Here is a 72,089-nt window from a genome sequence, read left to right as displayed (position 1 = left end):
ATTGTTCATGCAATCGATATCGAAGTTTCGAATTACCGAAATGCCAAAATCGCTAGTTCCGCGTAGATACGCAGCGTGACGCACGTGCTTCTGGTGCGTGTGCACGTACGTGTTTGCTGCGTGGTTCTTCGGTTGCTGCGAGTTTTCGCGTATTTATTGTGCACTGCTTACCTCCGTCTGCGCACGCCTCTCATCCTTGTAACTACCCCTGCTCTGTTTGCCTAGAGTAAAGTTTGTGTCTGTCTTTTCGTTCGTTGACTAAGCTCGTGTCGGTGTCCTTCCTACTGGCTGCTGTTCGTGTTTGCGTACCGTGTGTGTCGCTTTGATTACTAGGTCCCCTGCTTATGGGGTGGAGCAAGCGGTGGGCGTCGCGCCAGGGGTGGGTCGTGATTGGGGAAACAGCTTAGCAGCCGACGCCGACTTCGGCGCGTTTCTTCTGCGCACGCGCGTACTGTCATTGATATCGCTACTTCGCGCCGTGACGATGCGCTGATCTACAGGCCGGTCGGCGCTCGCGGGATATTGTTGAAAATTCTCGAGCGTGTATTTACGTTTCGAAAGCCATAATAGAACCAAAGTGGACATTTGGCCAGCAGCCGGCATACCGTGGCTCTGAAAACAGATTGCTAGGAGTGCCCTCTCATTCGCTGGTTCCACGCTGGGTGCGCGCAGTCCGTGCTTCTGGCCTCCCCGGCCGCCCAAATGCGTTTTTCTGATGCTTGTTTTGTTTTCAGTAAACAGACAATAGATTCCTGCTGATATTCTCCTTTATAATCTTCACTCTTGACAACTCTTTAGTGTTGGAAGGAACTCCGTCAAATTTGACGATAATGCATGTGTAAGTACAACTGGAACCTCATAGTTGCAAGAATACTTTTCCTGGATTGTCTGCATTAGAATGCCTCCATGTGCGCTTCGCGCACATGAAGGCTCCCTAGTCTGCACCTTTCTGATAATATGATCGATCTCCATAAATTGCACTTCCCCGCTTCGGGAGCACGGCCAGCGGTGGTTCTCTGTCGGTCATCGAACCTCACACACGTGAAGCGTTGTCAAAACTGTGATATACCGGGCGTTTTTTTATTATGTTTTTTTTTTTTTTTTTTGCTGAAAGAAATTATACTTTTGGTATTCCCGGGGATAACATTATCGGCTGCAATGGATGTAAAGGAACAAGCGTAAATTGACAGTTAGTGGCCTAATAAACTAAAATTTGCCATTTGCGAACGCTGGAGAGGGGGCGACCTCCTCTCCCCCGTTCGCTCCGCTGAAGTGGAACAGGGTGGGAGGAGCTCCCACTTCGTTATTGACCTGTCACCGACTACAGTCGCGAATTCCACTTGTCCTTTGGAGCGATGACGAGACAGAGCTGAGTCATGTATTGCGTTCTCTGAGATGAAAAACGCAATGCGCGCGGAGTTGCTCCGCGCGCATTGCACCAGTCACCAGTAAAAACGACCTGTCCTCCGAGGAGGTCGAGCGAGACGCCGGCTGACATGGGGGTCGGTCACCTCACCGTCACCACCGTCTACCGTGCCTTCAAAAACACGGGGCGCAATGCGTTTCTGTAGTATAAGAAAAAAATTGAACAAACAAGGTGCAAACTTTCATTTTTTTCCTAAGTGTGGTTTGCAGGGCTGAACCGAATACAAAAACGATACGCCGTGCTGGGATGACGTCGACTACAATGGTACACGATCATAACAAGAGCACAAATCCTGCCACATTATTTTGCTACAGTGATAAGAGCATATATATCTTTGTCCGCGTGCGGCAACAGAGACATTATTTCCAAATTAGAGTTCGAAGTTAGCCTTCGATGCTAGCACTGACCAACTCACTTCACTCACAGGGTGAAAACGTGAAACTTTGTATCATTCGGACAGAGATCGAAAAATAACACGCACCGCTTCAACTTGGACACCCCAAAATAATTAACTTTAGTGGATCGCACGCAAAAGCTTCGTGTACGCAATAAAATTGCCGGTCAGAAGTACGGTTCCGCAAACAAAATCAACATATGAGTCATCAAATTATGAAGAAAAACCAGGTGTGAGCGTGCGAAAAATATTCGACATTTATTGTTGTCAATATTTGTTTTTCTATCCACGTGCTTATGTCGCAGTGGAAAGCCGTGAAACTCCCTATAAAATTATTTTGGGCAGTGTTTCCGACGGTGCTCGCTCGATCGTAAAATGCCGCTTTGTTGCTACTTTGGCGAATCAAACAAGGAAGCCACGTTCACCTACAATGCCCTGTCCACAAGAAGGGAAATCGAAATTATAACTTCGTTTTCTTTTTTTTTTTAATATTCTTCTCTTCTGCACGATATAGGGTATGAATTATTATCCTTCCCTGTACTCTCGCTGCGACGAACAGTCCGATAGACGAGTCACCCTATGACAAAGATGGGGGTCCCGAAAATCTCCTAAAATCGTGTTTGTTCTCAGAGACACATCCGTGTGTAAGAAAAACCGCGGCCCTCTCCACGAAGTACGGACATATTTGATAAGTAGCGTTGACTTGAGGTTGAACTTTTCATTTGCTTTGTAAACACAAGCGTGACGTCACGTGCGCATCCCACGCGACGCAACTGAAGTCTGAACTGGTGTACTATGTGTGGACAATAGGGCATTATTTTGACTTCCCGGCCGCGACGACCTTGGCGAGGGAGGACAGGTGGGGGTCCCGAAAGCTCCTAGAATCGTGGTTTGTTCGCAGGGACACACACATCCGTGTGTAACAAAAACGCGGCCCTCTCCACGAAGCTTACACTGGCATTGTTGTGTAACTACTGAAGATGCCTCCCGCAAGGGAGGCGAAACGTCTAGTGGAATTGTTATTTCCTGTTCTGTGAAGTCGGTGCTTTTATTTTAATTATGTTACCAGTCGGCCTGTGTGACCAGTGCTCATTTGAAGAATCGCCTTTGTCTTTCCTGAACCCTAACAAAAACACCCTCATAACATTTTTTTTTACTGTTCGGCTACGTTGGCATAGCCTATATTCGACATAATTTTTGCGAAAGCCTATTTTTATTTTATAATTATCTGTAACCATTTCTAATTGAAAAAGTGACAAGTATAATAATTATATTATGATTTCATATCAAAATTCGACGAACCGGGAGATGCGAAATTCGGTGAAACAGCTTTTCAAAAAAATATCCGGTGCCCGAAACTTGCTTATATTAAAATGTCTAACATGTGTATGTGTTCTAATACAGAAGATGAGTGCAACGTGGAAACTGAATGGCCTCAAAGACAATTGTCAACGAGTTGGAATTTTTGATGAATTACCCTTTGTCGAGTCATCCTACTACCGATTGGCCTCTTCAATCAATTGCCCGTCGACAAATATTGTTCTTGGTTTATTTGCCATCTGGTGTAAGGGGAGAGTGTGGGGCTCGTCAAGCCGACATCTGCCAGCATTTTCATCACGCCTCCAGCGCCTGTACCGACTGACGCCGACGAGTTGGTCTAGAAATAAATATATATTGATACATAGACGGCGACGAAGACAACGACAGGCCATCGGCAGTGGCTCGTGCACACAGGCGCTGCAGCGGGCAGTTTTGAATTAAACCTATCGTTCGGAGGGCACCCCGTTCCCATCGCTCCTTCCAGCACTGTAACATAGTTGGTGGAGGTGCGGGGGTCCCTTGTCCAAGCCATCTACCGCTCTGCCATCACGCATCTTCGAAGTCATCGGGTGCTTACAGCGCCTTCCATGGCAGAAGGTGAGCAAGCGGCGGCTCCGGCCATCCGTACTGGCTCCATACCCTACCGTCAGCGTGATCCTCCCACCTTCGCTGGCTTCGGAAGCGACGATGTCGGCGAATGGCTTCGCACATTCGAACGAGTCAGTGTGCATAATGCTTGGGACAACACACCTAAACTTGCCAATGTCGTGTTCTACCTCCGCGACACGGCGAAAGTGTGGCTCGACAATCATGAAGAACAGATAGCGTCATGGGATGCCTTTAAGACCCGGCTATCGGACGTCTTCGGCTGTCCCGTGAGCCGCAAGGAGAACGCCACCCAGCGACTCGCAACAAGAGCCCAATCTACAGGTGAGTCCATCACCACCTACGTCGAGGACATTCTGGCGCTTTGCAAACGTGTGAACCCCACCATGTCTGAGAAGGAAAAGGTCGAAAACATCATGAAAGGAATTGCCGAAGACGCCTTCGCAGTGTTGGTCTCACGAAATCCAACAACCGTGGCCCAACTTCAGGAAGAGTGCCAACGCTGGTAAGGCCAAAGAAGCAGGCGCATTGCCTCCCCCTTTACCATCTCTCGGCTTCAGAACTGCGTCGCGTCGTCCGGACCACCCTTGACAGGCGACATCAAGAACATTATTCGGAAGATCATCAAAGAAGAGCTCGCCGTTCTCTCTACACCCTCTCGCTGAGACCTCCAAAGTGAACCCGTTGACCTGTCACCCGAAGGCATACGAACCCTAATTCGGAACGAGTTGGCACAGTCAGCATCATCACCACAACAAACTATCTGCGCAGCCTCACCAGCGCATGCCTACGGCACACCAAATTGTTTTCAAGCCGACTACAACCCCAGATTCGTCCAAAGCTCCGAGAGACCATGGCTCCGCCAGTTCTCCTCCCCTCCGGCCACCAGACGACCCACCTGTTTCTACTGTGGCATACCGGGTCAGATAGCAAGATTCTGTCGCCGTCGCATCGCGGATACTTCTCGGGCATACAATCCTCGAGCCTTCCCACAGTACAGAGTTTATCATCCCGACAGTTATCATCAGGACGCAGAAGAACACTTACTTAGTAACCCACGGCGTTCAGTTTCCCCTTCATATCGCGCCCGTGCAAACCGAAGCCCCTCACCTGCAGGATACCGGCGACGTTCTCCGATGCGGGTTGACCAAACGCTGCCCAAATCATTTCACGATGGGGAAAACTAAAGGAAGCAGCTAAAGGGGGTACGGCTGCTCCTTCACTTCCTCGACATCCCCCACCGACTACGTCCTCTTCAAACCTATTAGACATAATCATTAAGAAGGTAAGCTTCACAGCACTTGTCGACACAGGAGCGTCCATTTCTATAATTTCTGACCGTGTCCGGAAACGATTGCGACTTGTTTGTACATCCTGGGAACACGGTAGTCTTCGTAGCACAAACACAACACTGATTTATCCCCTCGGCTTAGTTTCTGTCGAGATTATAATTCAAAATGAACCTCATCGTCGCATTTTCGCAGTTCTACCGAGTTGCTCACACGACATTATTTTAGGCTGGGACTTTTTAGTCACTCGACGTGCGCTTATTGACTGTGAGACGAAGTCGCTATACCTTAGCAAAGTTACTCCTGGTGTTGAACCTCATTCATACAACCGTGTTTCTTTCCATGCAACAAGTAACACTCGAATTTCACCCTTCACTGCAGCGCTTATTCAGCTGCAGACCTTCCAGACACCGATTATTTCCTTGAGCCGAACTTAGAAGTTTTCTTTCAGAAAGGTCTCGCGCTGCCCTTTGCTCTCACGCGATCGCGTTCTTGTATATCTACTGTTCTCGTAGCAAACACTACAAACATCTACCAAATTCTTCCAGCTGGTTCATGCATTGCTACAACGACGCTTCACGACGTCATATACATCAATGCTGTTAGCGATACCGGCTTGACGTCCAACGCACCTTTGATTTCCGACTCCGTGGATGCCCACAAATTGCTTCGCCAGACCATTAACGCCAATTTGCCTGAGTCACAACGTGACGCCTTGCATAAGCTACTGTGCTCTTTTCTTGATATCATTGACTTTCACTCTACTCTTCTGACACAAACATCAATTGTTCAACATACCATTGCGACGGGAGACCACCAGCCTTTACGCAGTCGTCCATATCGTGTTTCTGCAAAAGAACGCGAAGTTATACAATATCATGTGAGTGACATGTTGCGCAAAAATATCATTCAGGATTCATCCAGTCCCTGGTCATCTCCGGTGGTACTGGTTAAAAAGGAGGATAACACCTGGAGATTCTGTGTTGATTACAGGCGCCTCAACAAAATAACCAAGAAAGACGTTTACCCTCTTCCACGCATAGATGACGCCCTTGATAGCCTACACGATGCCAACTACTTTTCTTCGATAGATATGCGTTCAGGGTATTGGCAAATCAGCGTAGACGAAAAAGATCGCGAAAAGACAGCTTTCGTTACTCCTGATGGCCTTTACGAGTTCCGTGTTATGCCCTTCAGATTGTGTAACGCTCCTGCTACCTTCGAGCGAATGATAGATTCTTTGCTCCGAGGCTTGCGTTGGACAACTTGTTTATGCTATTTAGATGACGTTATAATATTCTCGTCCAATTTTGACACACACTTGTCTCGCCTGACGGCTGTGCTGAAAATATTTCGCGACGCTGGTCTTCAGCTGAACTCTAGGAAGTGCGTATTTGGAAACACTGAAATTAAGATCCTCGGCCACTTGGTCAGCCCCCAGGGCATATCCCCTGATCCCGAGAAATTAACTGCAGTTTCCCAGTTCCCCCCACCAACGAATCAAAAGGCTTTGCGCTCTTTTCTCGGGCTGCGCTCCTATTGGGGAGGAGGACAGACCGTGACGCCCCAAGCGGTTAACTTATCAACTACACGGATGGGGACAACAAATACAATGACGCAGCGCTCGGCCAACATAACCGAACGCGGAGTCAGCGTTCGGCTGGAGTTCGTGTTCTCCGGCGAGGGCGAGGAGGGGCTCTTTTGTTTCCACAACGGCCTGCATGAACAATGCAGCATACACGGTCCCAGCTCAGCACAAAAGCCGAAGTGGGTCAAGCTTGCATTCTCTGAGGATAGATCCGGCACTTAACGTCGCTTCGTCGATTGTTAGTATTTTTTACATTAAACTGTGCCCCGCGCTCTATTGTAGAAGATGACATGGCCATGCCCATAAGGCCTGTTGGCATGTGCACAGGCCTTGTGTTGAGTAAACACCGAGCGTGGGGAAAACAAACGGGTCAGAGCGCCCCCTATAGTTCGATCTCCTGCCCAATTTCCGACGCTTCATTCGTGGCTTCGCTGAAATATCGGCCCCCCTGCACCACCTTCTGAAAAAAAACGTCCCTTTCATTTGGTCTCAACGCGAACAACGTGCATTTCATGCTCTCAAAACCGCGCTTACTACACAACCCGTTTTGGCCCATTTCAACCCCTCGCTTGAAGTGGAAATACACACTGATGCTAGTGGATACGGTCTTGGTGCTGTCCTCATTCAAAAACACGAAGGCAAAGAACATGTCGTTGCCTACGCGAGCCCTGCTTTATCAAAACCTGAAATGAATTATGCAATAACAGAAAAAGAATGTCTCGCGATTATTTGGGCAATTGCCAAGTTCAAACCATACGTATTTGGACGTCCCTTTAAGGTCGTCACAGATCACCCTGCCTTATGCTGGTTATCCAACCTGAAAGATCCCTCAGGAAGGCTCGGCAGATGGGCCCTTAAACTTCAAGAATCCGATGTATCTATATTTTATAAATCTGGTAGAAAACATGAAGCACCTGATTGCTTGTCTAGAAATCCGATAGCTTCAGACCCATCACTCCCTTCTACGCCCATCAATGTAATCGCTTTGACCTCAAGCTTAGACTTTGCTGTAGAACAGCAAAAAGACAAATCCCTCCGCCAAGTATTTCAGTGTTTACAGAAGTGTCCACAGACACGTAAGGAAAAACGCCTCACTAATATCTACACATTGGAACACGGAATATTATACCACCGGAACTATGACCCGCAAGGTGCGCCACTCCTGTATGTTGTTCCTAAGCATCTCCGTGGCGACATATTACGTACTCTCCATGATGACCCCACAGCTGGACACATGGGATTCTTCAAGACATACATGCGTGTCCGACACACTTTCACTAGGGCATGTACCGTGATATCTTCAAATACGTTGCATCATGTCTACAATGTCAACACCGGAAACGACCCACCACTGCGCCCGCCGGACGCCTACATCCTCTTCACCCTCCCCATTATCCATTTGAACGCGTGGGGATTGATCTTTTAGGTCCGCTTCCTGTTACGCAATCAGGCAACAGGTGGATTATTGTCGCAATTGACCACTTGTCGCGTTATGCCGAGACGTCATCATTGCCTACCTCCAATGCTGAAGATGTCGCCGCTTTCCTTCTGAAACAAGTTTTTCTGCGGCACGGACCTCCTCGGTATCTCATCAGCGACCGAGGCACAGTCTTCCTGTCCGAAGTGGTTCAACAGTTGTTAGGCCTCTGTGGAACTGTACATAAACCTACTACAGCTTACCATCCCCAGACGAACGGTCTAGTGGAACGCTTCAATCGCACAATAGCAGACATGATCTCCATGTACGGCCAGTCCGATCATCAGAACTGGGACAGTGTACTTCCCTTCGTCACCTACGCCTACAACACTGCTCTCCAAGACACACACGGCTACACTCCATTTTTTCTTCTACACAATCGATACCCAACCACACTTCTCGACGCGTTACTTCCTTACAACCATAATGAACAGCTAGAGGACACTGTCGCCCGCCTTGTCTGCCGTGCCGAAGAGGCGCGACAGCTCGCCCGCCTACGCAAAATGGCTTCACAGCAGCGCCAATGTCAACGTTACAACGAGACACATCGGCCTGCGTCTTACACCGCCGGTGACCTTGTGTGGCTCTGGACGCCACGTAGGCAACAGGGCAAGGCCACCAAGTTCCTCCACCGGTACGCCGGCCCATACCGCATCACTGCCAAGCTGTCGGACCTCACCTACCAGGTACAGCTCCTGCACCCAACACCTGACCGACGGACAGCTTCGAAGGACACCGTTCACATCACACGCATCAAACCCTACCATCATCCCAACCCAATCAAACCCTCGCCCTAGAACACCCCTCTTCTCCACCAAATTTCCCCCTCCACTATGCGGTCGAGACGACCGCCAACAACGGCGGGGGTAATGATACATAGACGGCGACGAAGACAACGACAGGCCATCGGCAGTGGCTCGTGCACACAGGCGCTGCAGCGGGCAGTTTTGAATTAAACCTATCGTTCGGAGGGCACCCCGTTCCCATCGCTCCTTCCAGCACTGTAACAATATATATATATATATATATATATATATATATATATATATATACAATTTACTAATACAATGTCTGGACATTTACACTTACCAAGTAACCATTTTCAGCTGTGATTTGAGACTGTGTTGCGGTTATCCCGCTCTTATTTATTTATTTTTTGTTTCTCTTGTTTCTGGCCTTTTTAGTATAGGCTTCCACCAGCTCGCTTGCGCGTGAACTCTAATTTCAAGTGAAACAAGTTTGTAAATTAGGGTGACACTATATAGTTTTGAAATCCTATACCAATTTTATTGCCATTTGGTGAGCCACGTACGAATTTTGAAATATATCGTTTCATCCAAATAATCGATTAGTAAATCGAATAGCGATTCGGACGAATTTACTACGACGGGAAGAACGAATTTGCAAATCTCATGGCAATTAGGAAATTTCAGCCGTCCTTGGTTTCCGATTGGCCGCGCTCAGTAGCGGCTCCCTCCGCACAGAGTAGCCTCGAGTCAGAATTCGCGGAGTCTCTACTGACCGGCCAAAAAAGTGCGGCGCTTCAACTGCTCCCGCCCAGACGACTTGATGTATTTGTACACCCATGACATCGGCCGCGATCGGCGATTGAGGTTCCGTTAGCCGACGCAAGCGTCAGCGGACGTCTCATATTTCCATACTCTCATTTAACTACAGAAACAAAAACAACAACAAAAAAATCATCCAGTTCATGTTCACTATGTTCACCACTGACAAGATAGTCGGTAGTCGACGAGTTTCCGTGCAAAGCCGATCAAAACGAGGCACCAGATCAACTTTTACGGCAGCCATCAGGAAAGATCTGGCTTGTCGCGTTCCCTCAACGTCACTCCGAATATTGTTTGTGCCCCGCGCACCATCCTCTTGTAGCAATATTTTTATTGTCCCCATGTGATTTCTTTTTTATGTTCTTACTGGTGTTTGATCATAATTCGGTCATTGAAATAGTTTTTGCTGCCGATCCTACCATTATTTTGACCCTCTGGCAGCAAAGGAATATTATGCCAGCATTACACACGAAATAAGAATGTAGACACTCCGTCCCGTATCTCAAATTACATCACAATGTGTTTACACAACTTTAGTGCAGAGGTACGATGAGCAGGGTCTGAGAAAATATTAGTTTCAGTATTTTCAAAAGAGCGACGAAACAAAATAAAGAAAGGACCGCCAGTCGGCAGCGCGTGAAAGCAGCGGCAGTAGTGACAGGAAGCGCGAGGTGTGTCTTTCGTACGGCCGGCATCAACTCACGCACTGTCCGAAGATGTACTCTGTTTTACTCGTAGGATTGCAACGCTGCGGAATGTAGGCGTGTGATTTCAGAAAGCGCGTCCTACCATTTCTGCGCGCGAGTGCTCCTGCAACCCAAGCATTGTATACAGTTACGTCCTCGCGCCCGTGCCTTGGCCAGCCCCGTACACAACTTATGCAGTATCGAAAAGGCATAGTTCAAAATTGACGGTCCCACTTTTCCATACCGCTTCAAAACCCCATCTCGCTCAAATCACTTGGCAGCCGGACAATTTTGGCAGGGGGCCTCAAGTTGGGGATTATCCGGTACATTGTCCTCCCTACAATGAACGTGGGCGCGACGCGCCAGAGGGTGAACACGTGAAAGGAGGGGCGTAAGAGTGGAGAAGGAAACTCAAGGTCGCAAGCGACGGGAAAAAGGGTTTCGAAATTGGCGCGCAGGTTTTGCAGCATTTGCTCATACGGACAGCCAACGCCGCCCTGGTGGTTCAACTAATGTCTTGTTCAAGATGGCCGCCGTGGTACCGCAGCCTTAATATAATCAGTTTAGCCAACGAGAAGGGTACTAATGCCTCGCTCTAAAGATGCCCGTAGGAGATTTCAGAGATCGGCTAAGTATGCTGATAACTTATGCGGGCTCTGAGCATCCCATCAATCCCCAAATCATGATGATGCGCGAACGATTTTTCTATTAAAAAAGCAATCAAAGATAGCGACACTCCGAGGTCATCTCAGGCGATGGGAGGAGCATGTTCCGGCGACCAGGACGACATGTGAACAATGCAACCGTGACATTTCGTGCAGATCGTTAACGCTGGTATTACAAAGCGTGTATGCTTTTGTGGATACTAAAAGCACATAAGAGTATGTGACGAATGTTTCTTTTTTAAGTGGAGAGGAAACATAATACTGGAGTATTCGTTTCAAAAAAAGTGCATTGCTTTTTCTTGTTTTTTTTTTCGTCTTCCAGGGGAGTGATTGTTTCGGGTCGTCTGCTGGTCTGCTCCCAAGTGCTCTCTCGCTGCGCTGAATAGGCGTCAGGTTAGCAAGAGACACGGCGCGGTGAAGTCATGGTTGCGATTGTACACTATTGAATTTGTCTGCTCCAACCAGTACGACTGACTGAAACAAAGAAAAAAATGAAAGCCGTTTACAACTCCCTGTAACGCCGAATTAGAGGGCAGCTCTTGAGGAGGAGGAGGGGAAGGGTACTGAGGGGAAGGTATATCCTTCCTCACTCCTCCTTACCTCCTCCCTCCGAGCGTCCTCGCCGTCGCCTCACGAGGGTCACGTGACCTCAAGGGCGTCACGTGACCCCTATGAGGTCACGTGACGATGACGATGACGTCATCAGTGACGTCACCAGTGACGTCACTGATGGCGTCATCATCACTAGTTACGTCATCAGTGACGATGACGATGACGATGCGGATGCCGAAGACATCATCAGTGACGTCATCAGGAACGATGCGGATGCTGGTGGCGTCATCAGTGACGTCACTGATGACGTCACCAGTGACGTCACATGTCCCATAATGCACCGCGTGGTTACGCCGACGGCGACGCCGCTCAAGCCGGAAACGGGCGCCTAAGAGCTGGTCTCTAAAAGGAAAGTCGCTTACAACCCCCTGTAAAACGAACTAGAGTGCAGCTCTTGAGTAGGAGGAGGGAAGGGTACTAGGGGAGCGTATACCACTCCTCCCTCCTCCTCACCTCCTCATCTTGCGTGCTACTCCTCCCTCCGAGCGGCGTCGTCGTCCCCGTCGGCGTAACCGCGCGGTGCATTATGAGACGCGTGACGTCAGTGGGGACGTCATCGCGATGACGTCATCCCCATTGTCATCATCACGATGACGTCACTGATGACGTCATCAGTGACGTCACTGATAACGTCAAAACGATGACGTCATCCTCATCGTCACCATCACGATGACGTCACTGTTGACGTCATCAGTGACGTCGCTAATGACGCAATAACGTCATCCTCATCGTCATCATCGCAATGACGTCACAAATGACGTCATCAGTGGCGTCATCAGTGACGTCACTGGTGACGTTATCGATGACGTCATTGTGATGATGACGATAAGGATGACGTCATTGTGAGACGTCATCACGATGACGTGACTGATAACGTCACCAGTGACGTCACGCGTCCCATAATGCTCCGGGCGTTACGCCGACGCCGACCGCGACGTCGCTCAAGGCGGAAATGGGCGCCTAAGAGCTGCGCTCTAAAAACTCGCTAAGCCCGGGTGTCCGGACTGATCGGGCGACGTGGCGCGCTCATTCGAGATATGACTTCGCGGGTCCACCGGTCGGAAACACGAGGATCCTTCGGTTGGTAATGGCTGACAGTGGTCCAGGTTTCCGAACATGCTCCTCCCACCGCCTGAGATGACCTCGTTGTGTTGGGATCTTTGATTGCTTTTTCGATATAGAAATTGGCCGCGTTTTGTCGTGATGAAGGAATTTCTAGGATGCTTAGAGCCAGCAGAGTGAGTTTTCACCATATCCAGGCGATCTCTTAAACCTCCTCGGGGACCCTTTAATCGTAATGCACCTTCGGTGGAAAAAGAAGGGTATGCTTCGTTTACCGCTCAGACAGAATAACCACTGGAGCATGTTGCCAATCGCCGTTTCCATTCAGTACCCCGAGTGGACAAAGCTTAATGATTGGTGTTCAAGTGCATGACGGAATGTTTCTGTGCCTTTGTAGCTTTAAAGCGAACCTTCCGCAAAGTATTAAACATTTTAAACTCTAACATAGGTACAAATAAAAACAAACGGGAATAGCAGAACAGCAAGTTTTTAATGTGACTTAATCTAAGAAGAGCATTTTTCTACCTTTTTTTTTATTTTCACCCAATATACACTCAATTTTAGGTGGGCTAGGTACATCTCGAGATGTTACTGTATTGTTGATTGTTTGACTTTATTTTGTAGGATTCTCTCTCCATAAATATGTTTTCTTGCTAAACAAACACGAGAATATATTTCACCATTCTGAAAGACGAATATGATCCAAAAAAAATAATTGTGACTTTTGTACACGATATACCCACGCGTGATAAAAAAAAAAGAAGAAGGCATGGAAGTATTTTTCTTTAAATTCCGTGCTATACGAGCAATATTAGGTTGGTTTTTCGCTGATGTGTTCCAGCCGTTACACACGTCTTCCTCACGCAAGGCAGCCAGCGCAGTGGGACATCCCGTGAGCGATGAGCTCAACAAGGAGAAAAACGCAGGCCATGGCCATCAAATAGCCGCTGAGCATAAAGACAGCGCGCATGTCCTGGGCGGTAAGCGGCTGGAAGGAGCCGCTCCGGTCTTGCTTGGACGTGTCGAGGAAGCAGAGGGATCCCTTGGGGTAGAGGTCTTGGTTCCGCATGAAGGGCACGCCGGACTCAAAGAGCCACAAGACCCTTAAAAAAGTAAGAAAAAAAAAAGAAACTCAGGTGAGCAGAATTCAATTGCCAATGAGACCGTCGCACAAGCAAATGCGGAGCGCCAGTTCGTCTGCTTCTTCTCCGGGGGGGGGGGGGGGGGGGGGGGGGTTGTGGTGACGTCAGATAGACACCGAGCTCTGACTGGCTCTGATTGAAAGAGAGTAGGCAGACCTCAAAGCAATCTGCCTTGAGGTCTACTCATTATCCTCCAATCAGAGTGAACCAGAGCTCTGCGTTCTGACGTCATCATAACCACTGCAAAAGAAGCAGACAAACTGGCGCTCCGCATAAGAACGCCGAAGACCTTACCACGAAGCAAGAAGCGAGAGCATAATAAGCCACGGGGCGCCGCTTGTTAGGCCGTCAGTAAGTATAGTATTTTTGTAATTAATAAAGCCAATAAAAGAAGGGAAAAAACGGACCGTATCGTATTATATTTGTTAACTGATGTCGGTGGCAAAAGGGTGCCTGGTGTTTGCTGGTCAAACTACTTGGCCATTCTTCTCTCTCTCTGGGTGAAATCACTAAAGAAAGTTTGGTGTTACGGGTACATCCTGAAACATCACCTTGCTAATCATATCAGTGACTTTAGTGTTTTCTGCAAACAAAATAGCAGTGAGCTGGTCTAACGCATTATTTATGTAAATTCAGTCGGTACTCTCGGTGGGCACGGTTTTGCAAATGGAATTATATAACTGGGGCTATTCTACGCGACTCTCTTTCCCCTTATATTTTTGTTTAAGCAGTCGAGAAAAGAATAATTGATTATCTACAAACACTATCAACCTGCATTCAGAGGTGATTTGCTACATCCTTAAAAAAGAAAACAAAGCAATGTAGGAAGAAACCTAAAGAAAAGAAGTATAAACAAAATCAGTATTTACGCTAAAGCTTAGAGTATTTTAAAGAAGCGAGTAGTACATAGTAAGATAATTAATCAGTGCTTTTGTGAAATTTTCTCTATTCTAAGAAGTTGGCCAAGGACGAAGAAAGTGGTGCAGTTGAATTTTTTTGTTCGCACCTTCTCCAGCCATAGTATACTTAAAGGGCAGCTCCGGTCCATACTTTCGATTTTGGGATTATGACTCTTTTCAGTGCAGTCAGCGTCTCTGAATAGCAAGGTGCAATTTTTTCTCCTTATTGTGCGTAGTTTTAAAGATATCCACGCCTCAAAGTTTTGCTTGGGGCGCGGCCAACAAAACCGAAACTAGCCGCTCGAGGCCCCGGCAACACTGGGAATCGGCTGCTATGTGAAGGTGACGTCAAGATCGTTCTTGATAAACGAGTACGCAGACCGAGCGGCACCTACCTCTGTTGCGCTAGCTGTCTACAGATAGGAGGTAAGCTGGTTTTGTTTTAATTCTGTATACGTGGTAGTTGTCCAGCCTATGTAGCCAGAGTTAGTGCGTATACCCAAAAAGCTAGTGATTGAAGAACCCGTGAACTCGTGCAGTGCCATACTCGGCGGCGGCCGCCGTGCGTGCGTTATGCCGTACTCGTCGGTTGTATACCCAAAAGCTAGCGACTGGAAAACGAGGGAACTCGTTCGCTGCCGTACTCGTCGCTATGCCTAAATTGTCATCGGGGCTCCGTGGATGGAGCGGAGTTGCTCTACGCCGCGCTGCCAGTGACGTACAGTACAGGGGGCCCTCTCGCTTTCGTGCTGCTGGTCAGTCCCAGACACGAAGCTTTGAGGCTTTCTGGCGGGGGCCGCAGCGCCCGAACACACGTGTGCTGGACTGTACACGTCAGTTTTTTCGTTCTTTTTTCCTCGCGCGCGTAAAAGCCGAAGTCCAAAGTCCACTCGTCGAACAGCGTTCACCCACACTGTAGGGATGGCCGAAGGGGCTAGCCGAAAGAGCTCGGGGAATTGGCGGCGCGATCACCCGAAGCATCCTTCGGAGGCGCCCGATGTCTTGTCGTTCCCTCCCGAAAGTGGAAGCAGATTTCCCCGCGTGGGAAGTAAACAAACCTCTGTTCTCGGGTGGTCGCCCTTGCCGCCGAGGTAATTGGGGAAGCGACTTTGTCAGGGCATGTCGGCGACTCCGGGGAGAGAGGGATGGCCGGCTTCCCTTCGGGATGTCGGCGCGCCTTTTTGGAGAAGTTGAGTCTGAACGAGCCCGTGCGCGGAGCAAGACGTTATTCTCCCGCGGTCCCGAGGGCTCCGCGTATTCTGTCTAGCGAGACAGAGGCCTTGCCGTGCGCGGCAAGGAACTTGGCGCCGAGGCACCATTGTTGGCGTTGGGTTGCCGCGAGCGGCATCAGCAGCGCGACGCTTTCCTGTTTTGTTTTGTAAAGAGTTGTTCGTCATTTGTAAATATATATTTATTTACTCAATCAACGAGTCGTGAGCGTCACTGGAGCCACCGGAAAGAAGCCACCCTCCAGCCAGCGCAGCACACCACGATAGGCAAGAAACATTACTGGCGCAGTCGACAGGATCGTGGACGTCGTCGGCCACTTCAACGACATCGTGTGCCAGGAAGACGACGAGGCCAGTGCTGGCGCGGATTGTGGCGGTTTCCATCGGCAGGAGCCCAGGACCAGCCGAGACAAGGAGCAACTGTCCAAAAGCAGCTTGGCGACACCGGAGGCCTTGAGCGGCGGCAGCCGGGTCTCACGGAACGGACTCTGCGTGCGGTGATCGACGCCGGGGACTCACGAGTTCGGCGGCGTCAGCGACTTTCATGGGCTCTACAGCATCGCCAGGTACGTGGTCGCTTTCCCTTTCGTCGCCGGCTGACACCCGCGCGCTTAGCTGCATGACGAAGTGTAGCTTGCGTAGGAGGGGGAGCCCTAGTGATGGAGGCGACGAGGGGTGGCGTAGGGAAGCAGTTCCGTTTAGCGTTCGGTTAGCCCTCGCGAGGGAAAAGACAAAGGAGCTAGAGCGGCAGGTTCAAGCCGCAGAACTCCGGGCGGAGGAGCGGAGGGCGAGAGCGCGGCTCCTAGGGCAGCGCCGTGAAGAGACACAGCCTCGGGCAGCGGAAGACACGGCGCCCGAGGCTCGGTCCGGGGCCGATCGTGTCGTTCAGGAACCGGACACTGCGGTGGGGTCCAACGCCGATCGCGCTCTCCAAGAAGTGGGCTTTGAAGCCGATCGAGCCGTACCGGTACCGCAGACTACCTTGGAGTCCGAGGCCGGTCATGCCGTGCTGGGACCGGAGACTGCCGGGGGGTCTGACGCAGATCGCGCTCTCCAGGAAGCGAACACTCTCGGGTTCGAGGCCGATCGCGCCATACAGAAACCGGGGGCCGCCGTGGGGTCCGAGGCCAATTGCGCTGTCCAGGAACCGGACACTGCTGTGTGGTCTGAGGCCGATCGCGCCATACAGAAACCGGGGGCCGCCGTGGGTTCCGAGGCCAATCGCGCTGTCCAGGAACCGGACACTGCCGTGGGTTCCGAGGCCGATCGTGCCATACAGGGTCTGGAGACTGCCGTGGGGTCGGAGGCCGATCGGGCCGCTTGCGAACGAGGGTCTTCCTGCGTCCGGGCAGCTGGAGGGGAGGAGCTCCCGGAGAGTCAGGGGTCGGTCCCGGCACTGTGGAGGCTGGTGGATGCTGATGTCGCGAGGGAGGCTACTGCAGTCGTTCAGATTGGACTTCGATGTCCCCACGACGGGCGTTGCGGTGAGGGTGTGACACCGTGGGTGCCACCAAGTGGGCGGCGCGGGGCGGTACACGTGCAGGAGCACGAATCGCCGTGGGGCGACATTGTTGGAGCGGGGACGGCGATGGCGCGCCATGGGCGCAGTGTTGGTCCTTCCTCTGACCGAACCGACTGCGAAGCGAGTACCGAACACGGTTCCCGGAGGAGACCGAGCCGAGCGCGCCTTCGGGGGCCTAATGAAGCTCTGGCGAGCGACTCTGTCCTCACGACACTCGACACAGGTGCCCGTGTAAGGGGTGATTGTATGGCGGAAAGAGAGCGCTTTGTCGCGCTCATACACGTGGTGTCTGCGGGCGTGCATGTGGGGAAGCGATCACTGCCGTGGCCCTTGCGAGGTGCCATTGAACTCACACTTACTGTGTAGCGTTTGCCGAGCTTTTCGAGTTTTGTTGTCTTTTTGTTTACGGCAACGCTTGCAGCGTTCTTGGTGTCGCTGGTGCGAGCAAGACAGGTCCGCAAAGTCTAGCGGAGTGGGTGATCAAGGTTTTGTCTCCACAAGCAGAAATAAGTGTTCTCCCTGTTTTAATCTTTATTTAGCAAGTCGTGCTAGAGGAGCGTGGCTGTGTTTTATTTTGTGTAATCGAACGATTCAGCGTTGTTCAGTGTTCACCAAGCGTTTTCAGTTTTCCTTTGATTGTTGGTTTTCCGTGATTTATTGATGTTTTTGTCTTTTGGTTGCGGAAGCTCTTGCGGCACCAGAGGTGTCGTTGTTGCGAGGGATCCATGTCCTCAGAGGCCGGCTGAGAAACGGAGTGTAGTAGAAGTGTTGTCCTTTTTTTTTTTCCCTCAGTTTTATATAGCAATTGGTGCTAGAGGTGCCTGGCTTGGTTATTTCCAGCCATGTGTTTTGTTGTTCTTATTTTTCGCTTCAGTTTAAGCTGGTTGTTTTTGTGTTCTTGTTGGGTTTTCGGCCATCCTGTTTTTGTAACTGCTGGCTAGTCCAGAAGTCCTAGCGCAGTTTTCGGGGGGACGTGTAGGGATGGCCGAAAGGGCTTAGCCGAAAGAGCTCGGGGAATTGGCGGCGCGGTCACCCGAAGCGTCCTTCGGAGGCGCCCGATGTCTTGTCTTTCCCTTTGGCGGCAAGCGGAGGCCAGCTCCCTCCCGAAAGTGGAAGCAGATTTCCCCGCGTGGGAAGTAAACAAACCTCTGTTCGCTCGTGGTCGCCCTTGTTGCCGAGGTAATTGTGGAAGCGACTTTGTCAGGGCATGTCGGCGACTCCGGGGAGAGAGGGATGTCCGGCTTCCATTCGGGATGTCGGCGCGCCTTTTTGGAGAAGTTGAGTCTGAACGAGCCCGTGCGCGGAGCAAGACGTTATTTTCCCGCGGTCCCGAGGGCTCCGCGTATTCTGTCTCGCGAGACAGAGGCCTTGCCGTGCGCGGCAAGGAACTTGGCGCCGAGGCGCCATTGTTGGCGTTGGGTTGCCGCGAGCGGCATCAGCAGCGCGACGCGTTCCTGTTTTGTTTTGTAAAGAGTTGTTCGTCATTTGTAAATATATATTTATTTACTCAATCAACGAGTCGTGAGCGTCACTGGAGCCACCGGAAAGAAGCCACCCTCCAGCCAGCGCAGCACACCACGATAGGCAAGAAACATTACTCCAACCTTCTCCAATTTCCGGTCCGTTGGAAACTTGTGAAAAAGCACCTCCGTGTTGCGCAGCGGGTTGTTTGAGCAGCCCACAGCGCTACAAGTTGCACTCGGCTTCTTTCGAGGAACAGCTGGGCAGTCTTGGGCGCACCGAGTTGCTTGCTAAAACAAGTCTTGGGGTATTCACAAGGCAAATAAACAAAAGACTATACCGAAGCTACACGGGCTATAGATAAAAGCAACGACTAAACACGCCATCCACGAGCCGAACTAGCGGTGGTAGCGGCTCAAAGAAGCGCACTCCGCGCGACGCCCGGACCGGAGGAAAAAAAGAGAACGATACGGACGTCACTGTCCAATGTTGCTTTAGCGATCGGCAACCCGCTGGTCGCCCACTAAGGAGTAGCGGCTCGCGGCGTTAGCTGAGAATGCGGCGTCCGACGGACGTGATATTTTGGCTGGGGTCGTATTTTGTGTCACTACATCGATATCAGTAATTTATTTCATTTTGAGTTTTGGCCGAGTTGCCCTTTAAGGTTGGCGGTATTCGAAATAAATTATTTGTTACTCTCCATTGCAAAACACGGGCTGCAGCAAACACCTATCACGCATTGATTCAAAGATTGTCTAATTCCAACCTTTTGTTTATTGCCTTCACGAGGTCGGGGTCTATCCGCTTCCGGTAGTACCAGACGGAACGCAGGTTGGTGATGGACTGTGTGCCCACGTAGAAGAAGCCGTCCAATACGGGGCAGAAGAGCGACGACTGGACGCGCCCGGTCATCATGTCCGTGGCTATGACGGCCTTGCGCTGCTGCACCATCTGCAGCGACTTGGCGGTGAAGACCTCCGGAACCGGAATGGCGCCGCCCATTGCAGCCATACGGTCCCACAACCTCCGCACGGACTCCATGCTCGAGATCTGGCGCCATCGAAAAGCGAGTCGGGCAGTTGAGGGGTGCGAAAGGCTATCTCCGCTTTGGTCTTGGAGAACACCACGTCACAACTGTCAGTGTAAATAAAAGCGAAACGGAGGGTAGTCAAAACCGGCTGTAATTCTACGGTAGCAACTATCACCTGAGGCAGAACTGAAAAGGTTTTCTGCGTTTTGCGGTGAGACTGCGATACAAAGTTCTAATGCAGGTCAAACAATGTCAAATTTATTTCATATGTGATTTTGGGTTTTATGGTGTTTTATGGCCCCAATATAGTCGGAAAATGACTTAAATGCATATTTGTAGTACTCTCTGCGATCCAGAAAGCCGTGTACTTGAGCCATTATCCTCTGCGCAGTCCTTCAAGTTGTGGCGTTGCTGGACAGGGGGGGGGGGGGGGGGGGAATTTATTTTAAGTTGTCTAAACCATCTTCTACTTGTTTCGGTTTTCAGTATCCACATTTTTTTCACGTAAAGTAAGTACACAACACTTTTTTACGCCTCGAAAAGAGCGGCATCATTTAGATTTCAATTGCGTTTCTCTGATTTTGCGAACTTGGGGCCTATTAAGAGATTAACTGAGTATATCTTATGAAGTTTGGCTATACGGGCAGAGACTGAGGAAGAGGAGGAGATGAAAGCAACCTACCTTTCTCTCTACCCACTTTTCAAAACCGAACGCGGAACATAGGCTGCCGGCGTTCGGCTTTCTAACAGTAAGTAGAGAGAAAGGCTTGTTGGGCTTTCGGTCTGCTCAATAATCATTCCAACCAGAGTTCGGTGCCCTGAAGTCCTCGCGCGCTCTGTACTTAGGCCCGCCATGTTTAGCGATACCTGACCTGAAGCGCCGTTGTGAGCGGCGAGTTCTTCATGGTGAGAGGCAGTAGCTTGGGGTGGCGCAGGACGTCCTCGGCCGTGTTGATGCGCTCCGTGTCCGACTTGACCAGGAGGTTGGCCTTCACCTCTCCGTTGAACAGGTTAATCAGGATGAGGCAGGCGATCAGCCACACGGCCAGCAGGATGCGATTGGCCTGCGGCACGAACTTCACCTTCGTGGCTGCGATTGAGTGAGGCAAAATACCTTTTTTAAAGGGACGTCCTACAATATTGGAGGTCGACATTTCTTGGGCACTGAAGTTGTGATGGGATCCGTACCTTCGCCGAACGCTGACTCGTCATTCACTGGAGCGTATTTTTGCCAACAACCTCACTACCGCCCATTCGAAACGGACCCTTGCGCACTTCAGGTATTCTTTTTGTTTATTTTTGTTCGGCAAACATTCGTTTTCTGCCCTCATAAACCTATTACAATTATCGGTTTCCGGAAAGAAAAAAAAGAATCTGGCCCGGTTGTTGTGTTTCGCCGAGGAAGAAATGAGCGTAGTACCCGAAATCTACAGGGGACCGAAATACTGTCGCGCTATAGACCTTTGCAAAAATCGACTTCTGCGCGCTGCCATTTTTGTCTGCTGAGCTGTGGAGCGCCTTCTGAGCATGCGCCTTTGCTCTGCTGTGCGGTATATCAGACCCTGCACATGCGCCCACAGCTCAGTGACTCGACATTTTTCCACCGGGGTGACATGTTAGGCAAAGTTCTATAGGGTCGGTGGCATTAACTGATAAACACGATACCTTTTTTTTTTTTTTTTGCTGCTGTTGTGGCGGTTAGGAATAATTTGAACGTTTTGGAAGCAAAATATAAAAACGTATCTGAAATGGAACTTTCAGGAAGCCTAAAACTATAGCTGCCGTTTTTTCGCGGGGACGTCGAGTCAGCCCTGGGTAATCCGTCCATCCCGCACAAATCACCTTGATCAGACGCTTCATTGTAATGTGTCCACCATACTAAACACTCTGTACAAAAAGAGTATAAATTTAGAGGCACTTTCACATAAAGGGTTAGTAAATTTTTTTTTTTCTGTATGACGTTTTGAATACTGGCGTTGTTTTTTTTCCTGTTTGCTTTCTTTGTGTATTTGCTGACCGCTCTTGTGGTTTATTGCCGGGTATTGTGTTTTTTTCTTTGTTGTTTTTGACTAAAGTGCTTACTACACAAAACATTTTTATAAGATGTGTCTACATTTATGTAATATTTAGTTGTTTTTTGTGTGTGTGTGTTTTGTTTTTATTTACCTTTTTGCTGTTGCGAACTGCACGGGGGCTGGGACCTTCGTCAAGCTGCTACTCAGCAGCTTTTTGTCCCAAGTCCCCTGTTTTCATGTAACGAGATGTGACAACAAATAAAACATGATTTGATTTGATTTGATTTGATTTGATGACTAAAAGATTTCTCGGAGTTTTTTTTTTTTTTCTTTAAGTCATTTCTACGTTGTACGAAGCTCGTAGAGGCAGACTGCCACCCGAAGCGCTCGGAACACCGCTATATTTTTTTTTTATTTAGTGAGTTTAGCCAAAGCAAGTGATGAGTGGTATTGTGGGCCCGTATTCCGTGCACATGCCTCGTAACAAAGCGCGCACACCTATTTGTCAAACTTTTACTTCCTGGTCAGTTACCACACTCCTATTTCATCTACAAGAGTCTCCCAACTCAAAAACAATTATAGATGTTGACATATGAGCGTATATCGCTTGCAAATGGCTTACCTTCGAAAAAAAGTACTTCGATGTATGCGTAAAAGTACTTAGACGTGTCGTAGAAAAGACTCGTCTTCCTCTGCCTCCCAGCAATCCGGTAAAAGGCCGTAGAGAGCACGATGAGACTCGTCAGGGAGATCAGGAACAGGATCCAGGACTGTCGTCCCCGTGGTCGCCATTCGGACGCGGCATTCCGAGAAGCGCGAGAGGCAATGAGTAACACCAGAAGAAGTTCCGCACTCTTAAAAGGACATTAAACTGAATTTTAAACATGTCTTTTTACGGGCAAACTCAATCAATGTGCCCTAAGCATATAAAAAAGCACTAAACTAGAATCATGTGTAACTTTTCTTTTTCTATTAAAAACATGACCAAACACCGTGGAACGCCCCTTTTATGAGATATAGGATGCATCTATAAAAAGGGGTGTGTCGGGATGCCTGGTTGTGTTTTTTTAGTAGGAAAAAAGGGACATTAGATTGTAATGTCGTTTCTCTTTTTTTTCAGACGCTCAGGGCACATAGGTTGGGCTAGGGTCATATGATAACGATTTCACGCTGCACTTTATTATCCCTTTAATGCCTATTTAGACAAGATCTTTGGCTTAACTTTCTTGCCAGAAGAAAAAAAGCCGGCACACAGGCGCCATCTGTCAGGTAACCCTTGAACGATTCCGATCTCCGCATGGCTTATAGCCTTATACTGAAGGTTTTGCAGCTTTAGTGAGGTCAGTTCTAGGCACTATCTACGAGGAATGCTCCTTTATAACGTTGTCAGAATTATTTCGAGCGAACATAAAAAATAATTACTCATAAACCATTAGGAAATATACGCAGACTAAACGCTTTCCTAGGATACCCAATAGATGGCGCGTCCAATGCGTGTCCTTTCGTCAGAAATTGTGACATGTGGTTGCAAGGCTCAAGGTCGTGGTCCAACGCAAAAGCGTGGAGAAGCCTTCAGATGTTCGTGCAGGTATGTGGCTTTTCGATGCTCTCAGGGTACTAACTACTGGCGTTCCTCTAATCCGTTCAACCCATAAAATAAGGGATCGGTATTTGGTTCCGATGGTAATTTAGCTTCGAAGGCAATGGTGCGTTCACCTCTCTTTGCGCCAATTACCACACCGGAATGAAACCGGCTCCTCTTTTTTTTTTCCACTTATTAAGAATGACAAATGATTCCAGTGCATCATGGGGCAGTATACACTGACATATTTTTAAAAGTTCGTGAAAACGTTTTTTAATACATGGTTTACGAATGACGACTTCGTTAAATGTGATTACTGAATTGACAACAATTGACTCTGAACAGCAGAGGCATTCTAAACATCATACACATTTTTGTAAACCTACTATTCAGCAAGAAACGGTTTTGGCCGTACACGTAGTTGACTTATACTATGGGCACTTGAAATACCTCGTGAACGAACTAGTTTAAAGAATTGGCGAATCCGTTCGCGATCTGAACTGTGCGCGTGCCCATCGGCGTGCTCTGCTTAGACGGTACTTTAAAGAAGTTCGTTCCGAAGACCCTCTAACTGTTCTTAAAACAGGCGTATTTAAGTCACCTAAAAACGAAACGTGTACTACAAGGTTTCTGCCGACCATTCTTGTTCTTAATAAATACCATCTGAAACTGCGCTTGCTCAAGTTCGGTGCGCTCAATTGGGGAGAATGATGTTGCTTGTTTAGTGCCACTAAAAAACCACGACACATTTTTTTTTATTTAAGTAACCTTCAGTGAGGCGGTATGGGCGATAAAAACGAACACATAACCAATAACCTACTAAAAAAAAAAACTACATTTGAAATTTGATTGGGCTGCTAAATGGTGTTTAATCTACACGCACGAAATCGTTTTCACGTATTTGATGTTTTTAAAGGCCTATATCTCGTACAGGTTCTAAACTTATTCGACATGTAGACCATATGGCTATTATACAGTTCTCCCATCTTATTGGTTTAGGTGACTAAAGATCAACTGAATGGCGCTCAGAGTTCACCATGAACAAGTATATCTGCAGACACGTCTGGCAAGAGTGCTCGCATGAGCATATTTTATCGAGAACTCTGAACGCTATTCTTTATGGTGCGCTAATTCAAAAATTACATTAAATAGAAAGAAGTGTAAATATACATTTTTTATGATGTAACTGAGGAAAAACGAGTGAACAAAATTATTGTATACTTGAACGTGTAGAAGGGTATTAGTATCTCGCAAATGCTTTTCTATCCATTTTGAAATGTAACGGTTACGTAGATAACGCTGTAGACAAGGCCAGTAAAATGCATGTTATACGGAGAAATTTGAGAAATACGTCCCGCAGTGTAAAACAAACATCGTGTTTCTCATTCGTTGGAGTAATTTTAGCATATGCTTTTGTTATTTGGGTTATAAGATTGAGCGAATTCGAAATCAAGCGCTAAGGTTTGTAATACGTGACCGCCACCCATCTACAAGATGCACTGAGATAAAGGACATATTGGGTTGAAATATATTTTAACAAAGTAGAACGTTCTTAAGGTTGAAAGAGGCCTTTTGCATCCTGCCTCCACATTTTACGTCTTCAAGGTCGGGTTATTTTAAAACAAAATAGAAACATATCTTTATCATAGCTACCTTTTTTTTCCTCCTCGCTTTTTTTTAAAATCATATATCCGAGATTGAAATATACTAAAAAAAGTCATTACTTTTGTCGATGATGCTCGTCTCTAGGCTATATTAAAGAAATACGATCTAAAGTAAGTAAACAATCTTCTTTTGCTTGTTTTGCGCATGTATTTTTTACGTCTGCACTTATGTATTCCCTGACTAACGGCGGAGCAGGTATAGATGCAAATAAATAGATGTGTAGTCACCTGTTTGTCAAATATGTTAATAAAAGCACCCGAGTCGGACACAAAGGGGTCCTTCATGCCACTTATCAGTTGGAAATTGTCGTAGGTAAGTTGGGTGGCAGTAGGAAAAACCTTCCACTGAATGTATTCCAGGTTGAAGGGACCAATTGCTACATCCGCCAGCTGAAAAATGGGAGACAGGATAATAAGATAATTAATCAACGCAAAAAAAAAAAATCCAATTGCTTAGTTACATTTTTTTCGCATTTATGAGATTGAAATAACCATTGCTTAATTTAGATCAAACAAATTGCTGGCACAAGGTGAAAATAAGAGAAGATTATTACCGAATAACTCCAAGCAGGAATAACGACACGGTACCAATGTCTAGTCCCAAAAATCCAACCTTGCAAAATGACTTCAGTTCGAACAAGTCAAATGGTACGAGCCTGCCTTTTCTGGAGCCTCTGTGGTTATCAAGACATTGAGATATTAAGAAAGTCTGAATATCCAAACGGCGGCTCCGAAATGATGTGCTTGGGTACAAAGTCTCCGAAAGAACTCAGAAATAAAAAAAAAAAAAAAACAGCAACAGCAAAAGGGCACGAGGAGGAAAGCAGACGGCAATGTAAAGGACGAGGAAGTAAAAACACAGTTCTTTTTACTGTAGTAGACCTTATATTTGGCTAATTGGAGAACGTTAGGAAGCATGGTGTAAGGCGCTTCTGTGTCTGTGTTCTTCCTGGTGTCAGTTGTTTTTTTTGCGCTTGAAACCATGCTTCCTAACCATTTTTTTTACATCTTTAAATTTTGTATGACCATTGCCTTTGAGAAGATGAAAACGACAGTGAGGAGCTTTCGATTTCCCTCACCAGCGCGATCTTCCTACCTTGGACAACGATTCAGCGTCTCGTGCACCAAGAGCGCATGTGCAGTCAAAGCTCGGCGGAGTCATAAAGCGCGGGCTGGAGGTCGGCCGTTCAAGAGACACCCTACCGTTTTCATTTCGTCAGTGAATACAATTGGAGCGTCACATGTCATAAATGGCAAGCAATAGAAGTTCAGAGATTCTGGGGATAAGCTACATAATTTGTATTAGTTTTATCTTCCTTCCGTCCGGTTGTGTTTTGGAACCATTCAAAGCGTTAAACCCGTTTATTTTTCAATCGCGAGGAAAAGAAAGATAAACAACAACAAAAAAATCTGTATATTTTTTTTTATTTCTACGTGGCAAATATCGAAGAAGTGTTTGAAATGTAACGATTGTCAACCTACTTCTTTGTTGATCATCATGAGGGACCCATGTATGGATCCGTCTGGGGCGATATCTCCATATTGACTGTCTGTCGGAAACAGAACCTCGTGCCTGAAGAAGTCGGAAAACGTGTTCCCATGTAAGTGACTAGGACCGGAACAGCTTTCAAAAAGAAACGGCGTTCTTACTTCGAGCAAATACTTGTTATTCTCGTACGTTTTTAAGCAGGTTGAAGTGGGCCCTGATAGGGTGGCTCTTATAGGCCTCACATGGGCTGTTTATGAAAGGGTCGTTCCAATGGGATTTGCAACTTGACTTCATAGGCGACGAAATTGGGCGCAGCCAGATGGCCCGTTGGAAACTCCCTTATGGGATCCTCGCGGGGCTACCCTGGCAGTCCACTTGATCCCTCCTTACGGTACCTATCGGGGCCCACTTCGGCGCCACATTGGACTCTCTCTATTCATGGGATTTATGGGGCACTTACTCTGTGAACTCACGCTGGTTCATTCAGATTAGAGACGGGCAAAATACTTGCAATGTGTCCAAATATAAATACAAGCTTTTTTGAACAAATATATTTATTACAAGTGGAATTGTTATAAAAAAGTATTTGAATACAAATTAAAAATGCAAGAGTAATCATTGAATCCCCTTAAAATACTTTTGTAGATACATTTGTTTCCCATAGCTTATCTTTGATCTTTATGCGAACCCCTTAAAAGAGTCCAATGCCACAATAATAAATATAGTCCGCATTCTACGATAAAAAAAATGTATAAATGTAAATCGCAAATATAACGACAATATATTTTGGCATTGATTAGGAGAGAAGGTCGAATGATCCTTGTGCAGGAACAAGTCTCTGAAGGTCGGAAAAATATGCTTTTTTTATCATAAACTCAAGTACAAAAAAAGAATCTGTTTGCAAGAGATGAGGACCACGTGACTATTGATCACCCATTTGTGCTTGGCAGTAAAGAAATTAAGGGGAGTGTAAAACAGGTGAGTCGCGCACTTTGAAGACCTCGGTCCAAGAATTAAATCTGGCAGTTTTAATGTGGTTGACCCTTAGACTAGCGTGTAGTTGTGTTATTATACTACTGAATGCGTGCAATTAAAACCCCACGTTTCTAGTGTGCTGCGCTGGCAATTTACTTACCTGAAAACCAGGTGTCGCTAAGAAGATGCCGGCCTTTGGCCGGGTAAACGTGCCGACATCTGCTTTAATTCCAGTTGGTGATTGTATTTGAAATGGTATTTAATAACAATTTCCTATGAAATACTTCTTTTTTAGTCTTCAAATACAATTTAAAATACGCTATGTAATATAAAGGCAAATACAAGATACAAAACATTGAAACCCTTTAAAAGAGGTATTTTAAATACGCGTATTCGAAATACTTACTGCCATTCCTGAATTAGTCCTCATCATCGTAGTATTACAAGGCAGTCCAAGTTGGGGGGCATTCCCGCACTGGCCTGTGAACTCGCATTATGACATGGCTCCTTGTTTGGTAAACAACTTAATGTGCATTTATTGGTAATTTTATAAAATGTCAGTGAGCGAGTTCATCATAAATATGAAGTCCTTATGTAAAATATAGGGTAAATATTGGGTACATGTTATGCTTGTTTTGGTGGCTATGCATATTAGGGATACACAACTACCATAGGTCATTACAGGCTCCTAGCTTCAGAACTGAAAACTCGAGATGCATGCTCATAATATAGCTCTTAGTGATTCCAGGATGTGTTTGTAAATTTTTGGGCTGGAATGCCCAGAACAAAGGCTATTTGCATAGCAGAAGTCTCTCTGTCAGCCGAAGCTAAATGCATACAGTCGCGTAAACGGTGCACAAATCAAAGAACTTACGTGATATTCATCGATGTTGTGAGGTTTGAGAACGCCGATCCAATGACTCCATGCAGTTTCTTTATTCCATTGTCTTCGTAAATGATCACGTACGGAGGGTACTAAAACATTATTAGGAAACAAAAAAGATAGGTATCATATAACAGAAAGAGTGGCTTTTCTGATATAAAAAAGTTACTCGCGACACTGATAATTTATATGAGAAAAGAGAAACAACCTGATTCATTTCTGAGGGGTACTGAATTGGCAGTTTATTGTGTGTTAGGGGGGTTAGAGGGATTGTATACCAGAGAGTGCACCGATTAAATATTTCACGCGACTATTCTCCACTTTTTCATTGATTAATTATTCGTTTTTGTTCATATTTACATGCATTCTCCCTCTCTCTCTCTCTCTCTCTCTCTCTCTCTCTCTCTATATATATATATATATATATAACGAAAGTTGGGGAGTTGCAGGAAAGGCCTTTACTTCACCAACGTTTCAAGCGGGGACCGCTTTTCTTATATATATTTTTTTTCTTTTTTTTTTTTTCTAAAATTAGAAGTACATTTTTTTTTTTTTTTTTTTGCTGAACATGCGATAAACGGCGCAATGCACAGTTTTGATTCTGAATGAACCTCAATGTGCCCAAAGACACTCAGTATCATATTGCCACACGCGTCTCTAAACAAACGCGTCCGTAACCGAAGCAAAAAAAAAGCGTTTGTGGTCTATTGGGTATCGTGCTTGGCTCCCACAGGAAGGGCCGAAGTGCGATGCCTGGCCGCGGAGGCACCTTTTTTGTTGCTTCTGTAGGTGCCGCATTTGAGTGAATTTGAGGATCCTGTTGCTTGTTCGCCGTCCGAATGTTTTACGCGCCGAACCTTCTACGCCGATTGTTTCAAAAGCCCACGCGTGTACACAAGGGACTCCGCGTGGCGAGCCGCGGTCAGTCTCGCCCCCCCGCTTTTGATCCTGCTGTTACGCCTCCATCGACGCCTACGACGCTAGCCTTTTCCTGTTTTGTTTTGGGCACACGATCGCCCCATGAAACGTTTAGTTTCCGTCAGTCATTCGTCGCCTCATCAATTGTCATTCGTGATAATAATATTACGTCACCTGTAGATGCAAACAGGTTCGTTGATACTCTCCCGCAAGAGAGACCGCCTTTAATGGTTCACAGCAGTGTCTGCTGCGCTTAACGAACACTCGCACTGCGATAAAGTGGCCGGGTCACGTATAACCTTCTGCAGTTGTTTGTAGTTACAAATCTCGTCCAACCAGTTTACTGTAGGTAAAAGTTACACTTAAAGATTCCCCCTTAATACAGGTGAACTCGTCCATGCCTATGTGATGAAAGCGTTTGAGTTTACTTTCTTTTTTTAGTCCAGATTTAACCGGCTAACCTATTAAAAAATTAATCGCGATGAAAAAATTAATCGATTAATCGGTAGAATAACCGTTTGCCCAGCCCTATTGTCCATGCTAAGGATATTCAGAATTTCCCGACATGTAGTATATAGGATTAAAAAAAACTGTAGCGACCACAATTAGGTCCTACATATTTATTTACACTATTTACATTGATTAAATCTATCGATTCAACAGATTCTCCACGAACCTAACGGGATCGTTGGCCGTGCTTCTTTCATTTTATTCTCGCGTGAGTTCGCGCCTTGCGCTCGTCTTCTTTTTATCTAGATTTTGGGCAATTCGCGCCCCCAAAACAAATATCGAAACGTTGGGACACTTTTTCGAGGATTTTGTTTTTAGTAGTTTCTTTCACTTTTATAGTTCAACCCAACCGGATAGATTTCCGTCCAAGATGTTTAAGTTACAAATATCCCATGTGAGCATTAATCAGCTGTAGGTAATTAAAATAATAGTTAAGATATAAGAAAAGTATAAACCCCGACCTCTTGATTGCCATCCCCGTTCCATTTCTCAAAGACAAGAAGTTTTAATGGTATCCTACTACGCACACCAATGACCTCAGAATCAAAGGGCGTTGCCAGTCTCGAACATCTTATTATTATCTTCCAGCCTGTATGGTAGCAAACTTAGGTGATGAAAACGGCGAAGAACGAATGGCAAAGCAAGAAAGTAGCAAGCCACATCCCGCGTTTTAAGCTATCGCTGCTTAAAGCTACAAACTTGCATAGCTGCGAAACCTGGAGAAACACCGGATGGGGCTCGTTTTCCTCTCGTCTTACTTAATCATTCTTTGGAATCGTTTATCGCTTTATGGAGTAATATATATGACTCCGGGGTGATCATAGGATACACGGGGCACACCCTGCATTTCTTAATTTGTTAGCGACTGTGAAGTTCCCTCGTGTATACTGTTCTGCGGTATCCGCAAAGCAAAAAGAAGTGCTATTACTTGGTGCAGTTCAACCGATGAGAAAAGCGGGCGGTGTCACACCAAAATGAACACGCACTCTAGATGGCAAAAGGTGCGAGTGTCATTTTACCCTGTAAACTGCGTGGTTACTGCAGCGTTGCATCGACTGATCTTCTGATTGGTTGGCCTCGTTCAATAATTAGCAGAGATTGATTCTCCCACTCTATTGTGAAATAGCATACAGCTAGACAGATATCATTGATGTTAATATCCGATACTCCTGCTACTAAAGTCGGGAACTATTAGAAAGCAAAACTTTGTGTTATGGTTGTTTGCAATTGACATTCCCGCTACTCTAATAATCCGCTGCAAAAAAAGATATGCCTATATAATTTTGCCTCGGAATGAATTTAATAAGCTTACCGGGACCCCTGCAACCTTCAGGTGCATGTTCAAAATGACCGCAAGTCAGTGGACCTTGGCGGCAACGTGAACGAATCGTTCAACTTGACGGAAGTACGCTGCTTTTAAGCAAGATTGCCACAAAAATCAATCTCGTTTGAAAAGATTTAACACAGACTGCTGCTTTTTTTTTTCTTGAACGCCGGCATAGCGTGTAGGTTCTAATTGTTCTGAAAACATCTTCTATTTTCCTCATCAGATGAACGAGTTCAAGGAATTGACACGATTTCCATCTGAATCACGATTCAATCGTTTCCAGAAACATGCTCGAACACAGACGTGCATTAGATTACTTGTTGCTGACTTCGTTTGAAAATCGGAAGTAAGTCTCCCTCTTTGGAAATGACCTTTGGAAAACTTTTAAGAGATAGATGGCTTACAGCAATTAGGTCGTACCAACTCTTAAGGGGGAAAGGAAGTCGTTTTCAACCCGGAATCATTAATTACGCTGTCTTAAACCCAAGGAGAATATATTGATTTCTTTTTACTTGCATACTGTACTGGATTTCTTGAAAACATAGAAGAGTTTATATTTAAAACGCGACAGAGTGTCACAACGCTGAGAATGAATTATTCGCGACTCATTTCATTACTCACATTTGGATGAGGTAAGTTGTTGGGGCTTTATCACTAATTCAAGCCGTATTTTCGCGCGATGGAGTAATTATAAGGCAGCGGCTATTTCAACGTTCAATGTGAAAATTACAGCAAAAACAACATAAAAAAAAATCTTCGAAATTATTTTGACCTTTGTGATATCAGTTTTCTTAAATTGAGAACAGTTACCGCGATGTGTTGAACTTGTTGGTACATACTTGAAAAAAAAAAAAAAAAGAAAACAGCCTGAACTTAGGGAAGACGAAGTTTCACTAAAGCGCGTTGGTAGTCAGCCGTCTCGTCTCATCTCTCATACTTTCTGTCTACGTTTCTTCCTTAAGATCAAGCTGTCTTTTTTCCGGTGAAAACAGTTGTCATTAAATAACTTGACGCCCCCGTCGGGATAAGGAATCCGTTATTATGACGTATTTCTTCAAAATAATATTTGAATTATTTTTACGCCCCATGTAAATGTAACCGCCATTGATAGCAGTTTACACTGTTTGATTGTGGACGGTATTCTGGGTATTGTTGTGTTGACGGAGTCACGTGTTTCTGTGTCTCATGCCTAAGAAGCTTCGATCCCACTTAACGCTGGATATGTCTCATGCAGCGAGCGCATACCAGTGTGCTCGACTGCCGAACGAGTCCTTTCGGACGTGGCACTTACATCGCACGACGGCGAAGCTGCGCTCTTGCAAGTCATTTCAGCAGGCACGTTGACGTGAAATTTTGAACCCACAAAAAGGGCTAGCTGTACATACCTTTATCTTTTGTCTGTACGTAACGATTTGACAAAGAGTGTCAAAATTACATAAATTTTATTATCACGTCTTCGAGACCGGACGTGTCAAATAGTCAAATAATTTTTACGCTGGGCGTTGAAACATTTTCTGCCTGATTAATCCTTCTTAGAAATGCTGGTTCTATGATAGAAATCCAGAACGTTAAATAAAATCAAGCGTAAGGTTGATGTGAAGGCTCTGCAAAACATTGAAGTTTTGCAGAGCCTTCACATCATGGAAATAAATCGTTGTTCAATATGCCTTCTCGTTGAATCTTCTGTTGAGCAGATGCTTTTACCAAAAACCGTATTCTACAAATCACATTCAGTGAATGACGCAAACCCAAATTCAGTTTGTGTCGGAAACGCAATCTGCGTAGAGAATATGAGCATATCCCTTCACATTCTCAGAGTCCATGGGCAGATTTGACGTTGGAGTTCAACCGTTTTTTCTATCTCGTCCTTTGTTAGATCCTTTTCACATATTGCAGCGATTACTTGGTCACATGCCTAATAAAAGCCGACAATTATATATGATTCGAACAATAAATATATGAGACTTCATATAGATTATATAAGCCTAAGGCATAAAACAATTCGAGAATTTGTGCGCTGCCAGATTATCTCCCTTTGATTCTGCAGCTTTGCATCTACCAATGCAATTACTCGGAGGATATATGATATGACAGAGATCTAAGTCTAAAGCAAAATGTATGCTGTCTCAAAGCACGTGTTTCGGCGGTATCGGAAAAGCGGAACACAGGAACATATGTGACCTCAGTGGGCTCAAGTCGCTGGGAGGCTTTATTAAATGCGAAGGAGCCGCAAAATATTTCATACAAAGTTGGTACATGTTCAGTTTCGTTCTGCTTGTAATCATCGTCGTCAAGTATTCTACAAAGAAAGAAACAGCTACGTTGGCATGCACTCGACAAAAATCAACGCATCGTCTGCATTGCTTCTCCGCCATTCTGTCGCTTTCTACCTTTGAATTTTTATCACCACCAGCGATATCCGCGCTTATGGTAGAGTTCAGGGCTTTAAGTTGTTAGGGATATGTGGTATGAGGATTTATATTAAGAGTTTTGCGACTTCGACAATATACGGACCTGCGCCACAAAGAGTTCTGTGGTGTATGCAAAACACTATCTACACAAACAATGCTGATATTATTGCAGTAATAAAACTAATAGCAGTAATCTAGGTAAAGAAGCCACCTAATGCAATCTTCTTCGTAGTAGAATTTCCGCGGTGTGGGTATGTGAGAGTCTGTGTGTGCATGGGGGGGGGGGGGGGGGGGGTGGGGGAGTACGAAAAATACGCCGCTCGTCTGTCAAACATTTTTTGAAGTTTGAAGTTGCAAAGCTGCGTGGCATGTAGTTTTCATTTTAACTTCGTATGTCTTGCAAAAAGAGAGCTGTGAATCAAAGCGCTCTTAACCTCAGCGTGGGTAAGCGTGCGCCTCTCCCGCAATGCAGTCGGCGCAGCGGTAAAGCCCGAAAACGACCAGCTCGATAAAGAGGAACACAAAGGCCAGCGCGAACAGGAAGCCGGTCAGGATGAAGACGGCTCGCATGTCCCGGAAACTGAGAGGATGGAAAGAGCTGCTGCGGTCCTGCTTGTACGTGTCCAGGAAGCAGGTGGACCCCTTGGGGAAGAGCTCGTGGTAGCGCAGCAGGGGAAACGGGCTTTCGAAGACCCACAGGATCCTGCATGACCAACATGAGAGGACGCGGTAAAATATGCATACCACAGTAACGCACTGCTTTTCGTCTTATGGTGCACCCAAACGGACGTTAGAAACAACGTAAAGCCGCCCTCAGACTCCTCACATATCACGCAAGAAACACGGTGTTTGCTCTTGACACGATGACAGAATACTCTGTGGACAGCACTCAAGCATTTTCGAATCATGTTTGTTTCCCATGCTTATATGTGCGCTTCAAAGATGTCATCAGACAGTGTTTGTATGACCATTGTGACTGTCATACAAGAAATGCTTAAGACAGAGCCTATAAACTGTCTTTTGTATAATGTATTAGAGGTGTGAGCGTGGCTTTAGTCGCCGCTCTGCGTTTGGCTTCGCCCAACTGCAATGTTACGAGTCACGCTCCCTGCTTTGTTCTGACTGCGGTGACTCGGATCGTCCGCACTCGTCCAACAAACGTGACACCGGAGGTTGGAATCGGTATGGTCTTTGCAGTCTCCACGCTGAGAACTTATTTTCCTGCCAAGTGGTGCTCTTGGTTGTATTGACGCTCCGGTCGCGTGTCGCGATGCTAAACCGGCCAGCGTGCCGGTGTAAAAACATTTTCTTTGGTAGGCCAGGGTGCACGCAAATTTCGAGAGCTACTTGCCTTTCCCGGCGAAATGACGGAAACATACGTAGACAAACTTTATAATATCCAAACACCCGACTGTTTCCAACCAAAAGGCTCGCAAATTCTTTCCTGTGTAGGAATCTTTTCAGTATGGAAACCATGGTCGCAATCATGACGGTTGCACAATTCACAGAGCATGGGGGCCGCGTTTACGGGAACAACAACTTTGTTCAGTATCAGCAAGCGCAAAGAAAGAAGCCAACCCAGATCGATCAAAATAGTTGATCTCGACGCCAGGCTTAGTCCAGTTCCGCCAAGAAAGCAAGCATCTTACAGCGCTTCCGAAGGCATGTACTTGCGGCAGTTGTTTGAAGCAAACTACGTCGGTTTAGAATATCTTCCTCTAAACAGCCCTGTGAACTCAAAGGCGGCCGCACTCATAAATATTGACAAGCTGAACGAGCTTCGCTCGTTCAGCACTCCGCGGACGGCGGCACTTTTGTTAACGTTGCAAACCAAAGCGGGAGAAGCAATGTCGGGATTTCTTTGAAAACAATACTGACTCTATCTTGATTATTTGCTTCACAAACATAAAAAATATAGCCGAATGAATTGATATTACGGCACGGAGATATAAATTTAGACCCAACCTCTCACACGTCAATCATGTCTCCAGCCAATGAGAGAGGTAAGCACCTGGTAAGCACGGGGCGGGGATCAGCGGGCTTCGACCTCCATCTTCTGAACCTAAGTTGAGTCTAACGGTGTGAATATTGCGCAAACAACATAAGTTTTTGTGGAAATAATATTGTAAAAATTACGTGTCCCATCTAGTTCAATTAAAAGAAAGCTTTTTTTTTTCTTTGCAGTGTCCCGTTAAGGTCAACGTTTTTTCTTATGGGAAAAACGGTTTACATTAACTTTCTTTAGAAAGAAATGGTTAGTTTTGGTGACATGGCACTGATTAGGTCAATAAAATTTATATAGGCAAGGCGTCTCCCCTAATGCCACCCCTCTGCATGCAGACCCCCCCCCCCCCCCCCCCCCCCCCCCCCTCAAAACCTGATTTATAAATCCGTCCCCGGTAGGAGCATGTACGTGCTGCACGAAAGGGTCACTGTAGTCGCACATTGTGTAGCCATAGCAAACGCACTGCTTGTAAATGACTCAACCGATCACGAGTGTGCGAAAAGGTTATAGTTTTATACGTGTGAGAGTACCATTTCACAATCCGAGCAATATTCAAACGCTAGGGATTCTTGACTAACGATAATAAACACGGCTTATTAAACATATCTAGGCTTTGACTGCGACCACAAAAATGTGAAAAAGTGAAATAAAAATCAGTAGCACAACTCAACCGGCCAATGGCGAAAAAAGTTATACTGGGAGCCTGAAAGAAACATTAATTGAGGTCACGGTGAGGCACCTGCGTTGGGCTTTTTGGGTTACTGATTGATTTCCCCACCCCAAGATGGGGGAAACACGCCGGACATCAGGGGGCGCCGTAGTTGTCCAAAAATAGAAGCTCGTTTTTTGGAGCCTCTCTTGCAAATGTCTATAGGAAAGAATTCTTAGACACGCAGCAGGGGTAACAGGGTTTCAGAAACCCACAGGATTACAAAAAAGACAAGTACCTATTAGGTTTAAAGTCTGGTTCACTCTAAGGTTACTGGATCCTGGAAAAGTAGCGCCAAGCTCCTCATATGGCTGCCATTTTGGTTCATGAAATGAACAATTTCTCCTTAGCCTGTCCATTCCCGGTGAGTCAGTCTGAATTCGATGGGGAAATGTAGCTATTCAGATACATTTCTTGTATACCGAGATTTTTGTATCCACACACCGGCGAAACAAGCGTTCATCGCACTGCCTCCAGATGCGGTGTGGGTGCCTCGAAACATTGGAAAATATATTTCTTTTCTTCAGTTACGCAATAGGAACAATATCATGGTAGGAGATACCTGGAGATTGGCATGATTGATAAGTTTATGGCGTACAGAGTGCCAAAAACGCTTATATTGGCGATGAACGCCTTCCGAATGATGATGCCCCATGGCAATCTTGGTGCGACTGATTTAAAATGACCCTCTCAAAGCTACGACTATTTGAATGGACCGAAATGACGATTTTCATGGCAACGAACACCGATTAGCCAATCGCCTTGCAAGATTTTGGTCGTCTGTATGTTTGTGTGCGGCTATCACGCACGGAAGGCAATTCGCGGCAAGAAGTGTTGGTATCGCCTCATGGTGGAATGGTTTCACAACCCAGATTGATGATACTTCAATTTCTTCTGCTGGTGCAATCAGGATCAATGCCAAGCCTCTATGCTCTATGAAAGTTGAAACATAACCGCGTGGTTAGCACGTGCACTGACCGTAGTGAGGAAAATAGAAGCACCACTAGCGAGCTCCTCTCCGGGATTGGTGCCAGTTTCCCAGTATCAGTGACTTTAGTTTAGACTTAATGCACATTTTATGTTTTCTTACATTACAGTAATAACAAAAGCTCACCTAAAAGTTACTGGTACATCTGTGCTTTTTATTAAGCGTGGCTGCCAGTTCAGGGATATTGTTGTAACGTAAGAAAACGCTGCTGTGGGAACTGTGGGAACTAGCCTTTAGTTCTATTAGATTTGATAATGCGATACCCAATAAATATTCCACCCTACTAAGCAAATGGCTTCCATACAAAAAACAAAATATGGCGTCCATTCTATTCCTCAGCGAAAATCGCATTTCCCACATAGCTTGGAATTAGACTGATGAAAGGGGGTACACATGATTAGTGTTTCAAAACTAAAGCTAGTTAACACTCGTGCGGGAGTTCTCTACAGTATTCACAGCTCCAACCTCGTGCATCTCGTCCCCTTTCCTCCGTTTCACAATTCGACCGCCGGGGTGCTCCAGCTGCTGCAGAATTGGTTAGACATTAGCTTCCCGCTTTTTTCCTCCAAGTTTTCCCTCTGGGCGGCATTCCCTGTTTTAGGACTACTAGAATCACTGAAATATCCAAATATCCAATAGAAAGGGCGTAATTTGCCCATTCCCATTGCGGTCACATGATCGGTGTAAAAAAAGGAGACTAAATTGATTATAGGTTTTATGCACGAAACACCCTGATTTCTGTGCGAGCGAGGTTTAACGCTATTTTTCGGAGACAATAATTTGTTTTTTGGGTGATAAAGACAATTATGTTTGTTCTTTATAGTGCCACACAGGAGCCATGTACTTCGCAGAACAAGAGTAAGAACATGTCTTGCGCCTCAATTTCTTCGCACAGCGCTCTGGCAGTTAATTCGTGCAATTCTCAAAGGAATTGATTCGAATGTCGAGGCCGGAAGAATGCTTCTACATAGAATTAGACTGAGATGTGGCAGTGAGTCTTACCTGAGAATAAAATACGCCAGGCTCAGTGTCACGTAATTTGTTTTAAGTAGCCGAGGCATGTACGACGGAATAGGCGCACGCGGGCTACAACAAGCGCACTGTTGATAAACAAATGCATTTACCCATGGCGGTGTTGGATATTGCGGATGCGCAGGAAATTGCTTTTCTAAGAGCCAGGAAGCGCCACTGCCTTGAGGCGCTGCTAGAGATATGAGTAAGTATAGTATACAGCAACGCACCTCCAGCAACAGCCTTTCGTCGTCCTTTAAAAGTTCAGTCAATGAAGGGTGGTTGGTACACAGCTCATTATTGATAACACAGATTCAAGTACAAAAGTGAAATACGCATTTTTGCCTCGGAGACTACACATTCATTGATGGGCGTTATACCGCCCTTCCGGATCATCGGCTAAGGAAGACAGATTTTTGTTCGCCCACGTACATAGTTGGGCAGTGTACATTTAGAAACTTCTGAGAGTGCAAGGAAAATGTTTTTGAAGGTTAATATGGCACGTTTTAGGTTGACTAACCTCTTGTCGATTTCCCTGGTGACGGCAGGATCGATTCCATTGCGAAAATACCAAACGGAGCGCAGGCTGGTGAGGATCTGCGTGCCCACGTAGAAGAAGCCGCTCAAGACCGGACAGAAGAGAGACGACTGTACGCGACCGGTCATCATATCGGTGACTATGACTGCCTTGCGCTGCTGGACGAGCTCCATTGTCTTGGCCGTGTAGATTTCCGGGACGGGTATCTCACCCCCCATGGCGGCCATCCGGTCGTACAACTTCCGCACTGACTCCATGCTCGAGACCTGGACCAAAGGTCAGTAGCAAACATGTGCACGGTACTGAAATAAAGTAAGTAAAACCCGTTACTTGTTAGTCACTCAAAAATAGCTAGTTATGTTACTCTTAACTGCGATTAAAAATTAGAACTTTTCCTCAGCTCAAAGGTTACGCGTTAGTTTCTGGTTACTCCGACTCTCGTTTTTTTGAAGCCGTGTCCGCTTCCAATATTTGTTGTTGATAATATTTCTTCTCGTTCTTAAGGCGTTAGGTGAGGAATAACAATGACTATACTAAAGTCCCTTCTCCGCATCGTTTATGGCCTGTCTAGCGATTTCTCGTCGTGCAAAGTACAGGCGTAAGCTGGTGTGCGAACAAGGTTGTGTACTTATGATGTAGCCGTACCCCTCAAGAAGTAACTAAAAATGGTTACTCGTTCCTTCAATTAAAAAGTAACTAGAGTGCTACTTCGTTGCACATATTAACTAAGCACAAGTAACGAGTTACTCATAACGCGTTACGTACAGGTCTGGTAAGTGGCAGTTGGGATAAAGTGACCAGTGCGACAGATTCCAAGGTGTTCCGGCCGGCAAGGTTACAACGTGCTAAGTTAAGCCTTCTGGCCGGCGCCAGCTCAAAGGCTACAGCGCCGTATCCTCCTCCTTTGTTTCTTTCTCAACTCCTTATGTTGTCTTTAGGAATTTACTTTTGAAACTGGAGCACTTTGTTGTAGTAAGTATCGACTTCATCAAAATAAGCAGCACAGACGCGCTGACGGCGCTTTAAAAAAAACAAAGTATTTTGGACTTATCAATGCTGAATGCTGGACTAGTTGGTATCGGTCTTGGGTTGCCAAGGGCATGGTAGCGCTTTTGAGACGAGGACAAAAGAAAGAAAGACAAGACAGAGACGAGCGCTCGTGTCTGTCTTGTCTTTCTTTCTTTTGTTTTCGTCTAAAAAGCGCTACCATGCTTTTGGCAACCCAAGAAAAGTATCTTGGAGCACGTTCAGGCGCGTCACACTCTGAACGTGCATTCCTTTTTAGCACTTTCTTGTGTGTTGGTTCGTCCCAAAAATATAAAATTCCCCTCCCTCTTTCCGCTCAACTTGTGCAAGAGTTATGCTGCCCAGAATTGATTTTAATTACCCCCCCCCCCCCTTTCTCCACTCTCCATTTCTGCGGTCCTTGGCAAAGTCAGGCTCTGCCCGTTGGTAAGTTCGCTAGTCCGCACCTGCTGCAGAGTAAGTGCACAATGTTCAGTATCGTGAAATTTGCGTAAAACTACAGATGAGGGCTTCTACCCTGCCGGTTCCTGTGGTTAAAGGTCTCGATCTAATGAAACCCCAGACGGTGATGCTAAGGAGTAGGTTGTAGTCAGTTTGAAGGAAATAGATTCAGGCGCGGAGGTTTTTGTGGTCGCACGAATGTTACCTGAAGGGCCGTGGTGATCGGCGAGTTCTTCATCGTGATGGGCACGATCTTGGGGTCGCGCAGGACGTCTTCGGCCGAATTGATGCGTGCGGTGTCCGACTTGACCAGGAGGTTGGCCTTCACTTCTCCGTTGAATAGGTTGTTCAGAATGAGGCAGGCGATGAGCCAGACAGCGAGAAGGATGCGGTTGGCTTGCGGCACGAACTTCACCATAGTGGCTGTGACCGGAATAAATGTTTAGTTTCTGGCATAACGCACAAACATTGAGAGTCGCACCCCCTGGAAGCATGGCCTTAACTGGCGAGAACGCCTGGAAGTATACCAGCTGCGATAAAATCTTAGAACGAGTTGTTGGTCTCTGTTGAATCAGTTTAGTGGATAAGAGATGTGAAGGAATTGGCGCCGCAATGGCCATGCGGTCCCTGCCGAAAACTCGGGAACATTCCCGCATCATGCCAAATGTGACTTGCTCTTCATAGGACCCCGCAGAGCAGTAGAGGCGAATGACCGTCTGAATGCTTAGTTCATTTCACCTGTTTAAACCAAATCGTCATGACAATTAAATTTACATTAAAAAAAGAAAAGAAAAAGAAACGAGTTATAATAATTAGGCGTCTAGGACGACAGCCTTTCTTAACGAGGTTCTGCGTCTGTTTTGCGGAGGGTTGTCCTCGCTGACGTCGTGGCATCAAGTGGTGTCACGGTATCACGTGTCCTCACGTGATACCGGAACATTTAGCGTTAAAGGGGTACTCCACCGATTTTTTGAGCTACCTCAACTAACTATATTTTCTGACTCCCCGGCCTTTACTCTCTCCGGTATGCTATTCAGAATCGCGAAATTCATAATAGTTATTGCGAAATCGGCAAATGAAAATGATGCAAAAACCAGCATTCAAATATACGCGCGCTTTTCAGGGCCCTGACGTCAGTGGCAGGCAGGCTTGCCAGTCGAGCAAGCAGCCAAAAAATAGAATATGCCGATCATTTGCTCCGTGCTGGAGCGCGGGTACTGCAGCGAGCTTCCCAAGCATTCATTTGACACCATGAAACTGCTTCGAATCAGTTTAAAACAAAATCTACAGCCCAAAGAGTGAACCCCTGCCTTCCACTGACGTCACTTTTTCACTGTTGCCAGTAGAGACTTCGAGCTTGAAAAACACTGTGAGGACCAAAACTGTAAATTCAATAACTTCGCGAAAAAACAATATTTTGACCTTATATTTGGGATACTATTTTCGCGATGTTTGCTGGTTAGTTTAGCAAAATTTCAAGCAAATCGGAGACAATGAAAAAATCGGTGGAGTAGCCCTTTAAGGGGAAACGTTTTACGCAATATTTAGAGGGACATTTTGTCGCTTAGCGAGAGCGGTCCGTGACGCGACATGACACTATGACGTCACACGACACCATGCCGTCATAAGACATTGTGACGTCTTGTGACACCACGACTCACCGACACTGTTACGTCAAGTAAAATCATGACGTAACTTGAGACTGTGACGTCAGAGGCCATCATGGTCAGCGTGCATTGTGATAGTGCGTAGTCTGTGTGTAGCAGAACTCGCAGCGCCTTGGCTGCCGCTGCAGTTCACGTGTAGGACCCGGATAGAAACCAGGAATTTTCTTTAATTTGAAACGTCAAGGACCACTCGTTTGACCCTGCGGCAGTGACTCAACAGCACAGGTAGCTTACCTTCAAAAAACAGTACTTCGATATACGCATATAAGTACTTGGAAATATCCATGAACAGACTGGTGGCTCTTTGCCTTCCGGCGATCCGGTAGAAAGCCGTGGAGAGGACAATCAGGATGAAAAGCGAAGACAAAAAGAAGATCCAGGACTGAAGGTGCCGTGGTCCGCCAGAGGTGTTTTTATGAAAAAGAATTCCAGGTGAGTGAAATGAACAACAATCTTTTCGTGAAATTTTTTTACATACCACACACTCAGAAGTGTCTGCATGTGTGCAGTTTCGCTATGCGTTGTCAAGATTAATCACGTGTCTGGTTTTTAGTCAGCTTTGTAGATAAAATGGGTGGCGGACGTTATCACGGCCCGTGGACCTTTGTAATAATCACCTGTCCTCGGCCATCTTTGTCTGCAGGAGAGGACGGAGGCTTGGGCGAGTTGGTTGTGCATGCTTGGGTGAAACTACTGGGCTGTGGAATGCCTTCTGAGCATGCGCTGTAGCTCTGTTGCGCGGTATATCAAACGGTGCGCATGCGTCCACAGCTCAGTGAGTCAGCATTTTCCGCCAGGGTGATAAGCGATGAAAAGGTCTATAATCGTCATTGGTTGCAGTTAGTGACGGAGTTCACATCATTACCTCTTAAAATACGTCACATGATACGTAAAATTGCGATAGGGTAACTTACAGCCTAAGAAACGCCGGCCGTGTTAAGTCCCTGGTTTCTTATCATCGATACGTATCCATTAAGATTGCATAATTAGCCGATTAGAACGACGAGGAACGAACAGCGAAGCAAGAAGGATTGTAAACCACATCCTTCGTTTCTTATGCTGACCGGGACGATGTTACGATTCAACAAAGAGCAAAGACTAGAGTCGGAGTGCAACGTTGTGCGTCATTCAGCCTGCTACGTGTGAGAGTTGAGTGCCACTTTTGATACCAAGCGCGAACGTCTTGTTACTTCTACGAGTTGTTACTAAATCGCACTTTGACACAAGTCGATTATTTTTTAAATATTTCTTAGTAGCAGGAGAGATTGTGATTTTGATAGCAGGAGCGATAGTGTTTTTCAGGCTAGAACATAAGCTCTTCTTAGCATCTTTTAACTCATGAGGGAAAAACATTTATAGCTCATGTAAGTGATTGCTTGCCAAATTCTTGTCATACAAAGTTATCTTAGAATGTCATTTCGAAATCTCGTAGCAAGGTCTGTGTTCTGTGTTTTATAAAAAAGTTACGTTTGTTGCATGACCCAACAATTACTATTGAATGCACGCCATTAAGCTTGTTATTTATGAGCGGTATCGATAAGTCGCTTATGATCGGTCTTATTTTCAGCACGAGGCAAATACAGCGAGTAAAAGTGCCAAGTTGAAAAAATCATGAAGTCATTGTTGAGAATCAATGTGTAGGATAGCTTTAAGTTCTCACCTGTTGATCAAAAATGTTTATGAAGGCCCCAGAGTCCGATACAAATGGATCATTCATGCCGCTCACAATCTTCAGATCGTCGTAGAAGAGTTGAGCCGATGTGTGGAAGGTTTTCCATTGTATATACTCCAGGTTAAACGGTCCAACCGCTACATCAGCGAGCTGTCCAAGTATTGACAAGAAGTTACAATTGAGGATTGAGTTCATTACTACTCTCACCGGAAAGTCCGGAAAATATTGCGGAGTCTTTATTTTCGCTTCTTCGATTTCCATTACATCATGCCCCTCGCGCAGTTTGGTCGCTACTACGAATGTTCAGATAAGTATCCTTGTAATTCCAATATTTTTGACGGAATTAGAAAACAACAAATACTGGAAGATTCATTGGTGGATTTTTCGGGAATGCGTTAGCATAATCCCTGGGAACACCACACACGTCCCACTTTGGCAAACGTTAATGCGGACCCCTTCATTTTTTTTGGCCTTCTGTATTGCTTCCTCTATTTTTTGCTCCGTCTTTTTGGCCTCGTTACAAAGTCAGTGTTCCAGATTCCCAAAAGGGGGGGGGGGGGGGGGGGGGGCGTGTGTGGCGTTTCCCAAGGGTAATGCTAAGATATTCCCCAAGAATCCACCAATCGATCTTCCTATTAATAATTTCACCCCTTTTTTGCACTCTGCCTCTCAGAGTACGTTGTTGCCCTTGAATACTGTCATTCATAGTTCTCGTGGAAAAAACCACATCCGTACCACTCGTGGACAGAACCGCATCTATATCACTCGTGGAATGAACCGCTTTCATCGTTTTAACTACACATAGACATCAGAGACCACGCTCCGCTTCCACGAAAACCAAGAGCGAAGAACAACCGGACACAGCAGAGCGGCCACTGAGCACGTATGCACTCCACCGCGCCACGGCTCCATACCTCCAGAAAACAAAACCAAAACCGTAGATGGTGCTGAATGAGATAGCGTCGTCAGAGAAGGCCAACGCTAGGCGCAGGTTGGACACGGCGAATGCGTCAACGTTCGGCTGAAATCCGACTCGAAGCCGAGCGCTGACGCATCACGATTTTCCAATCTATGTTCAGCGTTGGGCTTCTCTGATTAAGCCACCTCATTCAGCCCTACGGCTTTGTTATCTAGGAGCTGTTGCGCAGCGCCTCCTCCTTTCTGGTTCCGCGCCATCTCCACGCGTGACTTCGCCGAAAACGAAAGGGCTAGTTTTGACGAAAACCCGGTAGTGTCTGTCAGTTTGTCAGCGCCGGGAGAGAGGGAGAGGTTGACGCGTGCTTACGTCAGCGCTTCGGACCAATGGGTGCGTCGCACGCGACAACTGACAAACGAAAGACACCACTGGGTTTTCGTCAAAACGAGCGTTCTAATATGTTAACGCATTAAGAATGGTAAGAAAGAAAGCAATTCATAAAGTATCCTTTTCTCGAGTTCAGTTTCTAAATAGATGTAATTGCTGCTGGTAATAAAAATTTGTCTACTTACTCCTTTATGAATCATCATGAGTGACCCATGAATAGACCCGTCCGGGGCAATATCTCCATACTGGCCATCGGTGGGAAAGACCACTTCGTATCTATGGAAGATGAAGGAAACTGCCCGTGTAGTTGGTTCACTTTCCTCAGTGGCGCCAGCGAGAGAAAAATGGTACAATGTGAGCTTCCTTGAGCGACTTAGATTAGGTGTAAGTTTTTTTCTTTCTTTTTTTATACCGCCTTATTGTGTAATCACCTCAAGCGTTGATTTTATTGGTTGCAATAGCAGAGAAACCCCCTAAAGCTCAATAGAAAGAAGTTTTTACTTTTTCTGTTACGGCCTAAGGCAGTATAGCAGAACATGCAGCACGCCAGCACACGACTTTCGACTACATATGCTCTCAGAAGTGCCTGAATTCAATGGTCTGCTACGCACTTAAAAGACCAGTCATATCAAAATAATACTTAAAAAAACAAGCGAGCTGGTGATGCTTCATGGTAATAAAACCCGAGGCTCAGGAACACAGAAGGGGACGAACACAACACAACGTCTCAACGTTGTGTTGTGTTCGTCCCCTTCTGTGTTCATGAGTCTCGGGTTTGATTACCATGAGTCATATCAAAAATGCCAGCACGAGCAATATTTTGTTTCCCGAGTGCAGCTCAATGAGAAGTAGTGTTAGGGACTTCCCAGGTCTACATGCTTGCGACGAGAACTGCGATGGGATCTGACTCCGCGTGTGATGTTAAAGGGACCATGAAATGATTTTAAAATCGAGTTTCATCCACCGCACGTCGTAAAAGGTGTGAAAAGAAACACAAAAACACAAAAATAGGGAGCCAAAAAAATTATTCGCTATAGAACTTTTAAAAGAAAGCTGGACTCTTTTGCGCCTTCCTTCCATCGCCTGTTCACTACGATGCATCCGCGGAAATGGAGCACGTCAGCCAAATCCAGGTCGCCTATTATGTCAGAGCCTACCTCACCAGCACCGCGATCGTAAACAATAAATAGCCGGCGAATGTTTCCTAAAAGTTTTGTTAAATAATATTCAGATCCACATTTTGTAGCATAATTAGAGATGTGTGGCGAAAATTGCCAAATTTGATAATGCTGAGAGCCAGGCGCCATCTATCGTGTGGTAAACGAAGCAACTACTGCGCGTACGCAGTAGGGCAGGGCCGACAGTTACTTGGGTGGCGGCCAGCGACGAACGTTTATTTTATTTGTTTTCCTTCCTCTCAAAACTCTGACTGACTGAACGTTTATTTTTCTACGTGTTCTTCCCGCGCGTGCCGACTTCAAGGCGCAAGAAAACAGTACTTAAAACAGACCACGACGAACAAGAACGCTGAATCCAGCGACTCCGACGAAGCGAGCTGCTCAGAATATAGGCCTAGCAGGCATTCCGACTCGGCGCTGCGTTGCTTCGTCGCAAGACCGTCTGCCTACGACCGGCTGGCGTGCTAAATGGAATATGCCCGCGCGACCCTTGTGGACCCTTCCCGTATTATAGTTTGATCGCTGACCTCAATTCTAGATTAAGAGGTGAGGTCAATCTCTTCCCCTTGTTTTCCGAGGCAGTGTTGACGAACACTCGTCGAAAAGGGACTCTCGTCGATTCTATCTTCTTGTTTTGTGTGATATAGAGCTGAAATAAACGCCGTATGGATTACCTTCGTAACACGGCATGTACACTTTGTTATTGGTATGCCATTTTTATTCTGACAGACTGCACGTCACTGTCGAGCTATAACAGTTCGTGGGAGGTATACGTACAACCCCGGTCCAACCTTTCTTTGCCGAGTGTCGCGTCAGTATCGAGTTGCAATCGTAAAAGAACGGTCCCGAAGCGCTTACAAACAGCGCGAATACAAGACTTCCATCAAGCGCGCGCGTCCGCTCCGAGTGTAAACAGGTATTTACGTGGCTCTTGCTGACACTAGTAGTTCAAACGTATCTTTTTTAACGTCGGCTCGCTCCTGCATCTCCGAGGCCGCGAAAAACGCCATCTACGTCGCTTTGCAAACGACTGACACGGGCCGGCCCTTCTGCCAACAATGACGGGGTGGTTGACTTCTGGAGTCTTCACCGGAAGACTCGCTGCACTTCCCAACAGGCATACCGGCGTATGGGACTAGTCCCATGTTGTCGCTGTAGCGCAACATATCTCATTGAATTTCGCTCAGCTGCGATGCGGCGATGAGAGGCGCCGATTCAGGAAATACGTCGGTGACATCAGCGCAGTAAAACCTACCGGCGCACTCCAACTCGTTGCCGCTAACACTCCCATTCTCCCACTGCTGAGAGAACTTCCGGTTCCGGAAACGGCCTACGTCACGGCTTCTTCTGCGGTCAGTTGGAGAGAATGAAAAAGTCGATATTTCAATAATTTTTTGTGTAGAAGATAATAAACCGAGACGAAAACGGATGCCTGTTCGGCATTCAATGAACATTGACGGTTTAATGTAAAAGTTATCTGGAAAAAGTAAAAAGGTCATTTCATGGTCCCTTTAACACATGAAATATGGAGTGCAATGTCTCACCGGATTGTAGGTTGAAGCGTATGTTTTGTTCTGTATCCGTTTCGTGTTTGTTTTCCGGACCGCCACATTATGTAACCGTAATCGGGTTTTACAGGGCCCCACGTGAAGGTAGATGGAGAATCGCTTTTGTTAAAGTACGTCTAAATGTTTTTTGACGACGCGACGCTGCATGTATTGACATCTGCAGAATAACATAGCTCCGAGTAAATACTGAAAGCCGAGACGATGCAACATAAATAAGTTTTTTTTTTTTATTGAGTTCCGCTAAACTGTTAATTCGGAGTTCGTGCTTCAAGTGCAATTCAGTTTCATCAGTAAAAAAAAATTGGACTTCGTACTTCTACTGTGATATCAGTTTACAAAAAAAAAAAAAAATAAATAACACTCTACCCACAGCAAGTGACTGAATATACCACAAATTTAACACAGCAAACTATCCATGAGAAAATAAATTCAGTGCACTATTTCTTCCCCGAGACTCATTTTAAGTCTCGCGACGTGATTCTGTTTGGTACTTGTATTTCAAAACTCTGTACCAAAATACAGGCAGGTTTTTTAGAGTAAATTTTATTCGGTGACATACGTCTGCATTACACACCCCTACAAACTATTTTTCGAGTTTAATGTTCCTAGGAGCGAATCTAAAAACCTGGTAATATTTTGTGCACACTGGTCGAAATATCAGGATTGCTCGTAGCACAAGATGAGTCTTGGAAGATAACTAATACGCTAAACTATTTTTTTTTTGTATTGAGGACATACTGGCGAGATACACGTTTTAATCGTACAACTAACACCAACGTTTGTTCGGAAGTTCCGTGTCTCTTTTAAAGCGCGATGCAGCTCGCATTTCTAAGTGGCCAAGTCGATTATAAAGCAACAGTCGATTCGTTTACCGACCGCGTTGTGGGACAGATGCAAAAAAAGTTCTCAAAGCGTAGAACACATTGTCGAGGTCTGTTGTAGGGCAGCCATAATACATTCTCGTGAAAATAGGCCAACGCGCTGCTTAGAAACAACCCCACACGAGGCTTGGCCAAATGCGCAGTTCCCACACGAGGTATGTGCACTGGGCGTGCGCAGGAATGAAGTTCGGGTGAAGGGAAGCGTCCGCGCGTGCATCCTGCCAATAGAGGCGCCACCGTAGCTGGCGTGACGTCAGGGCCGCTTGTTGGTGTACAGCGAGATTAACCGCCCAGACACTCGGAGCAAATTACGTACGTGATATTCATCGATGAAGTGATGTTCACCAGGGATGATCCAACGATTCCTTGTAATTTGTTTACCCCGTTGTCTTCATAGATAATGGTGTAAGGGGGATACTACCAATACGAAGGGAGAAAAAAGAATGAGACGCTCAATGCTTTTAATAACTGTTCGAGGGGTTTAAAGAGAGTTTTAAACCTACAATTGCGAAAAGGAAGGCTCCGCTACACTCTAACGAACGTGGTGGGTCTATTTTTTCTTGTGCTATACTTGGGAAAGCCCATCGCTGCAAGCTGCGGAGGAAACTCCACGAATGAAGAAGCTGGAAATACCTTAATACCTCAGAAACAGTTATTGCTGCGACACTGAGCGTGAAATGACACGTGAAAACGTTTTGACGAATGTAATAAAAAACGCTGTTTTTTTTGTCTAATTGTTTTAATCACTTTATTCACAAACTTTCTTCCGTAGATCGGAAGAAATGACACTTCCGTGCACTGTGCGGGAAATTAGACGCACTGGATTTTGACATGACAACATCTCACCCAAAGGGGTGTATGTACGAGAACATTGTGCAACGCTATTATATTTCACTATGGGGCGAATCCACTCTTTCGGCTCAGAATTTCGAACACCCTTTAAAAAGTACCCCCCCCCCCCCCCCCCCTGAAGATAGCGTGGACGCGACATCGCGGTGACAGCGTTTCTCGTTAACGTAACTGTCTTCGGCTATGGCCACTCAACTGAAAGTCTTTATCTGCAACCATCTCCAAAATAATATAATTTTTAGCTTCCTTTTTGTTTTGTCGTAAAATGTCTTCAGTTGCAGTTGTTAACTGCATAGCAGTTAACTGCATAGCAGTTAACAACAGGCGGTGAAATACCCGGGCGGCGCAGAAAAGCTCACCGGAGAAAAGCTCACCGGAGGAAAGCTCACCGGAGAAAAGCTCACCAGAGAAAAGCTCATCGCAAAACCGGCACATGTGGAGAAAAGCTCACCGATATTTTCTTAGCTTAGCTTAATTCTGCGTCAAACGTGGCAATTTAACACAATTCGCATTCGTCACTTCATTAAAAATATGTCATATTTTTTGTAATACGCTTGAAGTTCATTGGGCATATTACCAATACCTCAGAAACTAGTAATCACCCATTTTGTAAAGTAATGAAGCCGCAACTGTAAAATCAAAAAATCGTACACCGATAAAAAAGGCAACAATTTATTGACAGCTGACAGTGCGCCGTAGCTAGCTCTGTCAGATAAAGAGGTTTGTTCTTTGCGAGCTAATATGAATAGCGGTGTGGTGAACCGTTTCAGCTCCAAATATTGTGTAGTGCCTAATAGATAAGTAGGTGTTTGTTGATGTAATCATTGTCGGCTACGCTGTTTTCTTTCTGTTAATTTCACTAACAAAACTTTAGTTGCGAGAACAGCTTCGTCCTGTCGTGTTTGCTTTCTTCACACCGTCGTCGTCGTTTGAGCGGTATTCATCATGTATAACGTTTACCCATTCGCTACCTTACAGAAGACTACTTCTTCTATAGGTTACGAAAAACAATGGTGCCAGTGCGCAGCTCCGAAGGCCATGGGTGGCTTACCGTAGAAGGGCTCTATCACACAAAGGGAACGTGTGAAAACACCAGCACGAAAGGCTAGAAATCGTGCATCTCCGTGAAAGAAAGAAGCCTCGATATCCTATTGACTGTTTTATCTTATTTTAAAAGGTTAACAAAAGCTTCAAAGAGAATTTCATGCACCGCGTTGTTGCGCATGCACTTTTGAATTTTCGGCAGTTACAGCTTTGATTTTTTAGGTTTTAGGCAGACGTCCTTAAATTTTTTAACTTTTTCCTGTTCTTCGAGTTCATAAAGTTTTTAGTTAGGCTTTCGTTTCCAAGAGAGTAAGCCACAAAAAACACTCGCCCGCAATTATTAACTTGGGAGCAATATACCCAATAAGCTTAACAAATATTATGAAAAAGGACATTTTCTTTTTTACAAAGCTGACGAATTTTAATGATTATAAATTGATATATGTTAAGCATGATCCAACAGCCTCCATACAAAAACAAGAAAAATATCGGTGAGCTTTTCTGCGCATATGCTCAATGGCCGGTGAGCTTTTCTCCAAATCCACCGGTTTTGCGAAAAGCTAAACGGTTATCTCCGTTTAGCTTTTCTCCGGTGAGCTTTTCTCCGGGATTCGGAATACCCGTCGTTCGGCGCTCAGGGAGGCGCGAGGCCACATCACCGCTGAAGCGCCACGATATATTTCGTATTTATCTTACCATAGTCCTATGATCTATCGCGTATGCTCACCGATGATTTTTGTCTCCCAAGATCAAAAGTAACTTGCGTTTCAAACTGCATTTACTGTTTCTTTAAGGAGAGCTTCCGGTGTTGTCTTTTATGTGTAAATCCTTCACAAAACATTTAATATGTGATAAAGTAGTTATTGCGCAGGCGAGCTGGTGGATGTTAACCATTTTGTTCTTAGCCCGAGACTGAGGCAGGAAAAGAAGAAAGTTTCGAAGTAGAAGAAAATGAACAGTCGAGGACACGTCTCCAGCACAGCTAAAGACAAGTTTATTTGGTCACCCTCTTATATACACTCCACAAACTTCACCACAGAACCTTCTCTACCTCCAAAGCCAAAAACTAACAAAGGTCTCATCTCTTTCCACCACAATTGTCAAACGACCTTGAACATCCTTTACGTTTTCCACAAAGCAACACCCTAGCTCCCCTCTCCGGGAACACAATTGACTGAACCTTCGCGTACATAGCACAAACTCCCCCTCTACTCTCCGGCCCACAATCCCAAAGCATTCCGGCAACAAAAGATACCAATCCACCTGATCCCCACCCTAAGACACACAGGAGGAAACCACTTACACCCTTTCACATCCAACAACCACTTTACAAAACTCTCAAATCTGCAAGAATGCTTTTGCACTGCTGCTAAGCTGTAACGACACCTGACTAATACAGTTGCTCATTGAATTCATTCTTATTGTTTCTTTTACAACCCCTTTGATGCCGTTTAACTCCCTTGTATTATTTGTTTCGGACCAGCGAGGTATACAAATATTGCATTCATGCAATAAATGCAATAAACATGTTCAAGAATGCAATAATTGTATACCACAATGGTCCGAAACAGAAATAATGCACAGGGAGTTAAACGACATCAAAAGGGCTGTAAAAGAAACAATAAGAATGAAATCAATGGGCAACTGGATTAGTCAGATGTCGTTATAGCTTAGCAGCAGCGCAAAAACATTCTTGCGGATTTTAGAGTTTAGTAAAGTGCTTGTTGAATGTGAAAGGGTGTAAGTGGTTTCTTCCTTTGTGTCTTAGGGTGGGGATCAGGTGGATTGGTATCGGGAAAATACAAGCGCCGAAAGACTGGGACAAGGTAAGAAGACGACGACACAAGGCGCCTTGTGTCGTCGTCTTCTTACCTTCTCCTAGACTTTCGGCGCTTGTCTTTTCCCATTATGAACCAACTGGCCCAACTCACCATTTTGTTGGATTGGTATCTTTCGTTGCCGGAATGCTTTGGGATTATGGGCCGGAGAGTAGATGGGGAGGGTGTGCTATGTACGCGAAGGTTCAGTCAATTGTTTTCCGGGAGAGGGGAGCTCGGGTGTGTTGCTTTGTGGAAAACGTCAGGGATGTTCAAGGTTGTTTGACAATTGTGTTGGAAAGAGGTGAGACCTTTGTTAGTTTTTGGCTTTGGAGGTCGAGAAGGTCGAGAGTGTTCTGTGGTGAAGTTCTTGCAGTGTATATAAGAGGGTGACCAAATAAACTTGTCTTTAGCTGTGTTAGAGACGTGTCCTCGACTGTTCATTTCCCTTCTACTTCGAAACTTTCCTCATTTCCTGCCTCAGTCTCGGGCTAAGAATAAAATGATTTAATCTGTATTCGTTTCGATTGTCTATGTAACTTGGGGTTGAATACACTTGCGTTTTGTTTTCATACTTGTTTCTTTCGGTTTCTTGTGTATCGTCTAATAGTATTAGTTTACCTCATGTATAGATATTTGTTTCGTTCAATTGATTCTGTGATAGCAAATATATAATTTTCGTTTCATACTTGTAAACACAATGAGCAAGCCGGCGAGCTGGTCTAAGTTTACCGTTTTGTTAAAACACCTAACACTGAGAGAAAAAATCTTGAAACCACCAAAAGCCATAGAAGGGTATGGATTTGGGCTAGTGTGTGATTCATAGTTCCGGGGGTAAAAGCGCTAAAAAAGAACGGACAAGTGAAAGAGACGAATAACACAGAGCGCTACTTGCAATTGAAGTTTACTGAGGAAAAAACATAATATATACACCGGAAAATCAGGACATTTGATGACAGAAATGTGACATCATCTAATAAATGCTTACCTATCTGCTATTTACTTTATGAAAGATTTTAAAAACGCCATGTCAGAGCCAAACAAGACCGTTGATGGAACGCTGACACACGTGCCTTCAACGAACTCCGTCATGAAGAACGCTTTTGATATCTTCCTTATAATTTGTTTCAGTTTAGGGCTAAGATAAGGGTGTTGTGAAACTTCAAGACACACCCACATCTGTTACAGTTCACAGCCAGATTTCCCGAGTGTAACGATCTTACTGACATAGCATGGTCCCGAGCCCATCATTTATAAAATGATTGGCCTATGTATACTCTGCCAGATGATAAATGAATCATGTGGTAGAATCGCTGCACTCCACATTATCTTAGCCCGAAACCGAAACAAAATGACCAGGGAGATATCCGAAGCGTTCATCAAAAACGAGTGCGTTGAAGCCACCTTGTGTCAGTGCTCCATCGATAGCCCTGTTTTGCTTTGTTGTTATGTTTTTAAAATCTTTCATAAAGTAGATAGCAAATATATAAGCTTTAATTTGATGATGTCGCATTTCTGTCATCAAGTCCTCATTTCACGGCGTATAAATGTGTTTTCCGTCAGTAAACTTCATGTGCAAGGAGCGCTCTGTGTTGTTTGTCTCTTTTTCTTGTACGTTGCCTGTTAGCCTTTCACTCTCGGAAGAACAAGAAGCCGAAGAGACAGGGAAAGAAGTCAGTCAGACGAGGATATGAAAACCAATCTGTTAAATTGGATACATGCGTCTCATTTTACTAGACTCGGCACGTAGACGTTGTCGAGCATAAAAATTGTGGCCGTGTCGTATACACAGCCCACCCGCTTGTTCATAGGGTACATGAGCACTAAATAATGCCCAGTGTATGTTCGCGTTTTCACGGACATCCTTCTTTTCTTGACGTTCTGATAAGTGTCCTTGTTAAGACAGCGGTAACTTTAGTTGGGAAAAAGACTGGCTCTAATTAAAAGATCGAATCTGAGTGCACTGCTACTGGTCTCCTCTACAAAATTCAAGTGGGTATTGTCGGTTCCGACGTTAATCTACCCAATTTTTAGGTGTCATAAAACTCACACGCTGGTGTCTAGATTGATGATTATGCTGCAATCAAGACCTTTCCCCCTAAAGTACTTGCCGCGCACGGTATCTAATGATGTAATACTTCTGAAACCGTTGATACTGCAATGAAAAAGACACAAACAAGGAGGTACCAATTTTTTTGTTTCGCTATGTAATTAGTCCAATGGCGGGTTATATCTTAGAATCTAAATGAGATTTTGTGGTTATCATTTTTTTTTGTTCTGTGAATAGTGCCCGGAAGAGAAATCACCTTAGTTTTTTTGTGTTCTGGTTAAGTTCAACAAGCTCATATGCCGCTGCTAAAAACGGCGAGACTTGGCGACAGTTTCTACACATTGTTTTGTTAAACCACAGCGCGATCAAATACGACTGACAAGCAAACACGCAAACCACATGATCAGCAAATTAATGTTTCTCTCTCATTCCATGTTTATACTGCTAAGTTAGTGAGAAATATTTTTTTAAAAAGAAGCCTACTTGCTTTCCTGATAAATTTTGTGAAACATGCTTTTTACAAATAAAAATATCTTGTACACGCGCTGATATTGATATATAAACTTGGCAGCCTATATTGTTAAATTTTTAACAATTGCTAGTCGACGGCAGCAAATAGATAAGTGGCCTCAGTTACCCATACATATCCAATGGCATAAAACCTCTTACCGGCACTCCAGCCACTTTAAAATGCATGTTTACCGTCAAAGCTCCGACGAACGCACTGTCACTACTTTGGGAACCGTTCGGTGCAAAGCTCTATTTTATAGGCCATAGAAGATGATATTCGATTGCCCTTAAGCAACTTTTCAAGTCAAGAGGCTGTCTTGTTTCTACAAAGTAATTGACAAGCTGTGGCATTACTTCCTTCATCAACAAACGATCTTTTTTCAAGATGGCTTGCAGACTATTAAAAACGAAGGGGTCTCTGTGTGTGCAGTCACTTACGCCAAAACGTGAGGCTGATTTTATTGTAGATGTCGTAGCGAGCTTATACAGTATGAACCGGCCCCCTATAATTATACACAAAACACAAAGCGAGAGTTTGACCTCAGACTGACAGACGTGACAATGACTTCAATAACGACCCTTGTGAAGTTGTCTTTAATTTAAGTTTCGAGTGTTTACGAGGCTACATTCGAAGAGTTGACGACATCCCGGCTGTCGTCTTTTGCAACGGGAGTAATACTGTCCCCCCAAAAAATTAATAGATGGATACGGGTGTGCCATCATTAAAAGGTGCATCATTTGCATAGCGGGTAATGGAAAAGTTGGTCAGTGTCTTCTAGAGAAAGATTAAAAGTGATGTTACCGTCACAGGGCCCTTCGACCACCGCGACCTTAATTTAGCACCGCACACAAAAGTCTATTGTGATTTCTACACGTGGATCATTTGCAAACTTCCCCCTAAGTACAATAATTAAAAAAACTATTATCTGCGTCTAATGTAGCGTTTCAAAATAAGTTCGTCTACTTTTTTCTTGCTGGTAAGGGTGCGAAGGCCCATAAACACTTGTATGCAATTCGTTTTATCAAAAACGCCAATATACGAAATTTCCTACTTCTGACAGCCGGGTGCCAAAAGAAAAGAACTAAAGACAAGTCATATTTCGTCTCCTGAAGAAGATGTAAGGAACGTTCAAATGATAGTTGCCAAAAGTCTTTAGCGGTAAATTTCGACAATTTTGGCTTTGATCTGTCATTCTTTTCGTCTCTGTCTTGGTATATTAACAAACCATGTAATAAAATGCGCACAAATTTACTTTTAGAGGTGTTTACTTATTTTTGAATTAAGAAGGATTTACTAAATTAATAATTCTCTCAAAGCATGGGGACATAGGTGCTAGATTTGGCTGTTCAGGACTCTGCCCTAGATGTCGCTTATTGGTATGACTTGTCAATCCCACTGTAGAGCCTAACATTTATTGTATATTGACCACCGGTTATTTTTATTGCAGCTTCGATTACAGTTTAGGGATTGTCAAGCCCAAGTAAAAATTGTTCTTTAATTGAGGTCCCCAAAAACGTCTCGTTCTTTAACGGTTTTTGTATTCTTTAACAGTTGTGGTTTGACGCGCCTAATGAAGAGCAGGCAGCTAATATACAAAAAGTTATGACAATTGAACGAAAAGTATTTAAGAACGGAACAGACGATAAACTACAAGTTATTCTGTGGTATCTAAAAGAGCGGAATAACTAGCTTTTTTTTTAACAAATCCTGAGCATCTGTCTTGCACTCTTGTTCCTCTGGATAATTTTATTATTGAAGGCAAACAGCTTCATCAGATAGCGGAATTACACTTTAAAACACGACAATCAACATTACCACAAAGGAAGAGGGAGGCGAGGGAGTCGTGGCGTAAACAAAAAATTAGCACTATACGTTTGATTCTGTTGCCGGCAGTCAGTATCCCAGCGAGGAAAGGCATTGCGAGCTTCCCTAATGTAATAAGAATAATGACCGCATTTTGGGGTTAAGAGAAATTATAAGGTTAACGGACGGACGACTAAATTGATATCAGATGAGGAGCGCATGGGCGTCAGGCTAGCTCTTAAAACATCAATGAACTTTATGCGCTCCTACGAGAAAAGGCAGAATCAGACACGCCCACGTGCCGACAGTCGTCAACATTGCTATATACTAAAACGACTTAATTTTCGCGAAGTTCGCGAATCGCCTACGATTCGCTAAAATAGGTGCCGCGAACAATTCCGTTAAAATGTAAACACATCGAGATAGTTGAGATCCCACCACGTCGCGAAAATTAGAACCCGCGAATTATTCCGAAACTTGAGCTTTGACCTAAATCACGGAAAAATGAGCCCCCGAAAAATAGGTCGTTTACAGTATTTATGTTTCCTCTCTTTAAAACACTTGTGCCCTGACAACCGTTGCTCATAGCAACACCTACAGTATGGCGGAGTGGGAGGCTATGAGCAACGCTTATCAGTGTGCTAGTTCAATAAATATACCCGGATGTCTGGGCGACAAAAGAAGACTGTTTTTGGGAGCGCAAAAATAAACTTCGCATCGCCAAACGCTCAATCTCCGCCAAAATGTAGCGCCAACGGATGGCACCAGATGCAAATAACTTAGAACTAACAGCTTTTTAATTCAAAATATATAAACTATTTTTTTTTTATTTTTTAAATAGAACATGGCGATTATTTTGCGTAGAAAACACAATTTACCACCATGTATTCGTGGGCATTGTTGGCCGCTATTTTTTCAATGAAACTGACCGAAAATCCTCAATAAGGTTTGACTGCGATAACTGTGAGTTTTAAAAGCCAATCCTCTGCTACTAACATCTGGGCGCACAATTGGTTAGAGGCTAAGCCTTCGGTTAAATACTTTACAAGTAGACTACATACTACGCCGCTCATTTATATTAGACAGAGCGCCCATACTAAATACTCTGCTATCGGCGTGGACAGCCCGCGTTCGAGAATTTTTATATACATGAGAGGCGGTAGGAACGTATAGGAGAGGCAATCGTGTACTCGTTTTTGGCGAATTGGTCACTGATTCTGCGCTGTCCAGGCTGTCGTGCTTTCGTGCTGCGCCGAAGGAAAGGGCTGCCGTGGAGTGACCGAGATACCGGACTCGCCGGGACAGCAGAAATGGCTGTCTCCACTATTCCGAAGGCTGCCCTCAATGGTAAGGAGCAGCAGCCACCCCTCCCAATTCAAATGGGAAAAACCCCGTGGCCTCCTCGGGCCCAGTGTTTCCAACTACGCAAACGCTGTCGGCTTGGGGTTTTTGCGGAGTAGGCAGTGTTCTGCAAAATTTTCGCTAGTGCATAGTTTTTCTTGTTTTTTTTTAGTGGAGAAAAAATATTTTCTCGGATACACACACAAGGTTTCTGCTAAGAAAGGAATAGGATGCCCACCATTTTGACCCCAAAACCGAATGTCTATTGGAGCCACAGGCCAATCGTTCCAAGTTTTATTGGTTGGGATAATTCAGTAAATAATAATGATTGGTTCAGCGGGCAAATTCAAGCGTAGTATTCGCAACTCCGAATGTAGGTTTGTTTGTTTATTCATTTTAAGGTGAAGAGAAAAGGGGAGTGCAGGAGAGGTGCGTGCTTCCAGACAGGGGCAAGCTTCTGCCTGGGCAACTCCGAAGATGTGCTTTTAATGCCTCCTTTTTTCTTTCTTTTCTTTCGCCTCGCATTTTGGCCACCAGGCCGCGGAACTTTCACTGCGCACTTGGATATGTGGCAGCCACCCGCCTCTCTCCTTCGCGTCTCTTCTGATGGGCGGCGTCGCCTCCTTGTTAGTGGCGTCGTGTACCTAGATTTGTGAGTTGTTTCAATTACTCGATCAGGGTTACGTGCTTTACAGAACGCGAAGGAAAAGTACGAGCTGTGAAAAGGTGACGAGAGCGTTGACCTTCTGCACGCGTCTCCGCATTTCTGCCCGCTGTTGTTCTGTGACGTGACAACGAAACGCGCGCGCAGCTGGGGCCAATTTGGGCAGGAGGCGTCCGCCATTAAATTGCGAATGGTCTGAGTTGCTCTCTCTTCTAAATCGAGGCTTTCTGTTGTGGCGATCAAACTCGGGTGCTTCCAATATTCTATATGTCTGGGGCTTTTAAGTTGATAATTCACCCTGCTCTGGGATGGACTTCCAATGCAACGCATATTGCAATCATTGGCACACCGTGTACTCCGATAACATAAGGCAAAATTGTATGTTGTCGCAGAAATATGTCATCCGCTGAGGTAATTACGGGCGAACATGGAAAATGGTTTTGTTCCAGCTGTGTCAGTAATGCGTTTTTTTTTTCTTTTTTTGTAGCAGCGCGGACAGGCCTCCAGCAATTATACTGTTTCTGTTGACATTATATCTACGGCATAGCAGATGCTGCGTAGTATTTAACTGCTCTCGATCTACTTTTTCCGTTGAGAATGAAAAATGTGTTTTCGAGTTCCCGCGTAGATATAGTGCAGTGTTATTTGATAGGTTTAGGTTTTTGAAAGGAGATCAGACGGCTATATATGTAGCGAGTATTTTTATAGGCAATTTAGTGGTTTATGAACTGTGAAACGAACGTCGCAGATAAAAATACCCCGTTTTTAAGAGAAAGCATACTTTACTACGGGCAGATTCGAGAAACGCAACCAAGTTGTAAGTATGATTTGAATCATATTAGCCGCCTGTATGAATGTCTTTATGTCTCTATGGATGAGTTCATATACAGCACAATTATGAGCAATGTATACTCCTGAGGCATATATGATTGTCTTACAAATGCACTTACCAAAATTGCAATTTTTTTTTTTGGGGGGGGGGGGGGGGGGTGCGTTTAGCAGGCCGTAAAATCCCTTATGTTTATTCCTAAGCAGTGTTTCAAAATTAAAATTAATTTTCTCTCTAACTAGTGCTCAAAGAAGTCTGGATTTGGTGTAAAAACTAGTTATTCTATTTTTTGCAAGACATTTACAACAACAAGAGTTATAAAGAAAATTTACGATTAGTTATTTATATTTTGATTTGTTAACTGTTATCAGGTCAGTATTTTAATCTTGCAATGTTACATGTTTATGATAGCGTCACTTTGGTAAAACCAAATCCGCCCTAAAAACTTTGTATGTTTTGTTTATGTGGCAACCGAATTACAAGGAAGGAGAAGAAAGGAGTATGGCGCTCTAAAATTTGAATTTTAGCTGTAAATATTTTAGAAGAATTTGTTTATGACTGAGTTTCAAGAGAAAAACGTTACGCTTGAGTATAACAAAAAGTTGTTACACGGAGGCCGGAGAAATGCGAAGCGTCTACTCTAAAAGTTAATGCGCATCAACCATATAGAAGCATACTTAGTCTTACTTATTCATAGTTAGGGATATGTACCGCTCGGCGCCGCGGTTATTGAACTTCGGACCATGCCGTCCATATATCGAGGCATAAATCCCATAATCCGTCCATATATCGAGGCATATATCGAGGCTCAGTATTCGCAAGGAGTTTTTTTTACACATTAATTAACCATGTATCATAAATCATAATAATGCACGGATAATGTACCCACGGCACATTCTATGTCCTCCGGGTTTACCAGAATATTCAAGAAACTTCAATAATTTTATCAACTTAGGCATGGAGAACTACAAGCCGTTTCGCGCCCTTCTTTCAGGCAAAAAGTGTTTATACCTTTGCCCAACGGGATTTCTTGCAGACTGAAGAGGGTTATAAACAACCTTCCCATCAGTTTAACGAATTAAATGAATCCTAATGATTGCCGGCAGATTAAAGAATTGTGCAGGATGTGATAAGAAAACATCGCAGCGCGTGCGGCGCTATAATTTTAGCATACATTCTTAACTTTGATTTGTGATTAAAACCAAGTAAATCAACGCGCAGACAATGAATGCTTTAAATAACATTGTCCCGCTTTAATTTACTCTATCCAGTTTGAATTCATTACAACTGCAAATAAGCCAGCCACACCTGCTTTGCACTTACCATTAGTGATATGTACAATAACATGTGTTTTTGCGTTGCATTTGGGGTTAACAGACAAACCTGTCCGGTAAAATTGGCAGAAGTAAACATGAACACATCAATGATGCTTCCAATGTTGGTAATACTTTTTGGAGAAATCTTCTGCGCACAAGCAAGCTCACCAGGCGACATCTCTACTTCTGGAGAGTTCTATCAGGTAAAATGTGTTTTTCACATTATATATAAGGAGCTCAGGAAGAGCCTGACGAGTGAAGCTCGATGAGTGTTGGAACAAGCAGAAAACAAATAAATTCTGTCTGCGTCTTTTTTAGTGAGTAGCTTAATGCCTGTATTAAAAAAAATACGACTATTCTCTTAATTTTTTTCTATTTACAATTTCGTGTGCCCTTTGCTCTCTTTTTTGTAGCCACTAGATTAATATATTTGAACGGAAAACGAAGAAATGGGCCATTAATGTATATTTTGAAGGAATACGAAAACGTTCCTGAGTATGAGGCATTGAAATACTCTCGAAACACAAATAGCTGGTGTACATTTAGTTTGTCTTGCCAAATGAGAAGGATCATCCACATTAAGCTTCAATAGTATAATGTGATTCAGTTGCCAATGCTGTTCTTTTCTAGCCATTAAAAGTGCATGTACTACCGTGGACACTGTTGTCTATAACACGGCAGCGGCGGCCGCCCCGACCCCCAGCGCCACATAGCAGGCGCCGTCCGAAACTCCGCGCATACGCCGTGCGGCGGACTCGCTCTTCCCGTCTGCGAGCACACCCTTGCTTTGTCGTCCGCTAGGCACAGAGCAAACGACGCCACAGCGCTCGCCAATTTTCGCTGAACACGGTTCAGTGAACCACGGCGTAAGTGGTGTTTTTGGTTGATTCACTGACTCGGCAGGCTAAGGATAATTATCGCCACTAAATGTAATATCACGGTAGATTACATTTTCTTATGGGACAAACTTGTCGTTATACTCCGTTTCACTTTAGGTTTAAGCGCACCGGGCGCTGCGAGGCGATAGGGCTAAACAAAGAGCCACAAAACGCACTTGTTGCACGTTATTGGGTCCTCCGGTGATGCACTCCGTGACGTAGCACCTTTGCCGCTATTTGATTGGCTCTGTCGTTTTGTAGCGTACGCTGCGCTCGGACTTAAGGTGAAACAGAGTATAACAGTCTATTTCTGTACCAGTCTATTTCTGCGCTCATACTGGTTTGCGTACGCATATTGTTAAAGATGCATTGCGCACGCCTGCTTCTGGAAAAGGAAAAAAAAAAACAGACAACGTAGACAGGGTTAACGCCCCAATGGCTCGGCAATCTGCCCCAATAAAAACCACCGGTTGAAAATGAGTTTGAGACCAGTTCGCTATGCCGAGGGTACCAGACGAGCAGGACTGTGGCATCGCCTGCTCTGCGCCTAGCAGACGACAGAGCGAGGGTGTGCTTGCAAACGGGAAGAGGGAGTCCGCCACACGGCGTATGCGCGGAGTTTCGGACGGCGCCTGCTATGTGGCGCTGGGGGTTCGGGACGGCCGCCGCTGCCGTGTTACAGCTAACAGTGTCCACGATGGTACACTCCAGCGCGATATACCTCGCCCTTCCGGTTGATTAAAGTGATAAAAAATTCAAAACCATTACTGTTTCAAATGCGTTGTGAGAATGTACGTATGCTGGATCCAATAACAGCACGTTTACATTTCTTCGCTTGCATTGCATTCTAGCCTCTCCGAAGTAATCTGTTGTTCATGAAGCCATGTGATCGCAATGCAAGCCTCCTGGAAGAATCCGAAACCTCTGTTCCGTCGGAGCTGTGGGATGACACTTCTAGAGATTGTAATAGGGATGTGAACTCAATATGGAGATTGTATAACCAAATGACAGCGAGCAGCACAACCTATCGCAGCAGCGCAATTTTGATCGTTGTTGGGCTGTTGTTCGGGGCTTTTAAATTCTAAGGTCCTTCACCGCTGATCATTTTGTTTTGCTTTGTTTCTTTGGGCTGATATTTAAGCTAGCAATATTATAATCAAAGGGTTACACGCATAGTTTATTTATTTGATAGTAGTGGTTTTTCTTAGGTTTCGGTAGGTTGCACTTTCAGAGTTGACACATGGAATGTCTCAATTTCTAGTGTTAAAACTCCCACGATATTCTGTGTACATGGCATGTGAAATGTCAGAACTTTAAACAGTGAACACTGGCTTGAGGCTTTGTATGAACTTGAAAATAAATGTAATACATGAACACGTGTTTTTTTTTCTACCAAAACACATGTATCTAAACCGACAGGAATTAGGTAGTACTAAACTGAATAAAGCTGCCTATCATAGGATACACTGTCAGTTTAGTACTAGACAACGAACCTTTCTGAACGAAACAGGGTAAGTCACGGTATACTCGTATCAAATATCGTATCAAACACGCCGTGGAATTTTTTTCATTCACACGCTCACGCCGGGAAATATAATTTACTCGGGTACTCTTGCGGTTGCCTAGACGGTCGGTTTTGTTCCCGTTTTCGTTAGTTCGGGTCATCGTAATAAAACTGGTTCAGTTTGGTTCATGGAGATCAAACACTGAATAGTGGTTGAAAGAAGGCTACTCTTGGGTGTTTCCACGTGAGATCGTGCAGTGGCTTTCCGGCTAATATTTTTTTTCCTCGAAAATATACGTAAAAGCTATGTTCTAGGAAGGAAAATGCAGCTAAATGTGAACACCGTAGCTACATGTTTTCCAGAAATAGACAGTTAAGAAGCTCGAAGTGTGAACATCGCCTATATTTCACTATGGTAATTTGAATAGCCACCAATGTCACACAAAGCAGACACATAGTTAAAAAAAAAACAATTATTTTATTTTACAGACACTTTGCAACATGCACACAAAATATTAAAAATTGCAATTCTATATTTATATCCGAAAACAATTAGGAAACACGCAAAAAACACGTATATGAGAAACTTTCACCAATTATTTACAAACAAACAATTTTATGCAAAACGTAAAAACTATATCGAAATGTGCATCTGCTTGAAATTCTGAATGCGAATATATTGCAGAGAGCCAGAACCCTCTGCGATTCTCTCCACCTTCATTATCGTTAAAGCCTAATCAGCTCGCATTCCTGGCAATATCTTTCTATCTATTTCTCGGCCCAAACTCACAAACCAATGATTGCACTTCGTAGCTTTATTAAAGAAAAAGACTGCTCGCGGAAACCCTTGGTTCTGTTTCTTCAAAAGCAACCCTCAGTTCTTTATCTCTCTCACCCCTTCCGCATTGACAACTCCAAAGCCTTGCTAAAGACCCCTAGAGGGACTACATTCCGCTGGGAGCACCGCCGCCGTTTTCTCGCTTGATGTAGTCGACATGTATTATATCCTGGACATCCCTACCATGCTCGGTTTTGTCAGCGAGGACATTCACCTCCACGGCGTGGTCAGATTCCTGAACTCAGCAGGGATCTTAGTGTCAGGTTTTCTGGACCTCCACGACCGCTACCTACGCTCATTTCCGGCGGAGCAGGAGGGAAAGGTCTTCGTCCAGAAGAGCGGGATTCGCATCGGCTCGTGCTTGGCCCCCCATCTTGAGTTAGATCTGACACTACTTCATGGATAGGCAGGTTTCCAAAGCCCTTGCAGCTTTTGCTCCTTACACGTCCGTCTTCCTATATGTAAACTACTACCTTATCGTTCACCGAGCCATTTCAGATCCTCAAACGATAGCAGAATCGTTCTCAGATAATTTGTTTGGCCAAACATCTTCCAGCGAGGCCCCCAAGCAGGAGGGACTGCAAATTTTGGATTTTCGCCTGACTCCCTCAGAGCCCAGCATTTGTAGGCCTTTCCAGGAAAGATCATGCAAACTAGTGCTTCCCTTCCAGAGTAATCATTTGATAACCGTACAAAGCGGAATTGTTCAAAACCTCCTGACCTCATCCTGATCAAAGTCATGCCCTTGTCTGGTCTCTACGAGCTGCTCCCTACACCTCACCGGCCTTATCAAGGCGGGCTACTAAAAAAAAAAAAAGACTTACTCGAGACCCGATTAAATCGCAGTATGTCAGCTCAGGCCACGAGCACACAACCTAAGGGCAGGACTCGCGCATCTCGCGTTGCGTGCAGTCCATACGTGCACAACGTTTGTCACAGACTTAAATCGTTAGAGCTCCGACACGAAACGCAGGTATTCATTTCATGCCGCCTCGGCCTCTCCTTGCTCTGTGGGAAGGTATACAAACCAACTATCCCAAAGGCGTGCTCCAAAAAACACGCTGCCAAGTTCGTTCCTTGCAGACACGCCAGTGTCTACCCGATCCCGCCCAGGTGCGGGTCGAGGTACATCGGTCAGACAGGCCGTTGTCGAAACGACCACCTGAGGGAGCACGGCAGCGAGGTCAAACAGGCGGCTTCCAACCCATGCCTCCAAAGCTCTTATCATATTTTCTCCGAGCGGGACCAATTAGAGAGCTTCGGTCGCTAGATGGTGAAGTAGCGAAATTATCACGTGACTAGGCCAGGGATTTTCTCGTATTTGCTTTACTTTGCTTGTCTGCCTTAGTGCGTGGATGAAAGTGTTCGCTAAATATATTTTGCTTTTGCAATCACGCAAAACGTGCCTAGGACAATCATAAAAAAAACAAAAAAACATTCGAATACGTTAAGCGAAATGATGCAAAGTTGTGTGTAAGTTAGGATGAAATCCTACGATAGGGCTTTATGGCCGCAAACATCCCCCAGATACTTCCCCGTGGAGACCAACCAGCATACTTCTACGTGCTCTTTGCGCACCTCCCGACTCAAGCAGTAAACGAAAGGAAACGCGCGATTCACGGGTTCCGGAAGTTACGGCAACAATCCCAATGATTCGAGCGGAAGCTCGAGTCGTCGGCCAAGCAAGGTGGATCGGAAGGCCCAGCAAGGTGCTCCTCACTGGCTGCCTACGACAAGCGGCCTCGTTAAATAGATATGTTCGCGCGACCATTTTTAAATTTTTTTTAATGTTGAATTATTTTGTATGAATTGTTTGTACCTTGACCTGAATATTCCGGCTAGAAGGTGAGTCTTATCTTTTGTCGTCCCCTTGTCATCTTCTGACTGTGGTGGCCGATGCCCTCGTCGCAGTGACATTCTCGTCAATTCTATTAGTTGCTTTTTTTAAAAGCACGAATAAACACGCTATGGATTACCCTCGCATTATGTGGTATGTACACTTTATTTCTCGTGTGTCTCTCGAAAACCGCACGAGTAAACTGCGGAAAAAAACGTCGATTGGAGTGGCAAGTTTAACGCCTGTTCGGCCCTCGTTGGGATTGGTTTTTATTTCCCTTCCGGCCTGTTTCCGATTGGCGGAATAAAAGAAAACACGCTCCGGAAATTTCGCCCTCCCAGAATCTATCTGTTGAGTCACACGACAAGCCTCCGAAGTCACGACGACGACCAATTTGGTCGTAATCAGTACACCCTTACAAAAACGGGTCTCAACATTCTTTTTAATATTTTTAGACTTCTTATTGACTTCCCGCGATCCTACTGAATTCCTTTATAAATGCACTTTCTTTTGACTGTTGTCAAAAAACTTTCAAAAGAAAAAATATTGAATTTTTTGTAGACTTATTTATAAAAAAATTAAAAGAAAACTTATAAAGACGTTTTTCTGTAGGGTATTTTCTAAAAAAATTCAAAATGAAATACAATAGATTTTGTTTTGTAGACTTATTTAGAAAAAAAATTAAAAAGAAGTTGTAACGACGTTTTTTTTTTTGTAGGTTATTTTCTAAAAAATAACAAGAAAACTTGTTGACATTATTTCTTTATATTATTTTATAAAAAGAGACATTTTTTATTATTTTATTTGGTCTGCGGTCGTGTGCGGGGTCCGACAAGACGGATTTTTTTTTTAATTTTTATGGAAAATGTGCTGACCACTTATTCACTCTGATTAATTTCTTTCGACTGACTTCTTGTTGACATGGTCAACAGAAACTTTGTTGATTTTGTGTTGAAACATTTTTTTATGATTTTCTTCTGCCTGAGTCAAAAGAAAAGCTATTGACTTTCTATTAACCCTACGTTGGATCTTTTTCTATTGACTTCCTGTTGAAAGTGTTATCAGAAATACTGCAAACGTTCTGTTTACTTCGTGTTTAAATTATTCAGTGGACTTTGTGTAGCCAGTGTAAAAAAAAAAGATACAGACCTTCTGTTGACTTTTTATTGAACGTAATACATCTTGACTAAATGTCAAAAGTCACTAAGTTTCTCAATAGTCTCTGACAAGTTGAGAACCGTAGGCAGGAGCTTCCGTTCTCCTGCCTCCAGCGCGAGCCTTCTATCCTTGACAACTCTTCGACGTCTCACACCCCTCGAGCTCGACGCACGTCAAAGCACGACGGAAGGCATGGGGCGCGTGCTGGAGGCCAGCCGTTCGAAAAACACACCCAGCCGTTCTCACTTTGTAAATGACTATCGTGACATTATTGACCCTATTCAACTAGTAAAGAAGAGCAAAATAACTATTTTAAAGTGGAGCAACCGCCTTGACTGGCTTCGTCCTGAGTGGTGCTATGCAGAGAAGCGATAACATTTGTTCTATGAGCCGTTTCTGTGGACGTTGTTTTAGCGACTACACGAAATTATTATTAGTTGTACCAATGCTTTTTAGTAAGAGATAGTCTCCACGAAATTCGAAACACTTACTTCCCTTTGACAGACTTTCGAGAAGGAGACCGGAGACTTGGAAACTTAGTAAGTGCTGAGGTGGTCACCGGCCGAATAATTACCTTCATATGTAGGCTATATAAGGCTCTGGTGCTGTCAACAGGACTGTGTTTCTGGTGTTGAGTGCTTGATGGTGTTTGTGTTTGTATGCATTGCTTGTTTGTGGGATGTGATGTACCAAAAAGACACTATTTCCTAACGAAATTCGAAAATATATTTAAAAAAATAGAGTTTTCTTTAAACGTTAATTTGCGATTCCGTCAAAAGGAATTCAACAAAATTTATGTAAGAAGGAATTTAAAAAAATGTATGTAAGAAGGAATTCTAAAAAAATTTAAGTGGCCAATTTTAACTAGGAGTTAAATAAGTTGTCCAAACGAAGTCTAAAAAACATTAAAAAAAGTTTAAAAAGAAATTCAATACGACTCCAGAAAATTTTCAACAAAAATTCGAAAGAATTCAACTACAAATTTTTGTAAGGGCAGTAAAGGGAAATTGGCTCACTGGGTCCTATTTCGTAGGTCGTGACGCGACTGTTGTTGCGCTGCTGGAGCTTAACTTTGACAACAAGTACAACGAAAGAATTAGGTCACACGCGACCCCGAACTCTCGTTCAAATTCACGAATGAAACTCTAATTGTGAACGATGCACCTCAACCTACATGGTACCACCGAAGCGTACAAGCGGTCACGTGATACTTGGTACAACGTCACGACAAGGAGCCACCAGGTGGCGCCATTCTATCTTCTCGGGGCTAATAACCCAGCACGTCGGTGCCTGTCTGTTCTGCGGATTAGAGTTTTCGCCACCACCTCAGTTGGTATCCATAGGACGATATACGACCGTGAGATAATCGGAAGATTTCGCCGTGCGCCATTCTCCTCAAAACATTGTGTTTCCGTCGCTCTTTCTCTCCGTCGCTGACATTACCTTTCTGCGTTCGAAACTACAACAAACTTAGGCGCCTTTGAAGAAAGGTTCCCCTACGCTTTCATCCTTCCTCGAGGTCACTTCCCTTATTACGTTCGCCCTTTTTACTAAACCTCCTTTGCTCCTATTGCCGCCACGACTTCTGCGGTTACCACCGGCTCGAAAACACTTTTGTCTCTGTCCACCTCCACCCTCCCTTCCATTCCTTTGCTCTTCAACCCCTTCAGCTTCCAAACGAGTACGACCTAGAGAGACAAGACCGATTCTTAAGCCTCTTTCGATGGCGGACTGCCGGAGGCACTGCTGCGGAACAGATTGTATGGCGTCACAAAAGGCTTAAAAACCGGTATTGTCTCTTTCGGTCGTACTCGGTTGCAAGTGTGTGAACGGCGTTTAAAGGACCTGTGCAACCATTTCAGTGCATTAAGGCCCGTTCACACTCTTGCGACCGAACAAGACCGAGAGAGACCAGACCGGTTTTAAGCCCGTTGCGACGCCTTAGGGCCGGATGCGCTGCTGCGGAGCTGGTTCTAAGACGTCGTAAGAGGCTTAACAACCGGTCTCGTCTCTCTCGGTCGTACTCGGTTGCAAGAGTGTGAACGGGCCTTGACTTAAATCATTTGGGAGTTGGTGTCTCGACCTTTCTGAAGTAAAGAACAAAAACAGCTTTTGCCTGCACCTCCTAGTTTTTTATTTTAAAAATGACCAAAAATTGAGGTTTTTGGCACCTCTCAACTCCTTCACCATCTTCCGTGTCACGTGCGCTGTGACGTCAATAGGGGACGCGCGGGGTTCCGTTGAAGCGCTCTCTCTAGCGCCATCAGTGAGCATCGAGAACTCACCCGCTCGCGGCCACGTGATCACGTGCTTGTGCAGCGGGATCAACTTGGCGAAAGGAGGAAAGTCGCATCCGAGTCCGGCCATCCCCGTCCGGATCTGCCCCCGCCCCCCTCCGGCTTCCGGCGGCTGTTCGCGGTAGAAGATAGAGTTGACGGTTTTGTTGACCTCAGATGGCACCACAAAAACTCTGTATAATAAAACTCTTGTCGATGATACCAGATTTTTGACGCGTTTATATTTATGTTGGAGCGACAAGATTTTTAGAAAAATTACCTTTTATTCAGCAGGTATTTGCACAACTTCCTATCTTTTTACAAGTCCCCCATTCACTTCATTCCGCGTGGTTCTCATGACCGCTGCTCGCGGCTGCAGGTCGGGAAATATTCTAATTTTCGCCTCGCGATTACGCAGCGGAATCGCAACATTTTGAAGGGAAGAGGTGTGTTTTCTGTCCTTTGTGACAAGATAAACAAACTCAAGAGTAGAATATGCATATTCTTTCAACGTTAAAATCGTTGCAGAGCTCCTTTAAGTAATTTCTTTAAATCTTGCAATATAGTAATATTACAAAACTTTATCTTTTCTTTATTTTAAACTATTCTTAACTCCTTACAGTAACTTCAACTAACTTGTGGTGGTAAAACAATGAGTAGCGTATGACCTCCAATTGTGACATGCGCCAAAAACTTTCACTCAAAATGAGCTATCTCGTCTTCGTTATAGGGGCTTTGTCGCACGACGGCGGCTCCAAAGAGATATTCCTTAGAACCGGAAAAGTCTGTACAACGGTGCTTCTCTATTGTAGCGCGTAGAAATTCGTCACAACTGAAAACCATGGGACTAGGAAGAATAGAAAACAGAAAATAGAACACTAAATCTGAAGGAGATCCGAGTTCAATCGACCACACCAAAACAAGAAAACACAGGGGAAACTGTTTGGGAAACATCGTAATCTAATACCCCTGTCAGACGGCAGCTAAAATGGCATTTACGCCAAATGACATTCAGGTTTTCAAATGTCATTCATGATGGGACCTGCCAGACGACAACTAAAATGACATTTAGGTGATGTCTATAACGATTGCGATCGCAAATTCGTCTCGTGCACATAGATCACGTTTTCGTCAATAAACAATTTTAACACGGCAAAACACTTCGTTTTGTCTGTGTTGTCTGCTGGGACAAGAAAATATAACAAAAAACTGGGATAGAAAGTTGCGCTCACTAGTTTCTGACAAAAAAATAAAGCGAAGCGTGGGGCGAAAGCCATTAGCCAACCTAACGTCGTCATAAGCCGATCCGTAAGCCGAGCCTCCCGCGCTCCGCGACTACAGCTGACAGCTTGCTCGTACAGTTCTTTCGTTAATTTCGGTAGTGCTTGCTTGCTCTGGTTGTCCCTCACGCTCGATCTTCGGCTGCCGTGTTCACTTCTACGTCTGCGAGGGATCCTGGATGCCGTATTGCGCTTCCGCCGTCACTATCACGGCGGTATGGATTGATCTTGGTTCGAGCGTTTCCGGCTGTTGAGAAGGCCGTCCATCACCTTCGTCGTAGACGCATTCCGCGAGCTTCGGTTGGAAGACAGGCTACCGTACCTACTAACGTACTGCGTCTTCAAGCAGGCGTTTGGCTGATGCCGGCGACGTGATCAGGCACCTTGTGAATCTGTATCGGTGTTACATAGAGTGCTTGGTTCGCCAGGTGACTTGCGTGCACCTAACCACCCCAGTGACAAAGTGAGTCGGCGCTGCAAAGCCATACTCTCCTGCGGAGGACAGAACCATCGCCAACTTGCTCGTCGTGAGGCGAACCACTGCCTGGTGATCGCATCCCTCCGACGCGACTGGCCGGAGATCGTGAGCGCCGCCGCGACCGCTGAACGGTTAAACACACACGGGATAACTGAACTGCCCCAGGACTCCCTCAGGTCATAGGGAATCGCTGTAGGAATGCCACCTGGGACATCAAGTTTCAGCACCAGCGGCTACCAAAGCACAATAAAAATAGTAAGTACCCTTTTTTGCAAAAAAACAAGAAAAAAAATGTTTGAACTAGTAGAAATAATATCCCTACATGTTTTTTTAGCCCTTAGAAAATGCAGGCAATCTTGTTTCAAACTCACAAAATTAAAAAGAAAAAAAAACTCACTTGTCTTCCTTTTACTGAATGTCACTCAAAACTAACTGATATAGCTCCTGTCAGCATTCTAAAGTTATTCGTTAACTCGTTTTAATGTGAATAAAACAACTGGATTGATCATCTTCCCAATTGTGCGTCCTTGATGAGGTGAAAATGACTGAATAACTGTTTCTAAATACGAGACAAGAGTGCCAGCTTCTAGCACTGTAAATACTATGTTTAGAAGCTATAGAATGTTTGCCATTCTCTGAAGTTTCCAAGAAATGTTCCAAGCTAGCTGTGTGGTGAAATTTTGACTGCTCTGCTTCCCCATTGAATCTTCAATTTTGAGAATAATATGTCTAAGGTGTAAGATATTTTATGCCTAGAGGACTGATGCATCTGTTGCAATGTTTCTATCCAACTACAGTGATTCCTCTGGCTCTCCTATACCACTGCTACCAGTTCCAGTATCTCAATGTTGGGATGCTGAGGCAGTTTCGTGACCATCT

The 72,089-nt window shown here is 45.0% G+C and overlaps 2 protein-coding genes across 2 annotated transcripts; both read right to left on the bottom strand.

The window, feature by feature from the left end:
• Positions 1–13,552: 13,552 nt before the first annotated feature.
• Positions 13,553–31,351, bottom strand: LOC115331272. The gene is made up of 5 exons (XM_040503112.2): positions 31,325–31,351; positions 22,614–22,845; positions 20,849–21,066; positions 19,713–19,996; positions 13,553–13,796 (listed from the first exon to the last, which is right to left on the bottom strand). The coding sequence occupies exons 1-5, from the start codon at positions 31,349–31,351 to the stop codon at positions 13,553–13,555; spliced, it is 1,005 nt and encodes a 334-aa protein (XP_040359046.1).
• A 2,834-nt stretch (positions 31,352–34,185) lies between these two features.
• Positions 34,186–44,002, bottom strand: LOC115331271. Its single transcript, XM_029993366.3, has 5 exons — positions 43,796–44,002; positions 42,370–42,517; positions 40,674–40,891; positions 38,984–39,267; positions 34,186–34,453 (listed from the first exon to the last, which is right to left on the bottom strand). The coding sequence occupies exons 1-5, from the start codon at positions 44,000–44,002 to the stop codon at positions 34,186–34,188; spliced, it is 1,125 nt and encodes a 374-aa protein (XP_029849226.3).
• Positions 44,003–72,089: the final 28,087 nt, after the last annotated feature.

This window comes from Ixodes scapularis, unplaced genomic scaffold (assembly GCF_016920785.2).
Source record: "Ixodes scapularis isolate PalLabHiFi unplaced genomic scaffold, ASM1692078v2 PGA_scaffold0__279_contigs__length_252992795, whole genome shotgun sequence".
NCBI lineage: Eukaryota > Metazoa > Arthropoda > Arachnida > Ixodida > Ixodidae > Ixodes > Ixodes scapularis.
This window is presented reverse-complemented; position numbering and strand designations above follow the sequence as displayed.

Excerpts from the sequence above, each read along its gene's own strand:
- LOC115331271 (XM_029993366.3), bottom strand. The coding sequence starts at position 44,002 with ATGAACTCAATCCTCAATTGTAACTTCTTGTCAATACTTGGACAGCTC. Across the intron at positions 42,518-43,795 it reads TAAACATTTTTGATCAACAG|TCCTGGATCTTCTTTTTGTC; the intron begins GTGAGAACTTAA and ends CGGCACCTTCAG. Across the intron at positions 34,454-38,983 it reads ACCAGGGAAATCGACAAGAG|GATCCTGTGGGTCTTCGAAA; the intron begins GTTAGTCAACCT and ends TTGGTCATGCAG.
- LOC115331272 (XM_040503112.2), bottom strand. The coding sequence starts at position 31,351 with ATGCACCTGAAGGTTGCAGGGGTCCCG. Across the intron at positions 21,067-22,613 it reads CGAAGTACTTTTTTTCGAAG|CCACGAAGGTGAAGTTCGTG; the intron begins GTAAGCCATTTG and ends ACTCAATCGCAG. Across the intron at positions 13,797-19,712 it reads GTGAAGGCAATAAACAAAAG|GGTCTTGTGGCTCTTTGAGT; the intron begins GTTGGAATTAGA and ends TACTTTTTTAAG.